Source organism: Hyla sarda, chromosome 13 (genome assembly GCF_029499605.1).
Source record: "Hyla sarda isolate aHylSar1 chromosome 13, aHylSar1.hap1, whole genome shotgun sequence".
Taxonomy (NCBI): Eukaryota; Metazoa; Chordata; class Amphibia; order Anura; family Hylidae; genus Hyla; species Hyla sarda.
Genome location: NC_079201.1, coordinates 30,430,133 through 30,502,221, shown reverse-complemented (window position 1 = coordinate 30,502,221; position 72,089 = coordinate 30,430,133). Strand labels below are relative to the sequence as shown.

The 72,089-nt window shown below is 44.5% G+C and overlaps 2 protein-coding genes across 4 annotated transcripts in view; both read right to left on the bottom strand.

Annotated features, from left to right (window-relative positions):
- Positions 1–13,907: 13,907 nt before the first annotated feature.
- On the bottom strand, positions 13,908–50,044 carry CBX8 (chromobox 8). 3 transcript variants are annotated; one of them, XM_056549925.1, is made up of 5 exons: positions 49,842–50,044; positions 24,660–24,703; positions 23,024–23,089; positions 22,845–22,911; positions 13,908–18,991 (listed from the first exon to the last, which is right to left on the bottom strand). In XM_056549925.1, the coding sequence occupies exons 1-5, from the start codon at positions 49,908–49,910 to the stop codon at positions 18,164–18,166; spliced, it is 1,074 nt and encodes a 357-aa protein (XP_056405900.1). In that variant the 5' UTR covers positions 49,911–50,044; the 3' UTR covers positions 13,908–18,163. The 3 variants fall into 3 exon arrangements, with proteins under 3 accessions (XP_056405900.1, XP_056405901.1, XP_056405899.1); XM_056549926.1 differs by lacking the exon at positions 49,842–50,044 and adding an exon at positions 49,463–49,522; XM_056549924.1 differs by lacking the exon at positions 49,842–50,044 and adding an exon at positions 27,523–27,702.
- Positions 50,045–65,716: 15,672 nt separating this feature from the next.
- CARD14 (caspase recruitment domain family member 14) overlaps positions 65,717–72,089 on the bottom strand; it is a 104,400-nt gene continuing 98,027 nt past the window's right edge. Inside the window, exon 21 of the mRNA XM_056549913.1 lies at positions 65,717–66,700. Within this exon, the coding sequence (XP_056405888.1) occupies positions 66,493–66,700 (208 nt within the window). The 3' untranslated portion in view covers positions 65,717–66,492. The remainder of the gene's footprint in view (positions 66,701–72,089) is intronic.

The following is a 72,089-nucleotide window of genomic DNA, read 5'->3' as shown; positions in this document are numbered from 1 at the left end:
CAATGTTGTGACAACTGAGAAAATTCAATGAAAAACTAAATAAAATTCTATGAAAAACTATAGAAATGCTGTTCACAGACAGTTTGGTAAGCTAAGTTTAGGCTGGTGTAGATTTGCCCCAAATTTAGGGTTTTGTGACAAATTGTGGGACATATCACACAATATAAAATTATGACCACTGCAAAAAGTGACGGGGGTATGCCAGGATTTTTTTCTTATTTGACTATGCTACAGGGGCTGTAAAGTTAGTGTAGTTCATAATATAGTGTCTGTACCTGTGTGTGACGGTTTTCTCACAATTCTTCTGTGATTTTCAACCCAATGTTTATTTTTAACAGCATACAAAATGACTGTTGTCTCAGATTTTTCCCAGCTTGCAATGTGGCCGAGACCTGACTCACTAGTCAGCTGATGACCGGGAGCCTGTCTGCCTCAATGGGTGGAGCGATCGCTTGGTGGGAGAGAGATCAATCTGCAACTAATGCAACAGCTGTAGGCACCCTGATTGAAAACCACAGATCTGCAACTCATTCATGTTTCAATGGGTGGGGTGGCTGATGTGTGGGAGGGAGGAAAATGGAATTATGGGATTTGTAGTAAAAAATAAAAAAAAATCTCAGACAGGAAATACCAGTTCACAAAAAGCTATCCACAGTGTTATGGTGGACTCACAACATAACACTAAATGGCTATGTTCTGAGTCCACCATGATGCTGTAGCTATATTTTTGTGAACTGGCTATTTCCTGTTGGAGTTCCCTCCCTCTAACTACAAGTCCCATGATTCCTTGTTTGTAACTGTGAGGTCACTTTTCTCTCTTCTACATATCAGCCAACCTACCCATTGAAACACACCTGAGCTGCCTTCCATACCACAGACCAGTGTTTTGTAGCCAGAGTGTCTTCAGCAGTTGCAAAACTTCCAATTCCTTGCAGAATGATCTCCCACCCAGCGGTTGCTCCACCTATTGGAGCAGACAGGCTCCTTTGAACGCCCGACTAGTGATGTAATTATAAAATGACTCCTCCATCTGCTCATAGACTTACGTGGCGAGTTTGTCTTGATCACGTGACACGGAGCCGGGAGAGAACATGCTCAGTGCGAACCTCTTCCGGCTCGTTCCCCTGATCGTCGGAGGTCTGAACACTTAGACCCCACAGATCCAAACTTTAAACATGTCACTAGGACGTGTCAAAAGCTTTCCGTAATGACAGTGGCCATTTAACCTAATTTGTCTCCTGAAATTTATTGGGATCCGGACCGTCAGTTTCTAAAAGATACCATTATTTAATGTGCGCCTTCTAAGTGACTTTATTGCTTATATATATGTATCCTTCGAAACACATTAAAGAAGTATCATGGAAAAACATATCCCCTATCCAAAGGATAGGGGATAAGTTTTAGGTTGCGGGGGGGGGGGGGGGGGGGGTCCGAGTGCTGGGCCCCCCCCCCCCCTTGATCTGATGTTTGGAGCCCCGGCTCTCCTCCACAGCAGCGCGTCACGCCCCCTCTATATAGCTTTTTAGGAGAGTCAAAGATTGCCAATAGAGCTGTATAGAGGGGGTGTGGCGGCCCCCGCTTTGGGCAGGAGGGGTGATGACGTGCTGCTGTGAAGGAGAGATGGGGCTCCAAACAGGAGATCGCGGGGGGCCCCAGCGCTCCGACTTCCCCCCCGCGTACTATAAAACTTATCTCCTATCCATTGGATAGGGGATAATTTTTCTTCCTTTACACTTCTCCTTTAAAGGGGTTATCCAGAAAAAAACTTACATATATATATATATATATATATATATATATATATATATATATATATATATATATACATACATATCAACTGGCTCCAGAAAGTTAAACAGATTAGTAAATGACTTCTATTAAAAAATCTAAACCCTTTCAGTACTTATGAGCTGCTGAAGTTCAGTTGTTCTTTTCTGTCTAAGTGCTCTCTGACGACACCTGTGTCGGGAACTGTCCAGAGTAGAAACAAATCCCCATAGCAAACCTCTTCTACTCTGTGCAGTTCCCGAGACAAGCAAAGATGTCAACAGAGAGCACTGTTGTCAGACAGAAAAGAACAACTCAACTTCAGCAGTTGATAATTATTGGAAGGATTAAGATTTTTTTTAATATAAGTAATTTACAAATCTGTTTCACTTTCTGGAGCCAGTTGATATCAACAAAAAAAAAATGTTTTTCCTTGAATACCCCTGTAAGATAAAGCTTTGTATCAGGTCATCTGTATCTATTCTCTGACCATACAACATGTTTCGTACAGGTCCATGGCCTTATAAAACTCTTCATGAGACAACTCTGCATACCAGTTTGCATTTTAGGGATAAAGGATGATGTAACATTATACCAGGGTGAGGCTGGGTTCACACTACGTTTTTCAACTACGGTTCCCGCATACGTTTTCTATCAAAAACCGTATGGGGAAAAAACGGATTGAACAGTATGGGAAAAAGTAAACCTTATGGGTTTTTAAACAGTATACTGTTTTTAAAAGTGCATACAGTTCCGTCAGTTTTCGTAGAAAAAAAACCCATACGTTTTTGAAAATTTTGTCCATTTTTAATGGGAGGGGTCTTGGGTGGGGACTTCAGGATTCAAAAGCGCATGTGCAAAGTAAAAACGTATACGTTTTCCCCGTATGGAACCGTATACATGTGCGTTTCCAATTGACGTCCATGTTTAAAAAAACGTATGCAGTTGCAGTACGGTTTTTAAACCGGAGACAAAATCGTGGTCAACCACGGTTTTGATTCCGGTTTAAAAACCGTACTGCAACCGCATACGTTTTTTTAACATGGACGTCAATGGGAAATGCACATGTATACGGTTCCATACGGGAAAAACGTATACGTTTTTACTTTGCACATGCGCATTTGAATCCTAAAGTCCCCACCCAAGACCCCTCCCATTAAAAATGGACAAAATTTTCAAAAACGTATGGGTTTTTTTCCTACAAAAACGGACGGAACAGTATGCACTTTTAAAAACAGTATACTGTTTAAAAACCCATACGGTTTACTTTTTCCCATACTGTTCCATCCGTTTTTTCCCCATACGGTTTTTGATAGAAAACGTATGCGGGAACCGTAGTTGAAAAACCTAGTGTGAACCCAGCCTTAGATCTATTTTAGTCTATTTAGTTTTAACCTTATACTCTAGGTCAATGTCCTGATAAAAAATTGTGCAAGTGTCAGATAGTTAAAAAGTTGCAGAGTCGGTTACAAGTAAAGAACATTAAGTATTTAAGGTAGAACTTTGTCGTGTTTTGTGCCAAGGTGAAATATAACTGCAAAAACTCGAAAATACAACGTGGCAGCAGAAGAGAGTTAATAGCTAGACATAGTTAATAATATGTCTATTGTATAGTGTGTACTGTGTAGTACGAAGACATAGGAAAAGGTTGTCTACCTATGAAAGGGTTACTCCGCCCCTAGACATCTTATCCCCTATCCAAAGAATAGGGGATAAGATGTCAGATCGCCGGGGTCCCGCTGGTGGGGAGCCCTGGGATCCCCGCTGCGGCACTACGCTATCATTACAGCACAGAGCCAGTAATGACGGGCGATACGGGGGACGGAGCATCGTTACGTCACGGCTCCGCCCCTCGTGACATCACGTCCCGCCCCTTTCAATACCTGTCTATGGGAGGGGTCGTCACGCCCCCTCCCATAGATTTGCATTAAGGGGACAGACCGTGATGTCACAAGGGGCGGAGCCATGACGTCACGCTGCTCCGTCCCCCGTATCGCCCGTCATTACTGGCTCTGTGCTGTAATGATAGCGTAGTGCCGCAGCGGGGATCCCCGGGGGGTCCCCAGCAGCGGGACCGCGGTGATCTGACATCTTATCCCCTATCCTTTGGATAGGGGATAAGATGTCTAGGGGCGGAGTACCCCTTTAAATGACACTGTTCGGTACAGTTGAGCCAGCTTTTTAAACGTGCGGTTCACCAGGCTTGCAAAACTTTATTGAAAAAGTTTGGTTTCGTGCCAAGTTCTACAAGAATCGGCAATGAAAGAAGCCTCAAAACACATGTATAGCACTGCTTGAAGGGGTATTCCGGCTTTATACATCTTATCCCCTATCCAAAGGATAGAAATAAGATGTATGATTGCAGGGGGCATGGCGTAACTTCAGAATGCCAGAGGCTGCACCGAGATCGCAGGGGTCCCCAGCGGCGAGACCCCTGCAATCATACATCTTATCCCCTATCCTTTGGATAGGGGATAAGATGTATAAAGCCGGAATACCCCTTTAAGAGCTTTAATGCCCCATCTAACACTGCTAGGGTCACCTAAGAATGTATTCAAGTAGTTTTAAAGTGGTTTTAAGGCTAAGTTAATGTCAAATTTATGGCGACATACGGTAACTCATGGTAACTAACCGCTTGTTTTAAAACACACTTGTTTAAATGCTTGTTTAAAAAATCATCCCTTTTTAGGGGGATCATGGCAGGTTGGGTATGTGTAGGCCTGGCTGGTAGTAGCAGTACATCCCTTTGGTGACGATTCATGTCAGGTTGGAATGAAATCTTCATCATCATGTACTCCAATGTGAAGATGCTGCTGCTCCTGCCTCTTGCAGGGGTAGTGCTGTCAGAAAGTGGAGCGTTGTCTCAGCCGGGAGTAGAGAGTGGACCCTGTTCCGCAGTTGTTTGCTGCTGGAAAGCCGTGGCAAGCTGGCTGCGTAGCTGGTCCCTATAAAAATCCAATTTGGCCTCCTTCTCATAAGGCGATAAAAAAATTCCCCCATTCTGGCTTCATACTGAGCGTCAGAGAGTGTAGCTATCCAGTACTCAATCTTTCCCTTATGCAAATAATATGGCTGTTATTGTCAGCGGGCAGTGAGGGAATAGTGGCAGCTGTAGCCAGTGGACAGCAGGCAGTGGTGAACTAGTAATACTTGTAATCAGGACTTGTGGTGTCGTTACATGTGGTTAAATGTAATTCCTTAACTCGGGCCCTGGCCATATTTTACTCTCTGCAGAGTTGCAAAAGGATTGATGTTTCAAAATATTAAGTAGGAAACAGCTTTTTAGGCTGGAAGGTTTTTTTGAGCCTACAGAAGCGGCAGCAGAAATGACGCCTGTTCCTGAGCTGATCATACCAGCAGGCCTACATCGGTTACATTTGGCAGGTGTACCGGCCCTACCTCTGCTCCACTCTTCTTCGCTAACAGTACTACTACTCTCCTGCTTTGAACATGTCCCCTCCACCTCACCTGGTTTCCATGGACTGTCCAAAACGACATCATCATGAACGTGATTTATGTTAAAATACAGCCCACTTCTTTGCTCAACTTGCTTTGTATTGTAATGTGGGTCACTGAGGTCAGCCCACTTCACAATGCTTTGTTGTGTATAGGGTTTTATCCAGGTGTCAAGTCTCCTAACCCCCCCCCCCCCTTCCTGCTGTTTCCTCATTGGCCTGGGGGCTGTATGTAACATAAAGTAAGCAATGACTGGCTAACCAGCGGTCATGTGATCTTGCTGCTAGCTGCAAAGTATTCTGGGCTTACCTGACATCATCTCCGTGTTTCCGTGTTCCTACTTCATTATCCTAAACTGACGTGGCCCCAAAACGCTATGTGTACCTCATCTCTTCTCCTATCATAGCGCCATTGCACAAGCCAAACCTGGAAAAGTTCTAAAGTTTGGCGAGTCTTACTTTGGCCATACTTCTTAGCAAGACTCTGGGCTCATCTGTACTGTTCATTATTCTCCGGAATACTTAAAACTACTCCTACCCGCACATTTTTCAGAGGATATGGAGGTCTTGGGAGGAATATGATGACTCTCTAAATGATCGGTAACCAGCTAACAACGATTTTAATTTTTTTTTTTTTTGCTTTGACCATGCGAGACCCTACTCTCTCTTCTTTCCTTTCTCTCCTTTCTTATTTTCTTTTCTTTTCTCTTTATTGTTATAGCCTCCAGTGGGGACCCAATTTCTCAAAACTTCCCTAAAGTATTGCTTAGTGCTATACCCCATTTAGACCTTCAATGGTTTTAGTTGTCTATTATACGACATTTCCATTTGTCTCCATTTATTGATATTACTATTTGGACACTGTTTCATCAGGACATCTCTTCATGTCCTTCAGTTTTCCTTCGCAATTTCTTTTTGACCTTCCCCATTTTATTTGACTCCTTCTCCTCTTTCTATGTACGATGTTCTTTTTCTATGTACTTGCATTATGTAATTACATCCCGATTATGTCCATTGTACATGTCTTTTACTTTCCCATGTTATGATGAAAAATTATTAAATAAACAATTTAATTTAAAAAAAACTACTCCTACCCAAAACATTGCGGCCTACCCCCCCCCCCCCCCCCCCAAAAAAAAACAAACAAACACCTAAATAAATAAATAACAGGCAACAGCAGGGGGCTCCCAAAAAAGATGCATATATGTTTAATATAAAAAATACATTTTTTAGCCTCACTCACGCCGCTAGGGATGCACATTTCTATGTATAGTATGTTTGCGCAATATCACTAGCTGTGAACATAGCACACACCGACATCATTGCCAAAGGATAGGGGATAAGATGTCTCATCGCGGGGGTCCCGCTGCTGGGGACCCCCGCAATCTAGCATGCAGAACCCACCTGTAAGCACTGCAGGAAGTGCTGGAGGCTCTCAGTGTTATGCCTCCCGACCACCGGGACGGAATATCGTGACGTCACGACTCCGCCTGACGTCGCGCCCCGCCCCCTCAATGCAAGTCTATGGGAGGGGGCGTGACGGCCATACTCCCATGGAAAACTTTTTTTTTTTTTAAATCAACTGGTGTCAGAAAGTTAAACAGATTTGTAAATCACTTCTATTAATAAATCTTAATCCATCCAGTACTTTTTAGGGGCTGTATCCTAAAGAGAAATCCAAAAAAGAAATGCATTTCCTCTGATGTCATGACCACAGTGCTCTCTGCTGACTTCTGCTGTCCATTTTAGGAACTGTCCAGAGCAGGAGAAAATCCCCATAGCAAACATATGCAAAGTTATGTTTTGACCGATTTATTTATTTTAATATCTAGTGACTCAACACTGCCCTCTGCTGTTAAATACATTTTTTATTATTAAACAGTTTATGCTTATAACAAATATCTATTGCAAGTTACAAATCTAAAATAATATGAGACCCGAAGAAGTATGCTAGTCGCATCCAACACGTCTTCTATTGTTCCCAAGTGTCTCTTGCAATTCTCCTCGCTGCTGAATATAACCCCATGTTCACACTCACACTTCTCTCTTGCAGCTTGTAGATGTCTCACAAAACTACAGAGGATATGACAGAGGGCGGCACTGACGACACTAAACCATCATAGCCCAGATATGCCTGAAACCAAAAGGGTATATTTATTCCATAACAACCAATCATAGCTCAGCTCTGGTAAATGAAGGCTGTGATTGGTTGTTATAGGCAGATGGATAATCTGGGCCAGTGTGGTGCTGATGATGTTTGAATTATCTATTAATGTAATGTTATTATCCCATACAATGGCATCTACCACCTCTAGGCTCCCATGTTAAAACAGTCATTCCCAAATATTCCCAAATATCCACCTTGTTGCCCTACAACTCCTAAAAGTGTAATGCCAAGAGGTACAACTCCCTAAAAGCCATTCCTTGAGGTGCTACAAACTTGTTATTAGGCTTAGGGTGCCCTCATTCTAGCGGTCTTGGCATTTTAAGAATTCACCCCCACCCCATTCCTGAGATATGAAGGTTTATATACCCCCTCTGAGTGATCAGATGAGTGTACCCGTCATTACAACTACTGGGTGTGCTGATGCTGCAGTTAGGGGCTATGTGAGTCTCAGACAGCAAGAATTTGGGAGAGTCTGGTGTGAGGTCTGTATTAGTTTAGGAGTCTGGTGTGAGTTCTCTATTAGATTAGGAGTCTGGTGTGAAGTCTCTATTAGATTAGGAGTCTGGTGTGAGGTCTGTATTAGTTTAGGAGTCTGGTGTGAGGTCTGTATTAGTATAGGAGTCTGGTGTGAGTTCTCTATTAGATTAGGAGTCTGGTGTGAAGTCTGTATTAGTATAGGAGTCTGGTGTGAGTTCTCTATTAGATTAGGAGTCTGATGTGAGGTCTGTATTAGTTTAGGAGTCTGGTGTGAGGTCTGTATTAGTTTAGGAGTCTGGTGTGAGGTCTGTATTAGTTTAGGGGTCTGGTGTGGGTCTGTATTAGTTTAGGAGTCTGGTGTGAGGTCTGTATTAGATTAGGAGTCTGGTGTGAGTTCTCTATTAGATTAGGAGTCTGATGTGAGGTCTGTATTAGTTTAGGAGTCTGGTGTGAGGTCTGTATTAGTTTAGGAGTCTGGTGTGAGGTCTGTATTAGTTTAGGAGTCTGGTGTGAGGTCTGTATTAGTTTAGGAGTCTGGTGTGAGGTCTGTATTAGTTTAGGAGTCTGGTGTGAGTTCTCTATTAGATTAGGAGTCTGATGTGAGGTCTGTATTAGTTTAGGAGTCTGGTGTGAGGTCTGTATTAGATTAGGAGTCTGGTGTGAGTTCTCTATTAGATTAGGAGTCTGATGTGAGGTCTGTATTAGTTTAGGAGTCTGGTGTGAGGTCTGTATTAGTTTAGGAGTCTGGTGTGAGGTCTGTATTAGTTTAGGGGTCTGGTGTGAGGTCTGTATTAGTTTAGGAGTCTGGTGTGAAGTCTGTATTAGTTTAGGAGTCTGGTGTGAGGTCTGTATTAGTTTAGGAGTCTGGTGTGAGGTCTGTATTAGTTTAGGAGTCTGGTGTGAGGTCTGTATTAGATTAGGAGTCTGATGTGAGGTCTGTATTAGATTAGGAGTCTGATGTGAGGTCTGTATTAGATATGGAGTCTGGTGTGAGGTCTGTATTAGTTTAGGAGTCTGGTGTGAGGTCTGTATTAGTTTAGGAGTCTGGTGTGAGGTCTGTATTAGTTTAGGAGTCTGGTGTGAGTTCTCTATTAGATTAGGAGTCTGATGTGAGGTCTGTATTAGTTTGGGAGTCTGGTGTGAGGTCTGTATTAGATTAGGAGTCTGGTGTGAGTTCTCTATTAGATTAGGAGTCTGATGTGAGGTCTGTATTAGTTTAGGAGTCTGGTGTGAGGTCTGTATTAGATTAGGAGTCTGGTGTGAGGTCTGTATTAGATTAGGAGTCTGATGTGAGGTCTGTATTAGTTTAGGAGTCTGATGTGATGTCTATTAGATTAGGAGTCTGGTGTGAGGTCTGTATTAGATTAGGAGTCTGATGTGTGGTTCTGTATTAGATTAGGAGTCTGGTGTGAGGTCTGTATTAGATTAGGAGTCTGATGTGAGGTCTGTATTAGATTAGGAGTCTGAGTCTAGTGTGGGTCTGTATTAGATTAGGAGTCTGGTGTGAGGTCTGTATTAGTTTAGGAGTCTGGTGTGAGGTCTGTATTAGATTAGGAGTCTGGTGTGAGTTCTCTATTAGATTAGGAGTCTGGTGTGAGATCTGTATTAGTTTAGGAGTCTGGTGTGAGGTCTGTATTAGTTTAGGAGTCTGGTGTGAGGTCTGTATTAGTTTAGGAGTCTGATGTGAGGTCTGTATTAGTTTAGGAGTCTGGTGTGAGGTCTGTATTAGTTTAGGAGTCTGGTGTGAGGTCTGTATTAGTTTAGGAGTCTGGTGTGAGGTCTGTATTAGTTTAGGAGTCTGGTGTGAGGTCTGTATTAGTTTAGGAGTCTGGTGTGAGGTCTGTATTAGTTTAGGAGTCTGGTGTGAGTTCTCTATTAGATTAGGAGTCTGATGTGAGGTCTGTATTAGTTTGGGAGTCTGGTGTGAGGTCTGTATTAGATTAGGAGTCTGGTGTGAGTTCTCTATTAGATTAGGAGTCTGGTGTGAGGTCTGTATTAGTTTAGGAGTCTGGTGTGAGGTCTGTATTAGTTTAGGAGTCTGGTGTGAGGTCTGTATTAGATTAGGAGTCTGATGTGAGGTCTGTATTAGATTAGGAGTCTGATGTGAGGTCTGTATTAGATTAGGAGTCTGATGTGAGGTCTGTATTAGATATGGAGTCTGGTGTGAGGTCTGTATTAGATTAGGAGTCTGGTGTGAGGTCTGTATTAGATTAGGAATCTGGTGTGAGTTCTCTATTAGATTAGGAGTCTGGTGTGAGGTCTGTATTAGTTTAGGAGTCTGGTGTGAGGTCTGTATTAGTTTAGGAGTCTGGTGTGAGGTCTGTATTAGTTTAGGAGTCTGGTGTGAGGTCTGTATTAGATTAGGAGTCTGATGTGAGGTCTGTATTAGATTAGGAGTCTGATGTGAGGTCTGTATTAGATATGGAGTCTGGTGTGAGGTCTGTATTAGATTAGGAGTCTGGTGTGAGGTCTGTATTAGATTAGGAGTCTGATGTGAGGTCTGTATTAGATATGGAGTCTGGTGTGAGGTCTTTATTAGATTAGGAGTCTGGTGTGAGGTCTGTATTAGATATGGAGTCTGGTGTGAGGTCTGTATTAGATATGGAGTCTGGTGTGAGGTCTGTATTAGATTAGGAGTCTGGTGTGAGGTCTGTATTAGATTAGGAGTCTGATGTGAGGTCTGTATTAGATTAGGAGTCTGATGTGATGTCTATTAGATTAGGAGTCTGGTGTGAGGTCTGTATTAGATTAGGAGTCTGATGTGTGGTTCTGTATTAGATTAGGAGTCTGGTGTGAGGTCTGTATTAGATTAGGAGTCTGATGTGAGGTCTGTATTAGATTAGGAGTCTGGTGTGAGGTCTGTATTAGTTTAGGAGTCTGGTGTGAGGTCTGTATTAGTATAGGAGTCTGGTGTGAGGTCTGTATTAGATTTGGAGTCTGGTGTGAGGTCTGTATTAGTATAGGAGTCTAGCTGGTGCTGTGATTTTTGGAGTTGGGGTACTTTGATCCTGGGCTGGCAGGAGCAACAACCACCTGCACAGAGGTCAAGCCCCAATGCTGTCTTATTTTCCTAATAATTTTATATTATATATACATATATATGGCTTATTGCTGTCCGGAGCTCACTGAAATGTATACATAATGGGGGAGATTCATCAAAACCTGTTCAGAGGAAAAGTTGCTGAGTTGCCCATAGCAGCTAATCGGATCCCTTCTTTCATTTTTCAGAGGCCTTTTATAAAAATGAAAGTAGCGATCTGATTGGTTGCTATGGGCAACTCATAAACTTTTCCTCTGGACAGGTTTTGATAAATCTCCCCCAATAAGTTTGAGGGAACCGGTCAGATTTTATGTTTTTATGCACAGTGTCTTTCAGATCAGAGATGCGAGTTATGGACAGATCCAGTCTGGAGATTTGTGTGGGTCTTAACTGCTCCACCTTTTACAGATCCTAGGTTTCAACATAGGAAATCACCTCAAAAGGCTTTCTTAAATATGAATCAAATGCTTTACATTTTCTCACAAAGGCAAAAAAAAACAAGATAAATGTATTAATAGATTTAATGGATCAAATGATGTTAAGTCATCAGCTAAGGTTAAAGGGGTACTCCGCTGCTCAGCGTTTGGAATAAACTGTTCTGAACGCTGGAGCCGGCGCCGGGAGCTCATGACGTCATATATCATCGGTGAATTAAAGGGGGGTGAAGAGGACTCAACCCTGATCAAAACCCAGCAGTCCCCATTTTTCTTCTATGACACTTTATTAGTTCAGAAAGTTGTATGAGGAATTTTTCTATATAAATCCTCAGTATTCAGGTTTAATTGCAGGGTTCACACTTTGAGATAAGTTGATTTAGTGTTAAGGTTTTGGCGCTATGGCTCAATAACATTAGCCATCACTTCCCTAACAGCTATCTAACGGTGTCTGCAATTCTTGGCAGAAAATAGGGCCGAAGACTTCCTTAAATGGACCACTAGTGACTACGTACGGTCCTTTTCCATGGTAGACCAAGCTTTAAATTACATATAAATGATATATATTTGGGAAATGGACCAAGTTGCTAGTAGCCTACATTTGGTCCAGTAAAGTCAATGGGGCTGCAGTGGTATATGTCAGCATTACTTGTTGTATCTTGATGTATACTGGCAATAAAAACCAAAAAAGGAGGTGTAAATGGGGCCTTATATACGGTAAGTGATGTTGCTACAAGCTCACATATGTATATTATTATATATGTCCCAATATCAATTCCAGTATTGGCATCGGTGCCGATAGTGGGAAAATTGCCCAAGTACTAGTGCAAATGTCCACCATCCCTTTTCTAATACCTGAACGGGCATCACAGGACAGGATACAAGAAGAGAGCGGGGCTCAGTGCAGTGGCTCAGTATGGACTCATCCCTGTTTTAAAAGAAATAAATAAATAAACTCCAAGAGAAGGCGCTATCCCATGAAGTCAGAAATGACTCATGTATTAACATGACCGTACTTTATTGGGTTAAAAGACAGTCAGCAAATACATCCATAGCAGGACGCGTTTCGGGTATAATACCCTTTTTCAATTGCAGATGTGCAATTGAAAAAGGGTAATATTATACCCGAAACGCGTCCTGCTATGGATGTATTTGCTGACTGTCTTTTAACCCAATAAAGTACGGTTATGTTAATACATTAGTCATTTCTGAATTTATGGGATAGCGCCTTCGCTTGGAATTCTTTTCTTTTATCACGTTTAATACTGGAAACTGCTGCCACGGCTCCCGGTCAAGCTCCTACGGCCTGCAATCCCTGGGATACCCTTAATATAGAGGTGATATGCTCATATATCTCGACCTACTAGGTGAGGGTCCCTGATCTAGAAGATCACCCCCTATTTACTGCATCCACAGGATTACACGAGGCGCTGCCCTCCTTTTTCTTTTTCCTCTCTTTTTCTACATCATCCCTGTTTTGGCTGCCCACCGAACAGGAGCTGAGAGAAGTCGAGTAGGAGGAGAACTGTGCTGTGCATTCAATGCGCCGGTAACCATGTTAGTTTAACAGCGTCTGACAGTGCACACTTTGGTACTCCGCCTCCACTGCTCTACCGGCAGAAGTGTGGTATAGGAGAAAATATATGACCCAGCAGGCCTATGCCATCCCAATAGTAACAGAGGGGTCTAGAGGGGGAACAGAAGAGACTGTAAAGAGAACATGGGGATCTGGGAGGAAAAGAGAGGTTTGTAAAGGGGGACAGGAGTCTATAAGGGAGGAGCAGAGGGGTCTGGTGGGGACAGTCTGAAAAAGGAAAGAGAGGGTCTGGAGCATGTTTGGAGGTAGCATGTTTTTTAGCTGTTGCCCTGCTTGTCAGTGATGTACAGGGAGCCAATGGGGGTTCATATAGACAGGGGCTGGTCTGTACAGTGGTGGTGTGCCACAGAAATGGCAGTATCCTATGTGTGACTATATAGCAGTATACCACAGGGAGGGCTGACATAGAACACCATTTTGATCAGCATCTCCGGTACAAAACGGGCAGTACCAATAGTGTGGGTGATGCTACAGTTAGTTTCCCTTTCAAATGAAGTATCAGTAGTTGGTATCAGTGAGTACTTGAACAAAAAGTATCGGTGCATCCCTTATGTATATAAAAGCTTCTGCAGGTTCCTAAATCAGGGAATACACAGGATCATAAAGGGCAGACATTATTCCTGTACCTTCCTTCCGACATTCTCCTTAAAGGGGTACTCCGCTGCTCAGCGTTTGGAACAAACTGTTCCGAACATTGGAGCCGGGAGCAAGTGATGCCACGCCCCGCCCCTCAATGCAAGTCTATGGGAGGGGCGTGGCAGATGCCACGCCCCCTCCCATAGATTTGCATTGAATGGGCGGGGCGTGACATCATGAAGGGGCGGGGCTGACGTCACAAGCTCCCGGCGCCAATGTTCGGAACAGTTTGTTCCAAACGCTGATCTACGGAGTACCCCTTTAACCTGAAATGGCTACACCCAGGTACCAATAGATAGCATTTAACGGCACAGTAAATAGAGATAGAATAGACTGAATGTTTAGTGTCCTTTTAATAACCAACTGTACAAATATAAAAACAACAACAAAGTAGTGTAAAAGACATATTCTCTGTATTTCTCTTAAAAGTTATTGTTTTTCGTAGATACCCGATTTCACAGCTAGTATTAGAATCGCCCCATTGCACATCATTGCAGTTAATAAGTGTAATAATGATTTAATAATTAGCATCTATATGTATAATATCTATATGGTTACATTTATACAGGTGTAAAACACTAATAGAAAAATGACCAGGTCAAGAATTACACATAGGTATTTTTTTTGTTGTTGCAAACATTCTGTACATGAATTCATACTTTTTTTTGTTTTAAAGTGCAAAAAGAAAAAAGGGGTAACAAAAAGTTCCTGTGGGGGGTAAGAGGGTGAGTAGATCAATAGGGGTACAAAAATATTATTTAGCTCTACCCCAATACTAATAATTTAAATGCATCCTTTGCCAAGGGACCTCGAGATCCCATACATTTTTTTTTAAATTAAATTAACTTTTGAGTATGTCTTACAGAGGCTATAAAAAGTCTACACACCCTTTTAAATGCCTGATTCTTGTGATGTTCTAGAATGAGACAAAGATAAATCATCTCAGAACCATTTCCACCTTTAAAGGGGTACTTACTCCAGTGGAAAACATATTTTTACATGAACTGGTGCCAGAAAGTTAAACAGATTTGTAAATGACTTCTATTAAAAAATCTTTATCCTTCCAGTACTTCTTAGCAGCTGTTTACTACAGAGGAAAATCTTTGCTTTTTGAATTTCTTTTTTGTCTTGTCCATGTCAGGAACTGTGCAGAGCAGCATAGGTTTGCTATGAGGATTTTCCCCTGCTCTGGACAGTTCCTGATACGGGCATCAGGTGTCAGCAGAGAGCACTGTGGACAAGACAAAAAAGAAATTCAAAAAGAAAAGAATTTCCTCTGTAGCATACAGCTGCTAATAAGTACTGGAAGGGTAAAGATTTTTTAATAGAAGTCATTTACAAAAAGGGGTACTCCAGCCCTAATACAGCTTATCCCCTATCCTTTGGATAGGGGATAAGATGTCTGCTCATGGGGGTCCCGCCGCTGGGGACCCCCGCAATCTGTCATTCAGAACCCACCTTTGCGAGCTCTCCGCAGCACTGGAGGCTCTGAGCGTGCAGCGTGATGACGTCACACGGGGGCGGAGTCGTGATGTCACAATACTCCAGCCCCGTGGTCGTCCTGCTGCATACTCTGAGCCTCCAGCGCTGCAGAGAGCTCACAAAGGTGGGTGCTAAATGACAGATTGCGGGGGTCCCCAGCGATCAGACATCTTATGCCCAATACTTTGGATAGGGGATAAGATGTCTAGGGGCAGAGCAACCCTTTAATGTGACCTAGAGCGTGAACAATTCGATTGCAACACAAGCTAAAATCTTTGAAAAGGTGGTGGGGGGGGAGAAAAAGGAACTCGCAGTAAGCTGTTTGCATAAGTGAGCACACCCTTACATTAACTTTGTTAAAGCACCTTTAATTTCATTACAGTGATTTGCCTTTTTGGGTAGGAACACGACGAATCTTGACATGGCAATATTTGCCCACTCTACCTTGCTCCAAATCTGTCAGATTCTGAGGAAATCTCCTGTGTATAGCCCTCTTCAGATGACCCCATAGATGTTTAATTAGATTAAGGTCTGGGCCGTTCCACAACATGAAACTTCTTCTGGTGAAGCTTTTGAGGATTTGGATGCGTTTTGGGTCATTATCGTGCTGAAAGGAGAATTTTCTCTTCATCAGCTTTCTAATGGACGCCTGAAGGTTTTCTGCAAAAATTGCCTCCGATTTTGAACTGTTCATAATTTCATCCACCCCTACGGCCTTGGTTCCAGTTAAAGAAAAACAGCCCCAAAGCCTGATACTGCCACCACCATGCTTTACTGTCGGTATGGTGGTCTTTGGGCGACGTGCAGTGTTGTTGTTGAGCCAAACATACCTTCTGGAATTACAGTAAAAAAGTTCAATCCAGAATTCAGCAGACAATAACACACTTTTCCACATGCTTTTGAGGGACCTGATATTTGTTTTCACGAAGTTCAGCTGGACTTGGATGTTTTTTTTTTTTGTAAGAAAAGGCTTCAGGCTTCTTGCCACCCTACCCCATTCATATAAAGAATACAGGAGATTGTTGTTACATTAAGCACACAGCCAGTACTTGCCAGAAATCCCTGCAGTTCTTTTATTATTGCAGTAGGCCTCTTGGAAGCCTCCATGACCAGTTCTCTTCTTTTCATCAATTTCGTTTGGATATTCAGTTCTTGGTAATGTTGTACCATATTTTCTCCACTTGATGATGACTGTATTCACTGAGTTCCATGGTATATCTGATGCTCTGAAATTCTTTTGTACCCTTCTCCTGTCTAATATCTTTCATCCCTTTGATGCTCTGGAAGCTCTCTGTTGACCATGGCCTTTGCTGAGCTGCAACTAAAGCAGATGTCAGGAAAATCTTACTAGAACAGCTGAACATTATTTGTGATTACTCAGAGTAACTGTAAATAATGGCCGGTGTGTAATGACTTCTAATTAACATGAGTTTGTGAGAATGTGATTGGTTCATTCTGAACCCAGCTATATCCCCAGTTATAAGTGGGTGTGGATCGGTATTTTTTTAAAATACACCATTAAAAGTTACATTTTAGAAGGCACCTCAGTCCCTGGTAGGGACAACATATATACATTTTTTCTTGTGCACACTTATGCAACCAGGTTAAAGCGTGTTATTTTTTCTCCCCCCCCCCCCCAAAAAAAAAAAAGATTTCAGTTTGTTTTACAAACATTAAATGTTATGTTATAGGTCACATTAAAGGGGTACTCCGCTGTTCAGCGTTTGGAACAAGCTGTTCCGAATACTGGAGCGAGGATGGGAGCTTGTGATGTCATAGCCCCGACCCTCATAATGTCACACCATGCCCCCTCAATGCAAGTCTATGGGAGGGGGCGTGACATCGTGAGGGGGCAGGGCTATTTGGAAGACTTTGTTCCAAACGTTGAGCAGCGGAGTAAAAGGTAAAAAAAAAAGTTTTGACATTATTTAGCTCTGTCTCATTTTGACCATAACCAGAACTGACATTATGAAAGACTTTTTATCCACTGTACATTAAAGGGTTATTCCCATCTGGGACATTTATGACATAACCACATGATAGTTGAGGGTCCCAGAGGTGGCGCCTGCATCTATCAGGAGATAGAGGGTCCCTGGCCTCCTCTGACCTGGTCTCGATTCACGTTGTATATGTAAACCTACATTGTTTATGCAACTCACATTAACTTCTAAGGGGTTATCAAGTTGTTTTTAAGAACTATTTAGTCTTTTTGGCTTCCTGACCACCTCGAGGGGGACCCTCGAAATCAAGATAGGTGCTGGTACCAGAGATAGGAACCACATTTATCAGACATTTATGTGGATATGCCAAAAATATGCCATAAATCTCCTGGATGGGTTTAGCCCTTTTAAGAAAGCTGTTTGTAACAAATGAAAACAATTGATGGTTGGTTGATAAATGCCCTTAGAGATAAGCTGTTCAAAATTGGTATTTTGGTGGGACCAGCAGACAGTCTAATGTGAATTGGGGAATTCTATACACTCCCCAACAGATGATGTCCGACAACAGAAGAATTGGACGTGCTGAACTTTGACGCTCAACATTTTTGTTCTTAGGGGACCATATGTGTCTGTGGTAGATTATTCCACTCTCCCCATCGCAGAACACATTCACTCTCACTTGAGCTGAGCATGCATCTGGGGAATAGGGAGCTTGACAACTATGTAAGGATGGGTCCATTGAGTCTGGAGGATTTATGATCTTTCACAGTCAAGACTCTCTCCCAAAGAAAGCAAAGGATTCTAAATTCTAGAACCCATTGATCGCTTCTCTAGTTGAAATTGTACAATTGGTCACATGGTGCCCTGAACTTGGTAAATTATTGTATATTTGTCCTATAATTTTAAAAGTAAAACAAAAAAAATCACAAACAAAAAACCTACACAAGTATAAATAGACAGACAGGCGTGTACTGGAACTCAAGGCTACCTGAGCCAGGTTTTAGACAGATGCACAGGAAAAACGGAAAAAAGCATCAAAATAAGTGGATATTTTGATTGGAACTAACAAATATATAGAATTTAACTTTTTTTTTTTTTTTATCACCAAAACATAAAACATGAACAGGTTATTAAACACTGTATTTACTTGCATATTATTTACAAACACTTATCGTTTATCCTTAAAAAAGCCTTGGTCTGTGTTGCTTTCTTTTATAGTCACAGTCAGAAAGTTAGAAGTCACATCTGTCACTACTACTTTCTCCAAGTTGTCCACTGGGGGCCTCCATGGTTCTTCTTCTGGCTCTCCAAAAATCCTGGCAACGGGAATACGAGCAATAAGGGAAGGCTTCCTCCCGTGCGTTAATAGTGCTTCGCTGTAGAAGTCAGACACCTGTGCCGGGCATTCTGAGCTGATCTTAGTTCTAGGAATAACAGCATCTTTGAAGAGGTCGCCCTTGTTCTTTGTCCTATGTACAGAGATGTCGCTACTTGACTTTCCGAGTCCATGTTGTGTGGTTTGCACAAGTCCGTGTTCCTTAGGTAGGAAACAATGTTCGATTTGACTTGAAGATCCCAAGTCTAAGTTTTGTCGCCTTGCAATCTGGATGACGCCATGTGCGGAATGATACTCTAGCGGTCTGGAGTCGTCTGCTTTGGCAGAATTAGTCACCGGATCAGTCTGACCTGTATGGTTGGCCGGTGACATTCTCAAGGACTGAACATTGGCTTTGTGAAGGAGTTTTGCGTGGTGACTTTTTTTTTTCTTTTTAATCTTTAAGGGATAATGTTCTCGGACATCTGAGCTTACCAATCTTTCCTTAAAGATTTCTACTTGAGTTTCACTACTCTCCTGGGAAGAGGTAGGAACGCTCCTCAACCCTTCTCTGGGCCTAGACTGCATGTCTTGAGGAGGATGCCCTGGATAGGGGACTCTTAAACCACGTGCGCTGTCACTACGGAATTCATAGGTCTTTGCATTTGCTTTGGCCTGTGCCTGTGAAATTAAAGTAGAATGGCTATTGTGAGTTCACTTGGCATTTGAAATAAATTTACATACAAATATCTCCAGAATACAGAAGTTGATGGCCTATCCTAATCCTTACAGTGTCACTGTAACTTTAAAAATATTTTTACATGTCCTAGATTTAAAGCGGTTATCCAAGAAAAAAAAACTTTTCTATCATATATATATATATATATTATATATATATATATATATATATATATATATATATATATATGTATCTATATCTATATCTATCTATCTCTCAACTGGCTCCAGAAAGTTAAACAGATTTGTAAATTACTTCTATTAAAAAATCTTAATCCTTTCAGTACTTATGAGCGGCTGAAGTTGAATTGTTCTTTTCTGTCTAAGTGCTCTCTGATGACACCTGTCTTGGGAACTGTCCAGAGTAGAAGCAAATCCCCATAGCAAACCTCTTCTACTCTGTGCAGTTCCCGAGACAAACAGATGTCAGCAGAGAGCACTGTTGCCAGACAGAAAAGAACAACTGAACTTCAGCAGCTGATAATTATTGGAAGGATTAAGATTTTTTAATAGAACTAATTTACAAATCTGTATAACTTTATGGAGCCAATTGAGATATATATATATCTCTCTCTCAAAAAGTTTTTTTTCCTGGAATACCCCTTTAAAAAGGGACAAAATCCAGGGATTTAAGCTGATTCCCATATTTGGAGGAGGGAAGGATTTTTTCCCTCTAGTATAGGGCAATTGGCATCAGCCTCATCAGGGTATTTAGCCTTCCACTGGATTCATTTAGTAGGGACACGATAGGGGTTTGAAGGGGTACTCTGCCCCTAGCCATCTTATCCCCTATCCAAAAGGATAGGGAATAAGATGTCTGAATCCAGGAGGCCCGCTGCCATCTGGGCTTTGGCACCCCAGACATCCAGTGCACAGAGCGAACTTCGTTCCGTGCCAGATGACTGGTGATGCGGGGCGGAGGCTCGTGATGTCACAGCCATGCCCCCTCAATGCAAGTCTATGGGAGGGGGCGTGACGCCCCCTCCCATAGACTTGCATTGAGGGGGCATGGCCGTGACATCACGAGCGGTGCACGGTCATGACATCACGAGCCTCCAACGCTGAACCCAACGCTCTAAACGAACGACGGGTGCAGCACAGAGATCGCGATCAGACATCTTATCCTCCCCACAATCAGCAGAATGAACAGAGATAAGCACGCAGTAGTGCCCTCTACTTTCCAGCTCTCAGCGATCATTGTCTCACTGCCCCATAGACTTATAATGGAGCAGTGTGACAAAGATCACAGAAAGCTGGGGAGTGAAGTGCACTACTTCGTGCTCATGACTGACATTAGGTCTGCGCCAACAGCTGTTTAAAGGGAACCTGTCATCAGATTTTACCATATATAACACATGGCAACGCATTATATATGGTAAAATATTCTTCCTCACCATCCTTGGAAGACTTTCCTGCCAGCGGGGATGTTGAGGATATGATGTTAGAAAGTGTTTCCAGCTTGGCCCATAAGTAGTCCCCCTGGATTGGAGCTATACTTACCTAGTCCAGTCTTCTCTGGCTGTAGCCACACCCTCTTAGTGTGAATGACACCCCAGGCATAGCCCGCATCATAGCTCTGCTCCCTCTTCTTTGGGAACAGAGCGTCAATGAGGGGCTGTTAATCACACTGAGGGGGCAAGATTACAGCTGAAGACGGGACTAGGTAAGTATAGTTCCCATCCAAGGGGACTACACTTGTTTACTGACAGATTTAGTTTTGACTTGCTATAAAGCCATCATGATGTGTGATAGGGATGTGCAGCTGACAAATACTTAACAAACGGCTGCAACAAAAATCCAGCAAATGTTCACGCAGCCTTTCCCACACCATGGCTGAGCCCTATAACAGACCCTTCATATGAGCGCTGATCTTAGAGACTGGTGCGCATTTCCACAAAATGCCGGGCCATGCAGTAGTGCCCTAAATTTATGGGTCTAAGAAGGGGAAGAAGCTCTTACTTGGTCACCTTCCTTGGCCACTTAACTAATCAGTGGGGGTCTCAAGAATGGAATAATATTGATGGCCTACCTAAAAGCGTACCCGTCAGATCCAACAAAAAAACATTTTTTTAATATATCACTAGCTGAGTACCCGGCATTGCCCGGTTTTTCCTTCCTAATCCTTGTTGTGGAGGAAGCTTTTGACTTCATATCCCTTCCTCATATATTTTTGTCATATCCCGACCTCCTATCCCGTCCTCATATCTCAACCTCCTATCCCTACCCGTAATATGTGAAACAGGTATTGAAATATCTCCAGCCGTACGGAAGTTATGTGGGAACATACATTTCCCATTGATTTGCATGGGACTTTAAACAAAAACCCCGACCCTCAAAAATGGGGTAATTAAGGGTTAAATTAACTATCCTAGATTTTAAGTGGACATATAAGTAACATGTGACCAAGTATTATCGAAATATCTCCAGCCATTTGGAAGTTATGCAGTAACATATATTTCTCACAGACTTGTATGGGACTTTAAACAAAAACCCCGCCCCTGGCAAATGCTGACATATAAGTAACATGTGTGCCAAGTTTCATGTTAATATCTTTAGCCGTTTGGACGTGATGCTGGAACAAACACACATACATACTTACATACACACACACACACAGTTTTATAATATATATATATATATATATATATATATATATATATATATATGGGATTCAGTACCTAATCCGGACCATGTACAATTTTTATGCGTCTAGCACCTTTATTTATTTTTTTATTACACTTTTAATTTAGCTCACTAGTCTGAATTCCTCTCAAAGGAAGGGGCGTGGCCTCACGGTGCAGGTCTCCGCCCCCTCCCTCAGTAGGCTGTCTGCTCACATCTCCCCTAGCATTAGCAAAACTACAACTCCCAGCTTGTCCTCACTGACAGTAGCGGGACACAAGCTGACAGTGGGAGGATTTTTCCTCCAGCCGTGATCCCTGCACTCACAGCTGTCAATCAAGGAAGTGTGTCCATGACATAGGTGATGATGCATGGACACAGCAGGACTAGTATGTGTCCAAGCAGCCAGGGGGGCAGTTGTTTGCCTGGCTTTTTCAGTATGAAATACTGAACATTTTCTAATGAAAGCTTTACAACATATCAAAAGTTTTTGTATCTGACAGTGCCCCTTTTTATGATAAAAAAAAAATAAAAAATCTTTGTATCTTTATCGTGTATCTTTGTGGCACATTTAGTGCAGCACTGCATTTTTGTGCAAGAACCCCCAAAGTGTACAAAAATTCTTCACCTACACCTGCAATAATGATTCCCCCCCCCCCCCATTATTACCAGTTTAGTTTTGAGCAGGAATGGAGAAGAAGACCTAAACTTTAATTTTAAGGGCAGTGCAGTCAGAGGAGGAACTAGACCAGTGTTACCTAACCAGGGTGCCTCCAGCTGTTGCAGAGCTACAACACCCAGAATGCCCAGACAGCCAAAGGCTGTCCGGGCATGCTGGGAGTTGTAGTTTTGCAACAGCTGGAGGCACCTTGGTTGGGAAACACTGAACTAGACAATAAGAGTTGGTCAGTAGAGGTGAAAATCTGCCTACAGAACAAACATTACATGTAGGAAAAGTGCTTAAACTCAGCAGACCCACAATTCATTGCTAAATAAATATTTGAAAACGCACACAAATACTTTTTGCGCTTTTAAAATGAAATGGTGTGAGAAAAGCAGGAAGCTATTTTCCAGCAAGTAAATGACTAAAGTGTTTCCTGTGTACATATAGGAATCGATAAAGTATTTCTACAAGAAGCGCACGGTGGATACTGTGCATTATCACGAATGTTACCTTGAGAAGAAAAGTCTTCGGCTTGGGGCCCCTTTTTTTCGGCCCATACAATTCTCTTTCTCGCTCTCTGCAGAGATGAATAGACAAGTTGTAACAATATAACACAATATAACAAAGTTTAATAAAATTAAGGACAAAAAAAAAAAAATTATATATATATTATATATTTTTTTTTTTACCTGTCCTCAAAAGCAGCCACTAATCTGGCATCTAAGATGTTTTCCTCGGGTTCCCATGTACTGTACCTAGAAAGGAACATGGTGTAATTGGATTTCAGTGTAGACCAATATATCAAGATGGCAAAACAAGCAAAAGCAATCATGCAAAACACACATCCCGGTGTAAGCGAATACAATAAGTCATAAAAGAAATCTGTAATAAAGAGGACGTATGCAACAAACAATATGAAGACATGGGCATGGTCATTTACAAAAACTTCTCATATAATGGAGATAATAACCTTATATGAAAATTTGTAATAGACATTGGTTAAACAATGTGTATATTTTTGGGTGAAAAAAATGCTGACTTGATCCTGCAGGGCTCTGTACACCGAGGACAAGCGGGGATCTGTACACCGAGGACAAGCGGGGATCTGTACACCGAGGACAAGCAGGGCTCTGTACACTGAGGACAAGCAGGGCTCTGTACACTGAGGACAAGCAGGGCTCTGTACACTGAGGACAAGCAGGGCTCTGTACACTGAAGACAAGCAGGGCTCTGTACACTGAGGACAAGCAGGGCTCTGTACACTGAGGACAAGCAGGGCTCTGTACACTGAGGACAAGCAGGGCTCTGTACACTGAGGACAAGCAGGGCTCTGTACACTGAGGACAAGCAGGGCTCTGTACACTGAGGACAAGCAGGGCTCTGTACACTGAGGACAAGCAGAGTTCTGTACACTGAGGTCAAGCAGGGTTCTGTACACTGAGGACAAGCAGGGCTCTGTACACCGAGGACAAGCAGGGCTCTGTACACCGAGGACAAGCAGGGCTCTGTACACTGAGGACAAGCAGGGCTCTATACACTGAGGTCAAGCAGGGCTCTGTACACTGAGGTCAAGCAGGGCTCTGTACACTGAGGTCAAGCAGGGCTCTGTACACTGAGGACAAGCAGGGCTCTGTACACTGAGGACAAGCAGGGCACTGTACACTGAGGACAAGCAGGGCACTGTACACTGAGGACAAGCATGGCAGGGCACAAGGGTCCTACCAGGCGGCCCTCTCTGCCGTCAGACACTTATCCTCTATCATGTGGATAGGGGATAATTTGTCTTTCATTGGGCAACCCCTCTAACTCTTTCACTGCTGTGGGTGTATGTAAGATAACACTCAATATTTTCCATGACTAGACTATGAGGGCCTGAGCTTAGAGCTTGGTTATCACATTGAAACCCAGAATTAAAGCTCTAGGGGCAATATTCGGGGGGCAAAGGGTACAAAGACATCAATTGCAGCTGCAATGTGTGATTGAGCCTAGAGGGGTATAAAGATGAATGGTGACACATGTAATCACCCCCCTGAGATTAAGCAGGGCACATGCTGAATTGTACAGTAGATACAGTTGGACCATGTATTATTGACAAGTCTGAATCGTGCACAACTTTTACTTTTAGATGGTGTTGTGTGTTTTAGTCCCAAACTGAAACAAACACTAATAAATGACATGGAGGCACGCATGAGCATAAAATGCTGGGGGCAAAGCAGCCATTTCTGGGTATGTCCTCATCTATGTCACTTAGGATTGTCAGGAGATGTTGAGTACATACATTAGGTAAATACCCTTCTATAAACAGTCATGTCCTCATGCACTTACTTTTGAGACCAACCTTTCCACTTCACCAAATATTCCATTCGACCCTGAAGCAAAGTAAAGAAAAATAATGTTATAGTTCATATAAAAAAAAAAGAAAATTGCTAATCCTATGATACAAGAATAACAAATATGGTAAAGTATCAAAAATGCCCAACGTTAACTCATATTTTCTAATTCTTCCTGTGTTATGTATGTTCCAGGATAACAAAAATGTTCCCGTTTACTGTATTGGGGTCATTTATTAGCTGTAGAAAACGGTGAGGTTGGCATGTACACAGGCATTGTAGCTAGAGTTGAGCGACCTTACAGTAAATTGGCTCGTAGCTCGGCTGTTGATTACTTTAGTCTGTGTAAATTGGTTCAGCTTTCCAAGGCCTCCAGTTGTCTAGAAAAGGTGAATACAGACCTAGGAGACCTAAGACTGTCATCTTGGACTTTTCCAGGCAACCAGAGCCCTTGGAAAGCTGAACTAATTTACGCAGACTAAAGTAATCAACAGCCGAGCTACGAGCCAATTTACTGTAAGGTCGCTCAACTCTAATTGTAGCCTTCATACTTGACGGAGAGGGAGATGGTTGGAGGTTTTCCAGGAGGGAGTCATTCTCTCAAAAATCAAGAACTACTTCACAATAGGCTAGTACTTCTCATAGGGTTAACAGGTAAACTACAGCCGCTGGGCACAGTGTCTGTAATCTTTAACCTAATAAGTCCAATTTTGGTGAGAAACTGCTCCACCCATGAGGTTAAAGGGGTAGTCCGGCGATAAACTTTATTTAAAATCTGGTCTGGTTCATGTTAAAATCCTCCACTTCTATAATGGAGCTCTGTTCCTTACTGTCCAAGACTTCCGGGTTGGTAATGTCACGCGCCGGCCTGCAGGAGGAGGTCAAAAAAGCCAGAAACAGCCGAAGCGGGGAAGTTACTCGATCCGTACAACTCCCACTGACTAGAACAGTAGTTACACAAATGGCGTAGCTCAGCTGTTTACACAGCTTTCGGATTTGCAGAAACAGCGTAGCTTGCGGATCTATAAGTCAATAAGACTTTATTTACACGGCAGAATTTCCGCATGTGGAATTCCGCACAGATACCGCATGAAATTAAAGCCCAGTAGATTTCAATGGGATGCCACTCTTCCATTCAGAATTTACGCATGTGATTTTGCAGGAATTTCTGCTGTGTGAACTAAGAGCAAGTGGGGAAAAGCCCTTAAGGGATCTATAAAAAAACACGCCCCCTCCCATAGACTTGCATTGAGGGGGCGGGGCATAATGTCACGATACTCCGGCCCCGTAGCCATGACCCTTCAGACATGGAGCGATCATGGCTCTGTGCAGCGGACACAGGTGGGTGCTGCATGAGACATTGCGGGGGTCTCCAGTGGTGGGACCCCCGCAATCAGATATCTTATCCCCTATCCATTGGATAGGGGACAAGATGCCTTAGGGCCGGAATACCCCTTTAAGGAACAAGCCGGGATTCTACAAGAAAAGATTCCAAGGAAAATGATGTTCAAAGGCCTTTCCTTTGACTAAGGAAGTTGGTCTATCCAAACCATTGGAGAAGAAGAAAAACAAAAAATAACAAATACATTTTATCACCACATAGTACACGGCACACAACAAAAAAGACCGTTTTGAAGTCACATTGACATATCTTAATGTCTAAACCCCTATTTAGTCCTGAGTCTCTCAGAAATCTCCCAAAAAGACAAAGAATTACTCAAGAGTTTAGTCTAGGTTTCGACTTTTTTTTTTCCAAAAACACTGCGGCCACATGTTAGCTGAAAGTCAGTAGGGATTTATGAAATGCTAAACCCACTTTTTATTCATCTTTGGCATTTTTTCTGCCATTTTGGGTACAGTATCAGTTTTCCAAAATGGCAGCATGTTAAAACTAGAGCGTTTTTGGTTTTTTTGGACAAAATCTTGGCGACATGGGAGAAAAAATGCCATAAAAATACCTTGTGGCTTAAGCATTGGAATTTTTTCTTCCACATTTCTACAATAGAAATCCTCCACATGATGAGAGACTCACATCAATTGTCAAAAAAATAAATAAAAAAAAACTGTCAAGACTAAAGCCCACTTTTTAAAACCAAAAAAGTGCCACGAAAACAGCATCTTAGGAGTATAAAATGACTGGGCAGTTATTTGTGGTGTTTTTTTTATCCAGGACAAAAAAAAATGGCATTAAAAAAATTTAAATTAAAATAAAAACAAACTAGCGAAAACTTAGCCTTAAGAATATGAAACTCCACGAAAGTAACAAAATGAAAGACCTGAAAAACAATGCTTCTGGTGCCAATAAGCGAAAGAAGTAAAGTGTTTTTGTTGTTGGACTTTAAAACACATGAACACAAATCTCAGGAGGAAACAAAAAACATAACAAACCTCCTGATGTGCTACTGTTATCATGTCATTTACCTCAGGGAATGTTCCTGCCCTCTATAGTATGTGGCCCGAACAAGATTGTATCCAGACAGTGGGCCCTGGTCCACAGTGATTATATCATTTACCTCATGGAATGCTCCTGCTCAATACGTGGGCCAAACCAGATTATATCAGGACAATGGGACCTGGTCCACAGTCATTATATAATTTACCTCATGGAATGCTGCTACTCTATATGTGAGCCCAACTAGATTATATCCGGACAATGGGACCTTGTCCACAGTTATGTCATTTACCTCATGAAATGCTCCTGCTCCATACGTGGGCTGAACTAGATTATATCCGGACATTGGGCACTGGTCCACAGTGATTATATAATTTACCTCATGGAATGCTCCTGCTCCATAAGTGGGCCAAACCAGATTATTTCAGGACAATGGGCACTGGCCAACAGTTATTAAGTCATTTACCTCATGGAATGCTCTGGCTCTATATGTAGGGCGAACGGGGCTATATCCAGACAATGGGACCTGGCCAACAGTAAACAAAAAAATCTCATTCCAATGACTCCAATAAATGGCATATCGATGCAGCACGCAAACAGAAGGGAATCCCAAACAAAAAAACAAAAACATAAAGCCCGAAGATTATAGGAAGCATTAAATGGTGGGAAACAGCAGGTGCCTTTGGGATTCCCACCCAATGAATCCCTAAACCACAGGGGAATTTTAGCAAATCCCCTATAGAGCGCAATTACATTCTAAAAGAGAGTCTTATAGCTGTAAAGCCAGAAGTCCGAGGAACCCCAGTGGTGGTCTCATATATATCTATAATATGCTAACAACACACAAAAACACTTCTTGGATAGTGACAATGTCTCATTACGGGACAGGTATGTTTTATACATACATGTCCAATGTTTGGCAAGTAGATATTCCATTTTTTTACTGCCTTTTAATTTACTACTTCTGTTGGGTTTGAGACATATAAAGCAGCACAGTACTTTTCTTGTGTGTGTGACTGCAAACACTACCGGAGGTTTTAGGTACAAGGGCGGCATGCTGTGGTGAGTTTGGTGTATTACACCTATGATAGACACCATATTTATTACTACCGTGTTTCTCCGAAAATAAGACCGGGTCTTATATTAATTTTAGTCACAAAAAACACACTAGGGCTTATTTTCAGGGTAGGGCTTATTTATTCATGGGGGGCTGCAGGAGTGTGGAAGATGGGGGGCTGTAGCAGTGTAGAGGATGGGGGGCTGTGGGAGTGTGGAGGATGGGGGGCTGCAGGAGTGTGGAGGATGGGGGGCTGCGGGAGTGTGGAGGATGGGGGGCTGCGGGAGTGTGGAGGATGGGGGGCTGTGGGAGTGTGGAGGATGCCGCACCCCCCCCCCCATCTTCCACACTGCTATAGCCCCCCATCCTCCACACTGCTATACAGCCCCCCATCCTCCACACTGCTATACAGCCCCCCCATCCTTCCACAGCCCCCAACCTGCACACTCCCGCAGCCCCCCCATCCTCCACACTCCTGCAGCCCACCATCCTCCACACTGCTACATTACTGCCGGCCGTGGTCCGTATCTGGACCGCAGTCCACCAGTTGAGTACCCCTGGCCCTAGGTCTTATTTTCGGGGTAGGGCTTATATTGCAACCCACCCCGATAATCCAACTAGGGCTTATTTTCGGGGTAGGGTGTATTTTCGGGGAAACAGGGTAGGAGGACACTGAATAATTTCACCGGAGAGGGCTGAGGGTCATTACTGCGTATTCTACTTGATATACGGTATATGTAACATGTGGCAACTGTCAATATTTTAATACAGTGTTTCCCAACCAGGGTGCCTTCAGCTGTTGCAAAACTTCATCTTCCAGCATGCCCAGACAGCCTTTGGCTGTCCAGGCATGCTGGGAGTTTTAGTTTTGCACACTCGTTAGAAAACAGTTTTAATTAGTGATGCAGAGAAAGGAAAATTTTGTGCCAAAACCAAAAATTAGGCTGTGCTTGGCATGAAAACCGAAACCGCATTGCCCCGTCCACTTTAAAAAAAAAAAAAAAAAAATTGTATTATCAGAATTTTTTTGTTAAATATATTCGTGAATTTAAGACTGTTTATCATGCCATGTGACCATTTAAAGAATTTGGCACACGTACACATTACAAATTAAAGCTGTAGAAAAATCGTTCACATCCCATTAAAAGCAATGGGACTCTGCTTTAACAGAATTTCCAAGCTGAATTTTTCTGCCAGAATTTCTGCTTGGAAATTCCCCTGTGTGAACAAGGCCTTACAGGTTGTGCAATGCTCCATGAAGGGGGGTGGGTGCAAAATAGTTCATTTCCAGAAGTAAAATAACTTGTTCTGGTACATGACAAAAGACAAAATGGTCTAGGGTAAGGCTATGTTCACACAGAAGAATTTCTGCATGGAATTTTTCATGCAAATTCTGCATGAATTTATGGCCAATACACTTCAATGCGATTCCGCTGTCTCAATTTACACAGCAGAATTTCCGCTGCAGGAATTCCATTGAAGTGAATGGACAATTCTTCCCTGCAGAATTTACTGCAGAATTTTCATGCAGAATTCCGTACAGAAATTCTGCCGTGTGACCATAGGCTAAGGGTATGTTCACACAGAAGAAATTTCCTCGCCAAGTTTCCTCAGTGGATCCACGCTGTTAAAGATGGCCAAGAATCCCACTGATTTCATTCTTCTGGCAGAATCCAATTGCTTGTTGGAATTTAAAAAGGGGTACTCCGCTGCTCAGCGGTTGGAACAAACTTTTCCGAACGCTGGAGCTGGGAGCTCGTGACATCATAGCCCTGCCGCCTCATGACATCACACTCCGCTCCCTCAATGCAAGTCTATTGGAGGGGGCGTGGCACCCCCCTTCCATAGACTTGCATTGAGGGGGTGGGGTGTGATGTCATGAGGGGGCAGGGCTATGATGTCACGAGCTCATGGCGACGGCTCCAGCGTTCGGAACAGTTTGTTCCAAACTCTGAGGAACGGAGTACCCCTTTAAGAGGTGTGAACTCAGAATCCTGCAGAATTCAATTGAAATAAATGGGAGACTGCTGCATGCGAAATCCACTCAAAATTTTCTTGAGGAAATTCTGAGCAGAAATTCAGAACAAACCCATAGGCAGGTTCACACTACGGAATTTTCCTTGGACATCTTGCTGCATGAAGGTTAACATGCAGGCGAACGGGTTTTTCGGTAACCCATTCACACTGCGGAATTTTCTGGTCGAAATTTCCGACAGAGAATTCAGACCAAATAATTCCGCCAGAACATTGAATTTCCTCAATATTATAGCGGAAACTTCTGCGTAGACATTCTAGGGGGGACGGTGATGTCTGTGCGGTCCTAGTTTCAGTCGGCGCTACCCACACTCGGAACTCTTAGAACTAGAGATGAGTGAACTTACAGTAAATTCGATTCGTCACAAACTTCTCGGCTCGGCAGTTGATGACTTTTCCTGCGTAAATTAGTTCAGCCTTCAGGTGCTCCGGTGGGCTGGAAAAGGTGGATACAGTCCTAGGAAAGAGTCTCCTAGGACTGTATCGACCTTTTCCAGCCCACCGGAGCACCTGAAAGCTGAACTCATTTATGCAGGAAAAGTCATCAACTGCCAAGCCGAGAAGTTCGTGACGAATCAAATTTACTGTAAGTTCGCTCATCTCTATTTAGAACCCCAGGTTATGTCTGTAAATAATATTTATCATTAGCTATGGGACCTCCTCCTTTAGGCAGTTTTTACACATCACTCATACAGATAAAAATGCCTCCCAAATGGATGTTTTGCTTTCCATATCAACTGTAAGTTTTTATTTATAGTAAAATAAAAGTATTTCTAGTGTTTATTAAAAAGAAAAAAACAAAAACTAAAGAGTAACACATTACTGTAACCCAATAAAACAAAAAACATAAAATAGATAAACTATTACTATTTTTAAACAAACCAAAAAAAAAGCACAAAATTTATAAAACTGAACAGTTTTTAACAACTTCTATTCTGGTCAGATTGATGCTTATATATTCCAAGCGAAAACTTGTTTCTTTAGTTACCGTATATACTCGAGTATAAGCAGAGTTTTTTAGCACGATTTTTTCGTACTGAAAACACCCCCCTCGGCTTATACTCGAGTGAGCTCTCCGCCCTCAGTGGTCTTCAACCTGCGGACCTCCAGATGTTTCAAAACTACAACTCCCAGCATGCCCTGTCCGGGCATGCTGGGAGTTGTAGTTGTGAAACATCTGGAGATCCGCAGGTTGAAGACCACTGTTCAGACATTGACAGGTGGTGATGATGAAGGAGGGTGTGTGATGATGAAGGGGGGGGGGGGGGGATGATGTATTTCCCACCCTAGGCTTATAGTCGAGTCAATAACTTTACCTGGGTTTTTGGGTTGAAATTAGGGGCCTCGGCTTATATTCGGGTCGGCTTATACTCGAGTATATACGGTAATCAATTTTATGGATTGTGGCTTCAAACTTCTCACACGCCCACCCTATAGGTTTTAAAGGGGTTATCCAGTAAAAAAAAGCTTATATATATATATATATATATATATATATATATATATATATATATATATATATATTATATATATATATATATATATATATATATATATATATAGACAAAGAATAAGTCAGCCAGCACTTTAGTTGATACCAAACTATTATATGGACCTGGCCTACAGGTGCACGCTACTAGGCTAAATATACAGCAACAGAAGAATGCAGCAGCACACTGCCAGCACAAAGATATAGGTGAAACATGAACATGCAGATAAAACATGAAGAGCTATACAGCTATGGTGTAATAGATGCAAATGTGAAACTATGAAATAGTGAGGCACTTAGCTCGCAAATTTGTCTCCGCCGGCGGTCAAATAGCTTGGACCGTCCCACCGCGATAAGGTGGCCTCCTTGGGACGGAGCTATTTGACCGCCGGCGGAGACAAATTTGCGAGCTAAGTGCCTCACTATTTCATAGTTTCACATTTGCATCTATTACACCATAGCTGTATAGCTCTCCATGTTTTATCTGCATGTTCATGTTTCACCTATATCCTTGTGCTGGCAGTGTGCTGCTGCATTCTTCTGTTGCTGTATATCTAGCCTAGTAGCGTGCACCTGTAGGCCAGGTCCATATAATAGTTTGGTATCAACTAAAGTGCTGGCTGACTTATTCTTTGTCTGTATTGCACATACGGGGGAGTGGCTACCTCCATGTTGGCCTTGCACCCCACCCACCTCTATCAGGTGTGTATAAAAGGTGTCTTGGATGTTCCAGACCCTGCCATGCTTACTGAACTGTTCACACAGAGGCATATTCACAGTGTAGGGTCCGTCCCAAGGAGGCCACCTTATCGCGGTGGGACGGTCCAAGCTATTTGACCGCCGGCGGAGACAAATTTGCGAGCTAAGTGCCTCACTATTTCATAGTTTCACATTTGCATCTATTACACTATAGCTGTATAGCTCTCCATGTTTTAACTGCATATTCATGTTTCATCTATATCTTTGTGCTGGCAGTGTGCTGCTGCATTCTTCTGTTGCTATATATATCTCAACTGGCTCCAGAAAGTTAAACAAATTTGTAAATTACTTATATTAAAAAATCCTTTCAGTACTTATGAGCTGCTGAAGGTGAGTTGTTCTTTTCTGTCTAAGTGCTCTCTTATGACACGTGTCTCGGGAACTGTCCAGAGTAGAAGCAAATCCCCATAGCAACCCTCTTCTACTCTGTGCAGTTCCCGAGACAAGCAGAGATGTCAGCAGAGAGCACTGTTTCCAGACAGAAAAGAACAACTCAACTTCAGCAGCTGATAATAATTGGAGGGATTAAGATTTTTTTTAATAGAAGTAATTTACAAATCTGTTTAACTTTCTGGAGACAGTTGATATAAAAAAAAAAATACTAAGAATAACAAAAAGCTTTTCCTGGAATACCCCTTTAAATACAAACTGAAGGTTTTGTTGGATTTTGCAGTTTGCCGGCTGCTCAAAATTTTGCGTCAATTCAAAGTAAAATACAAAATGTGTATCTGTATCGACAGGTTGGTGCAGGTGAAACTGATGAAAAATGTTCTTTAAAGAGGTACTCCGACGAAAAGTATAAGCCCTATCCCAAGGATAGGGAATAAGATGTCTGATCTTGGAGGTCCTGCCGCAGGGGACCGCCACGATCTCTGGCCCGCCGGTGGCGGTGTCTGGAACATGGAAGCTTGGAGCTTCCGTGCTCGTGACGTCACGCCGCACCCCATCCATTCATGTCTATGGTAGGGGTGTGATGGCTAGTATGTAGCTGTCACGCCTCCTCCCATAGACAAGACTGGAGGGGGTGTGGTGGCTGTAGTTGCCAGTCATCCGGCACGGAGTGGAGTTCACTCTGTGCATGGATGACCGGGGTGCTGTGTCGGAAATCGCGGGGTCCCCAGTGGCGGGACCCCCGCAATCAGACATCTTATCCTCTATCCTTTGGATAGGGGATAAGATGTTTTTCGCCAGAGTACCCCCTTTAAAGGGGTACTCCGCTGCTCAGCGTTTGGAACGCTGGAGCTGGCGCCGGGAGCTCGTGACATCATAGCCCCGCTCATGACGTCACGCCCAGCCCATCAATGCAAGTCTATGGGAGGGGGCGTGATGGCTGCCACGCCCCCTACCCTAGACCTGCATTGAGGGGGTGGGGCATGACATCATGAGGGGCGGGACTATGATGTCACAAGCTCCCGGAACAGTTTGTTCCAAATGCTGAGCAGCGGAGTACCCCTTTAAGGTTTGTTTATTTTTCTTGGTATGTGGGCACCTTCTAGTGGCTTATCCTTGTATTACCATCAGTTGCCAAAGAAGAGGATGCTGATACATGAGTAGATACCATTTATAGAAGTTATTTGATTCTATCAGTTCCCATGGGGATCATTTTATTCTCCCTGTTGGATCACATATTCTAACAGTGTATTTTGTGTACGTTTGCTTTCCTGAGGTTTTGGAATCCTGTTCCTTACCCCTAATAAAAGGTTCCATTTGGAGTGGACAAAGTGGCGTTGCTAGGGGGGGTGAAGGTTGGTGTGGAACACACCAAGTGACAACTGCTGGTAGGGTGACACCATGACTAATTACCGCCAGACTACGGAGGGCCGAGGGTAAATTTGTTAGCCCCATGGAATGTCACTGGTATGGGCTAAAGATGACATTTATGTCCGGAAGGAGGACAAAGCAGTGCCAACCTCAATATAAAGCTAGGGGTGCACCCTGCCTGGTAAGGTACACACTTCAAATTCTGGGGGAAGGAGGTGGCGCTGGACAGACATGAGGCAAAGTATTGTGGATTTATCAAAACTTGTGCATAGAAAAAGTTGTCAAGTTGCTCATAGCAACCAATCAAATCGCTTCTTTTATTTTTAAAAAGGCCTCTGCAAAATGAAAGAAGCGATCTGGTTGGTTGCTATGGGCAACTTTTCCTCTGCACAGGTTTTCATGAATCTCCTTCTGTATGTTAGATGTCTGGTTTACCTGTTCATGATGATCCTTATAGGGTTCAAAAATCACAGAAAAAATCCCTCTAGATTAGTGAAGTATTTTTTGGGGAAAGGTGAAAAATTCCAGACAAAACTCTAATCTGACCATCTCACCGGGAACCATTGGTTTTTGGAAATATTATCCCAGGCTTAGAAGAAGGAAAAAACAAAAAACAAAACCTGGTACTCAACCAGGAACAGATCCTCCGTAGATAGGGGCAAGGATTGAGAGAGATCAGGAAACCTCATGAATGGAAGTGTTGGGAGTCAGGCACAGAAAACAAATATCTTACTCTATGGAATCCCTGGAGGGAATTCACTAAACATCCCACCTCTTCTTTGTAGACCTGGCCAGCTAAATCCACTCTTAGCCAGGTATTGAAGGGCATTAAAGGGGTACTCAGTTGCTCAGCATTGTTCCGAACGCTGGAGCCAGCACCGGGAACTCATGACATTATAGCCGCGCCCCCTCATGATGTCATGCCCCCCCCCCCAAATCAAATCTAACAGCCGTCACGCCCCCTCCCATAGACTTGCATTGAGGGGGCGGGGCTTGATGTCATGAGTGGGCACGGGTATAATGTCTTGAGTTCCCTGCGCCGGCTCCAGCAGTTGGAACAGTTTGTTCCAAGCGCTGAACAGCGGAGTACCCCTTTAAGGGTCTATGAATTCTTCATATAACACTGCCTGCTTCTGACACAAGAGGATAGGGCAGGACCTACTTACTCAGCCAATCACTGGTCACTTTATTGCAGAGTCTCTGCACTTTCTGAGGAACTAGAAATCTCTATCCAGAGCTTTCCCCAACAAGACATCCAAGGTGAAAGCAACCAAAAGGAGTTTTTTTATGGTATGTAGACTATATTTTGCTTTAAATTGGTCTCAAAATTTGTTGTGTTTACTTTTTTTGTAGCAACATGGTGGCTCCCTCCCTCTCCCCGCCGCTCCTAACTAGTCTTCACTGAGCATGTCAGGAAGTGGCACCTGCACAGTGAAAACCAATTAGGAGCGGCAGGGAGAGGTAGAGCCGGAAGGATGAATATTCATATGCTGGCGGTACTGCGGTGCTGACGTCACAGTGCCACTAAGCTCCTGAAAACCCCGCCCATGCCAGTTACAGCCACATTTCCACATATAATAAAACTAAGATTGCGGGTGAACGGCCGGACAGATCCAGGCAAGGTAGGGATCATATGAATCATTGTCCCCCACACTATCAGTTTCTGTGGTTAGTGCGGGAGTGAACATGTGACAGTTTTCCTTTAAGGTAAAATGTTAGGGGAAAAACAAGTAAGGGGGAAGCAACAGTACCCCATATCCTTTCTGTGCAGCTCCATTCCAGTGGATGCACGGAAAAACTCAGATGGAGACCTTTGTGATGGCATGTCCTAGTGGCATGCCATAGTGTTGAGAGACTGGAATAACCCTTTACAGAGCGGTAGGTTCCTGATGGCACCAAAGGATATCCTGATCTGCACCTTCCTTGTTCCCGAATTGTACATAAAAGCCAAGAGTGTGAGACAATAGAGGATTCACATGGGCGCTGCCACCAGAGAGCTTAAAGGATTGCAAAACCTATATAACTAATACATATATTTAATAAAAACATACATGTTTCCAGGTTAGTCTGACCTCTTCTTTAAGTACAAGCAACAAGTCACGACAAGCCAATAGTTAATACTATGTTTAGAAATAAACCGGAAGTGACCTGATTGTACAAAGTAATCGGAATGAAAATTAAGGTTTCCATACAGTAATGGGAGTAAAGTTAATAGGGCGACAGCTCAGAGTTTGCTAGAGAGAGTCCCTTTTCAGATAATACCGCCATGTGAACTTAGCCTTATTTACTGGAAAGACGTGGCAGATCTTCCCTGAGCCTTCGGCTCAGGGAAGATCTGCCACGTCTTTTCACTAAATAAGGCTAAGTTCATGTGTCGGTATCATCCGTTCCCCATTGACTTCAATGTCAAAATTATTACACCCGTTTCTCTGACGGGAAAGAAAAAAACTGCATGCACCTTTTGTAAAAAAACCAAGGTAGGAGGGCTTACCTCACATCCTATGCCGGCTGCTGCACTGTGAATGATAAAGCCTCCATCAATCAAGCGCAGAGCACACAGATCAATGTGGTTCTATGAAACCACATTGATCTGTATGAGGAATCTCATGATTCCTCCTAAAAGTCCCCTAAAGGCGCTAAAGGTATAAAAAAAGAAATTAGCAAAAAAGGTTAAAAAAAAAAAACCATTAACCCCTTCCATATTAAAAAGTTTATCACCCCTCTTTTCCAAAATTCCATATAAAAAAAATATATAAATAATAATAAAAATATACATATTAGGGATCGACCGATTATCGGTATGGCCGATATTATCGGCCGATAATCACGATTTTGGGCATTATCGGTTTTGGCAATTATGTTGCCGATAAGCCGATAATGCCCCGCCCCCCGCACGCCACCCCCTCGACCCGCCGCACCGCACCTCCGACCCACCGCACCGCGTCGAACCCCCCACCGTGATGCTAGGCGGTATACCGGTATGGATTTTTTCCCATACCGCTATACCGGTCGGGCCCCTCCCCCACCCTCCGAGTCAATAAAAAAATTAAACTTACCCGTAATGGGGGTGGTCCAGGCCATCCTTCCTTCATGTAGTGTCCGGGGGCGTTCCGGGTGGAGGGTGGTCCGGTCCGGGCTGTCCTTTTTCTCCCACGGTCTTCTTCTCCACTCCGGGCAGGCTCCGGCCTAGTACACTGCATAGACGCCGCTACGCCGTGACGTCAGGTGCGTCGCTGCGCACGGGCGTCACTGCGCAGCGACGTCTATGCAGTGTACTAGGCCGGAGCCTGCCCGGAGTGGAGAAGAGGCCCGCCGGAGAAGAAGGACAGCCCGGACCGGACCACCCTCCACCCGGAACGCCCCCGGACACTACAGGAATGATGGATGGATGGCCCGGAGCACCCTGGCAGGTAGGGGAGAGAAGCGGGTGGTGGCGGCGGTGGCCTATGGCACCGCAAAAGCCACTGCAGATCATTGATTTAAAGCGCCCGCTTTAAATCAATGATCTGCAGCGGTGTCGCAGGGGGTTAAATAGCCGATAACTTATACCGGAATATCGGTATAAGTTATCGGCTATCGGCCCTAACCTGCACCAATTATCGGTATCGGCCCTAATACATATGTGGAATTGCTGCGTGCGTAAATGTCCAGCTGTCACGTCCTCTCCATAGGCTTGCATTGAGGGGGCAGAGAGTGACGTCCACTATGCTCCGTCCCCAAGATCGCTAGTAATCAGACCCGGAGCGAGCATGCTCGAGGGGCTGATTCTAACGGGGTGCGGCATGGAAGATCACGGGGGTCATCAGCGGCGTGACCCCTGCGATCAGGCATCTTATCCCCTATCCTTTGGATAGGGGATAAGATGTCTTAGTGCCAGAGTACCCCTTTAATAAAGAAAACGGCCCCTGAAAATCCCAGCACTAGGGATTCCCATACCTACTGGGACACTAACCAGTCCTGCAGCAGCTTGTCCATGAGTCATAGACAAGGCTGCATGAGCATGTAAATGGTCAGGATTAGATACTGAGTAACATTTATTTATTTATTTTTGTGGGAACAGACAGGTAAGCTTTTATGGGAATTGGAAAGCCTAATACAGAAGCTGATCACTGCACAACCAGACTTCAGGACAGCCCCAGCCAGTTGTTGCAAAAATTATATTTTGGTTGGCTGCTCTCCTTTAAAAGGTGTACTATGGTGGAAATTATAACTTTTTTTTTTTTGGTCTTGGGTTTAAAAATGGGAAGCAAGTGTCATTTGCTCTACACAAAGTATGAAGTATCAATAGTAGCAAAACATAGAGCACGTATGTGCACTCACCGCACAGTGGAGACCGTTGTGTGTACAAGTCCGGTAACGGGAAGCTGGATCACAGCATCATCGCAGGTAGGATGGCACTCCATCCTACCTGTGCAGATGCTGTGATCCAGCTTCCCGTTACCGGACTCGTACACACAACGGTCTCCACTGTGCGGTGAGTGCACATACGTGCTCTATGTTTTGCTAGATTTGTAAATTACTTCTATTTAAAAAATCATAATCCTACCAGTACTTATCAGCTGCCATATGCAATGGAGAAAGTTCTATCGTTCTTTTCAGTCTGACCACAGTGCTCTCTGCTGCCACCTCTGTCCATGTCCGGAACTGTCCAGAGCAAGAGAAAATCCCCATAGCAAACCTTTCCTGCTCTGAACAATTCCTGACATGGACAGAGGTGTCAGCAGAGAGCACTGTGGACAGACAGAAAAGAATTTCCTCTGTAGTATTCAGTAGCTGATAAGTACAGGAAGGATTAAGATTTTTTTTTAATAGAAGTAATTTACAAATCTGTTTAACTTTCTGGCACCAGTTTATTTAAAAAGCATTTTTTTCCACCGGAGTACCCCTTTAAAAGGGTGCAAAATACAGTGCAATTGCTCAACTACCAACGGCTGTACATAAACATACGGTAGGCCGCAGAATCGAGATGACCTCATCCCTGTTCCATGTCAGACATGTCACTAAGGGGATGAAAAGCCTTTAAAATCAGTGTTCAGAGGGAAACTAGGGATAGAATCAGAATTCCAGATCAACTTTGTGGAACTGAGTGCCAGTACAGCAGAACGGCAGGGCACCAAATCCAAAAATTTCTGCAAAGAATATTTAGAAATTTAGGATGTAGGCACTAGACCTGGACAACCTGGACTTAAAAGGGGTTATCCAGGAATTAAAAAAACACAGCCAATTTCTTTCAAAAACAGCTCCACGTCCGTCTCCAGGTTTCCACACCCAACCTGGAGACAGAAGGGGAGAGTTTTTTTTTTAATCAGATGTCAGCAGAGAGCACTGTGTGGACAAGACAAAAAAGAAATTCAAAAAGAAAAGAAATTCCTTTGTAGCATACAGCTGCTTAAAAGTACTGGAAGGGTAAAGTTTTTTAATAAAAGTAATTTACAAATCTGTTTAACTTTCTGGCACCAGTTGATTTAAAATAAATAAATAAATAAATCAATTAATAAAGTATTCCACTGGAGTACCCCTTTAAGATTCTAAGATAGTTCTTTGCCATGAGGTACCATGTTGAACTTCCAGTGACCAGTATTAGAGAGTGTGAGAGCAATAACACCAAATTTAGGACACTTGCTTCCCATTCACACCCAAGACCTTGTAACACTAACAAGTCACATGACACCGGGAGAAGGAAAATGGCTAATTGGACCCAATTTACTCCGTCCCTAGACATCTTATCTCCTATCCAAAGGATAAGGAATAAGATGTCTGATCGTGGGGGGTCCAGCCGATGAGACCCTCGTGTTCTCTGTGTCGGGTTCCCAGTGTTCTGAACATTATGTTGTCACGTCACGCCCCCTCTATTCACGTCTATGGGAGGGGGCGTACAACCTCTGAGCATGTGCACTCAACATCTGTCACGCCCCCGCCCATAGATGTGAATGGAGGAGGCGTGCCATCACCACCACAGCTGCCTAAACCCAGCATTCTGAACATAATGATCAGAATGCTGGGAAGCCAGCACGGAGATAACGGAGATAAGCCGGACCCCCAAGATCAGACATCTTATCCACTATGCTTTGGATAGGGAATAAGATGTCTAGGGGCAGTGTACCCCTTTAATGGATGAGTTTTTAGTTATTTTGAGGAGGACACTTTACATTTTAGCAGAGAATGTCATTTCCTTAGTGTTGTCAAAATATATATATATTTACAAAAATGTGAGGGGTGGACTCAATTATGTGAGATACTGTACATCAGTTAGATAGTTCCTCCAAAACGCCATGTGATTTCCAGAAAAGCATGGCCAGGACTGACACCCCTAATGGCTAAGACAGACGATAATTCTGATCAGGACCATTTAACCTCTTAGAGGCTATTCACACGTACAGTATCCTGCGCAGAATTTTATGCTCCAGATTTCAATGTAAACTAAACGATTGAACAGAGGATATTGTATTCCCTTAAAGGGAATCTGTCAGCTCTGTATGAGGTATAGAGCTAACAGACCCAGGCAATACGGTATAGTTAGATAATACTCTACCTTTTAGTCAGTGACCGCGGTTTATAAAACTTTTTTCCCCAGCTGGAATGTTTAGCTAGAAAAAGAAAGGCCGACTTTAAACCTGAAGAAATAGCTATCACAGAACGGGACAGCGGAGCGGCAACACGTGAGGACAGCCGCAGGTGAGCACTGTCTACAAGGAGAGGGGGGGCGATGTTAGGGGCCTGCTGTCTACAAGGGGGGGGGTGCAGCCTATAAGAATGCCGGCTCCACGTGGCGCAGGATACAAAAGGAATGGAGATGAGATAAAATAGAGGTAGTTTATTTCCCAAGATGCTTCTTACATGACAGTGCGCTCGACCGGCTTCTTACATGATAGTGGGTTCAACCTATCACCGGCCGAGGCGGAACATCGCTGCGGCCGGTGATAGGCTGACGGCTCTCCGACGTTCCCGTCCCCAGGAAGCAGGTTCGGACCGACGGGGGGGGTGGGGGGGAACGTAGGAAGGTGCATAAAAGTTTAATTTGTTTACCTTTTGCAGCCCGGGCATAGGGATGCAGCGTACAGTACAGAGTTCCAGCGCCAGCGGCCCGCAACAAACAGGAGGGCGAGAAGGGCAGTGCTTGCGGGTGACATGCGAGTAGTGTTCCGATGTGGGAACAGCGCTCGCGGGTCATATATGATTAGTTCCCCGATGTGGGGACAGCGCAGTGCTGGCTTGATAATTCATTCATTCCCGAGGTATTGCGGTATGGGAAAAAGTCATGTTGTGCAGCACAAAAATTTCGGTATGAACCGGTATACCGCCCAGCACTAGCACATACTACAGCAGCCACCTCCATTGCACACAACAAGGAACCCACATATCAGCACGATAAGCAGCGCCAGAAACTGTGTCACCCTGGGGTCAGATTCCCTTTAAAATAAAAGTTCTTGTAATTGGTATCGGCGAGTACTAGAATTAAAGTATCGGTACTCTTACTCGGTCTTAAAAAAAAAAAAAAAAAAAAAATGGTACCGGGACATCCCTAATTTTTATGTCACTATCCTACTGTTGGGGTCTGTCAACTCTATACCTCATATATATATATCACACACACATAGGGAAATATTTAACATTGTCTTTACACCATTTCAATGTTCTAAATGTCCCTGCAAATTTTGAGCAATTGCCTTTTTTTGCACAATTTTCGGCAGAACATCTTTCGAAGCCGTCTACTGTTTGGTGCACTGTACCACACTTTTTGCAGTGGTGCTTTATTTATTATCTGCGCAAATACATTTAGAAGTTTTTTTTTTTTTTGCACAAACCTAGACCATCTACCGTATATACTCGAGTATAAGCCGAGCCCCTATTTTCACCCCAACACCCAGGAAAAGTTATTGACTCGAGTATAAGCCTAGGGTGGGAAATACATCATCCCCCCCGTCATCATCCAGACCCCTGTCATTAACATCCTCATCATCATCATCACCCTGTCATCATCCAGACCCTCATCATCATCATCACCTGTCATCATCCCCCCTTCATCATCACCGCCTGTCATCATCCCACACCCCCCTTCATCATCCCCTTGTCATCATCCCCACCCCCCTTCATCATCCCCTTGAAATCATCCCACACCCCCCCCAACTTCATCATCCCCTTGTCATCATCCCCACCCCCCTTCATCATCCCCACCCCCCTTCATCATCCCCTTGTCATCATCCCCACCCCCCCTTCATCATCCCCTTGTCATCATCCCACACCCCCCTTCATCATCCCCTTGTCATCATCCCCACCCCCCTTCATCATCCTCTTGTCATCATCCGCCCTCAGTGCGGCTTTCTACATCATCCAGCCCCCTCTCACCCCCTTTAGTTCTGTACAGTACTCGACTCCGCTCGGCGCTGGTCCGGTGCTGCAGGACTGTCCGGTGAGGAGGTCGTCCGGTGGGATAGTGGTTCCGGGCTGCTATCTTCACCGGGGGCGCCTCGGGCCCAGAATAGAGGTGTTGCCTTGACGATGACGCAGAAGTACGTTGGTAATGAACGTACCTCTGCGTCGTCGTCAAGGCAACGTGACTATTCTGGGGCCGGGCCCGAAGCGCTTAGAAGAGGCCTCCCCGGTGAAGATAGCAGCCCGGAACCACTATCCCACCGGACGACCTACTCACCGGACAGTCCTGCAGCACCGGACCAGCGCCGAGCGGAGGAGAGTACTGTACAGAACTAAAGGGGGTGAGAGGGGGCTGGATGATGTCGAAGGCCGCAGTGGTCTTCAACCTGCGGACCTCCAGAGGTTTCAAAAGTACAACTCCCAGCAAGCCCGGACAGCCGATGGCTGCCCGGGCTTGCTGGGAGTTGTAGTTTTGAAACCTCTGGAGGTCCGCAGGTTGAAGACCACTGCGGGTGGAGAGTTCACTCGAGTATAAGCCGAGGGGGGTGTTTTCAGCACGAAAAATCGTGCTGAAAAACTCGGCTTATACGGTAATAGGACACGTACAAAAGTGTCAGATGCCAGAGCCCAAAACTTAAAGGGGTATTCCAGGAAAAAAAACTTAATTTTTTATATCAACTGGCTCCAGAAAGTTAAACAGATTTGTAAATTATTGATATCAGTATATACTTGGACACAGTCAGCACCTCCACATAGCAGTACACGTCAGCACGAAGGTCACAACTGCACTTGTTATACCGTGCATCCTCTGGGCTATTTGGCAATGGTAGTGCCTGGTGCTACACCTGCTCTTGCAAATCTTAGATTTGTAAATGACTTCTATTAAAAAAATCTTAATCCTTTCAATAATTATCAGCTGCTGAAGTTGAGTTGTTGTTTTCTGTCTGGTCATAGTGCTCTCTGCTGACATCTCTGCTTGTCTCGGGAACTGCACAGAGTAGAAGAGGTTTGCTATGAAGATTTGCTTCTACTCTGGACAGTTCCCGAGACAGGTGTCATCAGAGAGCACAGAAAAGAACAACTCAACTTCAGCAGCTCATAAGTACTAAAAGGATTAAGATTTTTTTGTAGAAGTCATTTACAAATCTGTTTCACTTTCTGGAGTCAGTTGATATATAAAAATAAGTTTTTTCCTGGATAACCCCTTTAAACCCACCTTTGCCGCCCACTGGTTTCTATAATTGGGCAAAATTTATCAAGTCCTGTGCACCTTTTGGCTGGAATGCCACCGAGTTTTTTTTTGCAAAAGCGCTGTAAAAAAACGCTAATTTTCCCGCACAGCGTTTTTTCAGCGAAAAAAACCCACGTCCAGATGTTAGCTGCAAGTCAATAGTAAACAGCAAAATGCCAGATTCACTTGGAGTTTTTCAGTTTGGCTTTTCTTTTATCCTTTTGGCGTTTTTCAGCAATTTTGGGAACAAAACGCACGACAAAACCTAGTTTGGCGTTTTTTTATTCTTTTTTTGGACTTTAGTGATCCAAAAAAGTGTTGGAGATACCTTTTTTTTATTAAAATTTCGTAGGGTACCATTAAAAAATAATAATAAAAAAGAGAGTAGTGATGGAAAGAATTGTATTTAACGAAATGTATCTTTTTTATTAATTTTTAAACAGGGATCAATTTATGTGGGGGGGGGGGGGGGGGGTAAAGCACTACAAATGTAGCCGACAATAATAAAAATGTAGTGTGTGTGTGTTTTTCACATTTTTTTCCCAACATTCCACTGTTCCATGATAATTTTATAAAAAAAATCTTAAAATTTTGTTATAAAAAAAACATTTAGTTAAATATATTTTTTACATCCCTATTGCATTTTTTTTTTTTTTTTTTTTTTGCACCCAACTAATTTTGTACAAAAAACGCCAAAGGGGCCAAAAAGGCAAATTCCACACAAAGGTAAAAATGCAAGAAAAAATTCCGGGACGCAGGGAAAAACTGGGGCAGTTTTTCAGGTGTTTTTTAAGCCAAAAACAAACACAGGGCAAAAACCTCAGTGGAATTCTAGCCTTTCAGTAAATTTTGAACAACTGTTCAAATACTACACCAATCACACAGGGGTAAAATGTATTCTACTTTACACCAACATTGATAAATGTCCCCCATACTGTACGCTCAATAATGCACCCAGATAGCTGCCCAACTTTATATCTCAGATGTGTCAGTGATTACAGGTGTGATCCGACACAAGAGGCCATAAAAGTGCTTCCTGCTCCTCTTTAAAAAGGACATCAAAGGCTACTTTTGGGTAGTGTACCTCTTGGTGAGAGATCAGTGATTGCTAGAAATCTATTATCGGTATATTCAAATGAGGTGCTAACTGGCACTCTGACGTCAGTGCCTGGATCGGCAGCGCCGCCCAGCTCATCAATATTCCTCCCCTCTCTCGTCCTTACGGAGTGGGAAGAAGAGGGAGAGGCGGAGGGAGGGGAGGAATATTGAGGAGCTGGGCGGTGCTGTGGATCCGGGCACGGTAAGGTTCAAACTGATCAGCGTCCCCCGCACTACCACTGACAGTTTTCCTTTAAAGGGTAGCTCCCACCAGCCTATTTTTTTTTTTTTTTTTGCGTGCCCGTCAGGATAGTAGTTTTGATGAACTGCCCGCCATCTAGGCCGTTCTGACCAGACTGTTAGGAGATATTGGGAGCAGTGGTTATGTGGGGGGGGGGGGGCACACACACAGCACACGCTCCAGGATGCCCAGACACACCACCATTTACTTAGCTGAAGGATATTGGACGCCCTGTCATTGACAGCAGAGTATATTTGCAGTGGTGTCATGAACAAGAAACCAGCTGGGACGCTCTGCAACTAGAACTTCCCTTTAAAATTTAAGTCCCCCCCCCCCCCCAAAAAAAAATAAAAAAAATAAAAAAGTATTGTCCACGTATCATAGTTCACACATCAAGCTTCATTCAATTCCAACAGATCTTTCTTTTGTCAAAGTATTTAATTTGTGGGCCCGCATGAGTCCGGTGAAGGGGCCCCCGCGCGCGTCCGGTGAAGGGGCCCCCGCGCGCGTCCGGCGATCTGGCAGTTTCAATATAAGCTGCATACAAAAACACTGCATGCAAGTGCCCATAGGGCAGTGTTTCCCAACCAGGGTGCCTCCAGCTGTTGCAAAACTACAACTCCCAGCATGCTGGGAGTTGTAGTTTTGCAACAGCTGGAGGCACCCTGGTTGGGAAACACTGCCATAGGGACTGCGCCTTGTCCTACCTCAGGTCCTGAATCCCTGGATATATCGGAATTAAACCTGAAGGGCAGCGCTATCAAACCTATGGTGTCCTAATGTTATAACCCTGCACGACATTCATTAAAATTTACCAAAAAATAAATAAAAAAAAAGTAAATTGTAACCCCTCGTGGGCAGGACCCTCTCTCCTTCAATGGGGTTCTGCTGCACTGTGCACAATACTGAATTTCCGATTCAAATTACAGACTCCGCCAAAGGAATGAACATGTGTTACCCCCCAAGACCGGCATTGCCCTTAATGGGGAGACGGCGCATGTCATAGCGCCAATTCATTACCCTGGAGGCTGCATTCCACAATAAACTTCAAATTGAGCTGAAAAATAAACAAATCTCCAGTAATTTTTTTCTCAGCTCAACTTCCTTCATCTTAACGGAATCTGCTAATGGGGTCCCAGACGAAAATGTGAACAAGGCTTTAACCCCTCCTTATATGAGCTAAACCAGTGTTTCCCAACCAGTGTGCCCCCAGCTGTTGCAAAACTACAACTCCCAGCATGCCCGGACAGCCTTCGGCTGTCCGGGCATGCTGGGAGTTGTAGTTTTGCAACAGCTGGAGGCACACTGGTTGGGAAACACTGAACTAAACAAATAAAAGCTGAGCCCTGTTCACACCTGAGGTTCTGTCAGTAACTACACTGCACATACTGTGTAACATATGCGGAAAAAGAATAGCGCAGCACACCATGACGGAAACCTGATGGAACCCGTTAAAAATAAAGAACGCAGTTGGTGTCAAGGAGTTTGGACCAGAACGCAAAAAAAAATAACACAGAAGTGAACAAGGTCTTAGATCAGCGACATCCGATAGTGATGAGCGGCAGGGGCCATATTCGATTTTGCGATATTTTGCGAATATATGAACGTATTCGCATATTCGCCATGTTCATTCTTTTTCTTTTTTCCCCCCAATAAGAAAAATCGTAATGAAATTCATATAGTGCGCAATTATATCCCCTAAAAGAAGGGAGGGATCAGAGTCCAGTCTGGAAGTGCCGATTTTCGCATAAATTTGCATAAAAAAAAAAATGTATTAAAAAAATGAATATTCATCATTGTGAATAGAGATGACTATATTGTAAATATTAGCGAAATCGCGAAATGCTGATATTCACGGTAAAAATTAGCATTTCGAATATTCACGCTCAACACTAGTATCCGAACTGTGGCCCTCCACAAAACTACAACTCCCAGCATGCCCGGACAGCCAACAAGTTGTAGGGGGGGAGATTTATCAAAACCTGTCCAGAGGAAAAGTTGCTGAGTTGCCCATAGCAACCAATCAGCTCGCTGCTTTCATTTTCAACAAGGCCTCTGGAAAATGAAAGAAGGGATCTGATTGGTTGCTATGGGCAACTGGGCCACTTCTCCTCCGTAGTTTTGTAAACAATGTGCAGTTGGTGTCCATCATGGTCAGGAATAAAGCAAATACTGGTCTACAACTCCCATTGTCTGTCCGGGAATGTTGGGAGTTGTAGTTTGTCCATCATTCTAGGCGTATAGACCAGAAGAAAACAGAAAATTACACAGATGTGAACAAGGCCTGATATCATTGGTCTCCAAACTGCGGACCTCCAGATGATGCAAAACTACAACTCCCATTGACTGGGACATGCTGGGAGTTGTAGTTTTGCAGTCAACACATCATTGGCCTCCAACATGCAAGAGGGTTTGCTCTGGAATAAAGCAAAAAAAAAATGACACAGATGTGAACAAGACCTTATATCAGCGGTCTCCAAACTAGGCACCTCCAGATGTTGCAAAACTACAACTCCCAGCATGCTCCAACAACCAATGAGTTGTAGTTTTAAAAATCAATGTGCTGATGGTGTCCATCATGCAACGGGTTGGACCATAACACCCATAATGAACAAGGCCTTACACTAGTGATCTATGAACTGTGGCCCTCCAGATGTTGCAAAACTACAACTCCCAGCACGAACGGACAGCCGTTGGCTGTCCGGGCATGCTGGGAGTTATAGTTTTGCAATCAATGTGCACTTGGTCTCTAAATGTGAACCAGGCCATATATAAGTGGTCTCTAAACTACGGACCTCCTGATGATGCAGAACTACAACTCCCAGCATGCCTGGACAGCCAAGTGTAGTTTTGCAACATCTGGAGGCAATTGGCTGTCTGGACATGCTGGGGGTTATAGTTTTGCAGCCTCTGGAGGTCTTAGGCTTTACGGACATGCTAGGGGTTGTAGTTTTGCAGCCTCTGGAGGTCTTAGGCTGTACGGACATGCTGGGGGTTGTAGTTTTGCAGCCTCTGGAGGTCTTAGGCTTTACGGACATGCTGGGGGTTGTAGTTTTGCAGCCTCTGGAGGTCTTAGGCTGTACGGACATGCTGGGGGTTGTAGTTTTGCAGCCTCTGGAGGTCTTAGGTTGTACGGACATGCTGGGGGTTGTAGTTTTGCAGCCTCTGGAGGTCTTAGGCTGTACGGACATGCTAGGGGTTGTAGTTTTGCAGCCTCTGGAGGTCTTAGGCTGTACGGACATGCTGGGGGTTGTAGTTTTGCAGCCTCTGGAGGTCTTAGGCTGTACGGACATGCTGGGGGTTGTAGTTTTGCAGCCTCTGGAGGTCTTAGGCTGTACGGACATGCTGGGGGTTGTAGTTTTGCAGCCTCTGGAGGTCTTAGGCTGTACGGACATGCTGGGGGTTGTAGTTTTGCAGCCTCTGGAGGTCTTAGGTTGTACGGACATGCTGGGGGTTGTAGTTTTGCAGCCTCTGGAGGTCTTAGGCTGTACGGACATGCTGGGGGTTGTAGTTTTGCAGCCTCTGGAGGTCTTAGGCTGTACGGACATGCTGGGGGTTGTAGTTTTGCAGCCTCTGGAGGTCTTAGGTCTGGAGGTCTCTCCCCCTGCCTGTCCTGGGGTCCTCCCTAGTCCAACCACCACCGCCGCAGCCCCATTGCCTCCCCCATCCCCGGTTTTATAATTACCTGTTCCCGGGGTCCGCGATACTTCTGGCTCCGGCGGCGTCTTGAGCTGTCACTGTGCGCACAGACGGTGATGTCGCGTTGAGGAAGTCACTCGTCATAGCGTGCAGGACGTCACAGGGGCCAGAAGCAGTGTGGACCCCGGGAACAGGTAATTATAAAACCGGGGAGGCAATGGGGCAGCGGCGGCGGTCTTGGGCCGGGGCATTATTGGCATATCGGCAAGGTAATTGCCAATACCGATAATGTCAAAAATCGTGAATATCGGCCGACAATATCGGCCAAACCGATAATCAGTCGATCCCTACTCTGGAGGTCTTAGGCTGTACGGACAAGCTGGAGGTTGTAGTTTTGCAACATCTGGAGGTCTTAGGCTGTACGGACATGCTGGGAGTTGTAGTTTTGCAACATCTGGAGGTCCTTGGCTGTACGGACATGCTGGGGGTTGTAATTTTGCAACATCTGGAGGTGCGCCGTTTGGAGACCACCGCCTTATATGAACCACAAATAACAGGGCCTGATGTGACATAGCGAGGCTATCACTATGGCTGGGAGGTCGCCCCCCGCAGTCACTGGAGGACCCCACAGGCCTGGCGGGGGAGACTATTGGATTTTTCTATAATTCAGTTGTCAGGTTCATGGACAGTATAAAATAATGAGGATGACAGCGATGACTTGTACCATTCCATGTAGAGAGGGATTCATCATAGACAGGGTCTCCTCCATGTCATTCCTGTATCATCTCCCCCCACAATAGATCCCCCCCATACACCCAGCAGGTACATGTACAGTGAGCAGCCTGCACCTACTACAACCCCCAGCATCGCCCCCTGTCACCTTGCCCATTAAAAAACACCTCCCGGTCTATCCCATAGACAGCCACCCAGCAGGCCAGCGCTCAGATTGCAGTGACGGTTGCTCCCCAGCGCCCCCTGTCTGCCCTCGGCTATATATATAATCGCGATTTCGAGGATTGAGGCCTAGTCTGGGGAAACGATGGAAAAAAACAGGCAAAGGTGGGGGGAAAGAAACGCAGGGTATACGGGGCACGGTTGCCTACCTTACGGATGCGTCTTTTGAGAAGAGATTCAGCCGCAAACACTCGCTCCCCGACAGCGGACAGCTCCATATTTAGCTCCGCGGGGCCGCGCAGCGCGCTCCCCGTGACGTCACCACCTGTTGCTAGAGACGATGCTAATATGGAAGGATGGACCCGGAGCGCGACGTGATTGGCTGGCACGCAGGCCCCGCCCCCTGGCTTGTCAGTGCTCTCCCCTCCTATTCGTCTGTCAGCCGCTCTTCTCGCCGGGCGGAGGAGAACAGTGTGAATGACAGCCGAGCGTGACGTCACGGCGGTGCGGATTAGCCGCTGGCTCTTTTGTGTCGCTCTTAGCATTGTTTTCCTGCACAATAACCGCACTCGGTTTGCACACAATAATCCGGTGGTCACCGTTTACCTATAGAGAAGTGATGGGGAGCCCCCCCTGACATAACCCCCCGGTGACCGGCGGCGGCAATATGGCGGCTGCTGCAGTCAGTACAGTGTACACTGAGAACAGCCACATAGCTTCTATATACAGTGTTTCCCAACCAGGGCCTTTCCAGCTGATACAAAACTACAACTCCCAGCATGCCCGGACAGCCGAAGGCTGTCCGGGCATGCTGGGAGCTGTAGTTTTGCAACAGCTGGAGGCACCCTGGCTGGGAAACACTTCCCTTAGCCCTTCCTGGCTTTGCAGTGATATACATTGGCTGTCCGGGCATGCTGGGAGTTGTAGTTTTGCAACAGCTGGAGGCACCCTGGTTGGGAAACACTGCCCTTAGCCCTTCCTGGTTTGCAGTGATATACAATAGCTGTGCAGGCTTGCTGGGAGTTGTGGTTTTGCAACAGCTGGAGGCACCCTGGTTGGGAAACACTGCCCTTAGCCCTTCCTGGTTTGCAGTGATATACAATAGCTGTGGGGGCTTGCTGGGAGTTGTAGTTATGCAACAGCTGGAGGCGCCCTGGCTGGGAAACACTGCCCTTAGCCCTTCCTGGGTTTGCAGTGATATACAATAGCTGTGGGGGCTTGCTGGGAGTTGTAGTTATGCAACAGCTGGAGGCACCCTGGCTGGGAAACACTGCCCTAAGCCCTTCCTGGTTTGCAGTGATATACAATAGCTGTGGGGGCTTGCTGGGAGTTGTGGTTTTGCAACAGCTGGAGGCGCCCTGGCTGGGAAACACTGCCCTTAGCCCTTCCTGGGTTTGCAGTGATATACAATGTATACATGACAGCTGACTTTGGTAAATGGAAACGTTAAGGGCCCCGTTCACGCTGCAACATATTTTTTTTTTTTACCTCAGAATTACATTTCAATGGGATTCCGCTGCACCGTTCACATTGCAGAATTTCAGCAGCGGTAAATTCCGGTTATCCAGATTCCACCGACTGAACGAATATTCAATGAACTGGAGACGGGGCAGAATTTGCGTAGTGTGAATGGCGAAGGGCCGAGCGGTGACCATCCCAAGACACAGTCCTCAAATACCTGCCTACAAGCCAAGATGGCTTCACTGCGGCCTGAACGCTTGGCCGTTTCACCGCTGGGCAAAATATATGATAGTACCCCCGGACGCTCGTTAATGTAGGTTAGCGGTGCAGCATAGGGGAGCATAGAATTATACCTCCACACCAGGATGACATATTACTACTGCAGTGACTAATACCATCATATTGATATTAAATGAAAACCACTATACACATAAATAACTGCGCCACACCATGACTACTAATATTACTACCACACAGTGACTGGTTAATACCACCATGCGGATAGAGAATAAAAACCACTATACACAGACCAATATAACCAATAACATCTCTATACAAGGGATAAATAACTGCGCCACACCATGACTACTAATATTACTACCACATAGTGACTGGGTAATACCACCATGCGGATAGAGAATAAAAACCACTACACAGCCAATATTATCAATAACATCTCTATACAAGGGATAAATAACTGCACCAAACCATGACTACTAATATTACTACCACATAGTGACTGAATAATACCACCACACAGATACAGAATAAAAACCACTATACACAGCCAATATTATCAATAACATCTCTATACAAGGTATAAATAACTGCGCCACACCATGACTACTAATATTACTACCACATAGTGACTGGGTAATACCACTATGCGGATAGAGAATAAAAGCAACTATACACAGCCCAATATGACTAATACCATCTGAATGCAAGGAATAAATAACTACTAGTGACTAATGACTACTAATTTTACTACCACAAAGTGACAGGGTAATACCACCAGGTGGATAGAGAATAAAAAACTCTATACACAGATGTATATCACCCCATACAGTGCCCATATAATGATAATCCCAGCTCCATACAGGCCCTGCAGACCGTATAAGTGATTACAGTGCAGTTACATCAGATGGCTTGCAGGGGGCATCTACTCGGCATCATTCTCTTTCCTTTTTTCCCTTTCTGGTTTCGACCGCAATAAAGACTTCTTCCAACCATAACTCGTCTCTGTGGAATCTGCCAGAAAAACATCTAGGCTCCACATTTTTCCAGAACATACATAACCTTTTCCCAAATGCCCCAAATAATGCCTCCCCTGATGCCTTGCATAGTATAAGGGAAAAGTGTGTTGGAGAGAAGAGTAGAGGTGATGGGTAGGGAAATCCACTAGTAGGTAGGTATCCCCCCTATTAGGTCGATAACTCCAGTAGGTAAATAGGACAGAATTCCCCCAGTAGGCAGGTAGATACCCCCCCCCCATTAAGTAGATGCCTTAATAAGGTAGGTAACCCTCCCCCCAAATTAGCTAAATCCCCCAAGTAGGTAGGTATATGGGTAGGGAATCCCATGGTAAATAGGTAGGAAATCCCACCAGTAGGCAGGCAGGTAAGGAATACCCCCAATAGGTGTATAATCCACCCCTTCCCCCCTCCCCCAAATTAGGTAGATGCCCCCGGAATGTAGGTAGATAGGTAGGGAATCCCACCATAGGTGGATAGGCAGGACATTCTCTTAGTAGGTAAATAGGTAACATCCTCTTCCCCCCCTACCTCAATACTGTATATATATCACCAATAGATCCCTTCAAGAAAAAAAAAATCTACTCACCTACCTTGTAATCCTTCTGGTCAAGGCTCCTAGCGCGGCAAAGATCTCCTGGGTGCTGCACACGATATTATGTGATCACACACGGCTCGCACCGTAGACATCACTGGGGTGCAGGAGCAGGCAGAGCGGCCATAGCCATACCTTTTGGTGGGACAGTCTCTTTTCCTGGGGGGGGATTATCTTTGTTTGTGTAAATCAAGTTATTTTTCTGCCCTTTTCCTGCATCTACGTCATGTGGATTTCCCCCAAATTTCTGAAAAATTATAGATCTAAGCAAGTTTCAAAGTGTGGTCTAGGCTGGAGAGAGATTGCATAAAAATTGGAGTGATCGTACATAGAGATTCAAAACCCTAGGAAAAAAAAAAAACTCGAAATTGGGGGGGGGGGGGGGGGGGGGGAGGGTTAGGGGGGGAGACTATTTTTTTTTTTTTTTCAAAAATCTTTTTTTTATTTGTTTCCGGGGGGAAAAAAATAATTGATTGTGGAATATGTTCTTTCATAATTATAAATAATACATTTTTAAAATGGTATTCAAACTATATAAAATATAGACCTTCATGAAAGACATCTGAATATCTTACAAGTTCTCCAGTCTCACCTGCAGACAAATGTGGCGTCAATGGGTAGAATGTGAATGGAATGCACAGTTTGTGACACCAGGGCAAGATTAACCTCTATGTTCCGAGGTTGAGATAGCTTTCCTGGGCCAAGCGCAGGGACAATGATGACCACGATGCCAGTTTACAGAGGTAGGAATGTTGTTAAAGCCTTTACAGTACAGATTTGTGCAGAAGGAAGTGCAGAGTGAGCCTGGGAAGCCTGTCACCTTGCTGGGACTAGTAGTTGCTGAAGCTGCAAGTAAGGACCAAGCCCATTTTGGCCTTACAGACCAGGCCAATTTTATTTTTGCATTTTCGTTTTTTCCTCCTCGCCTTCTAAAAATCATAACTCTTTTATATTTTCATCCACAGACCCAAATGAGGGATTGTTTTTTGCGTCACCAATTTTACTTTGTAATGACATTAACAAAATTAGTATGTATGAAATTGCCTTATTTTGACCACGTATACATATAAGGGCTCATTTTTTGCACCATGATCTGTAGTTTTTATTGGTATCACCTTTGCTTTTATCAATTTTTTACAAATTTTATTTGAAATAAAATGCGACAAAAAAGTGGCAATTTTGGATTTTTTTTTTTTACGTATACGCCGTTCACCATACGGGATAATTAACAATGTATTTTGATAGTTCAGACTTTTATGCTCACGGCGATACCTAATATGTTTATAAAAATTTTTTACACTTTTTGGGGGTAAAATTGGGAAAAAGGGACGATTTACATTTTTATTGTGGGAGATTTTTCACTGATCAGTGTTATGGGTGATCTTTTACTCTGGTCTGCTCGATCTCAGACCAGAGCAGAAGACCCCTGGAGACGGCCAGAGGCAACTGAGGGGACTTCCGGCCGCCATGCTTGATGATCAGATCCCTGCGGTACCGCACTGCCACAGATGCTGTGATCTGTATTGATCACGGCATCTTTGGGGTTAATGGCAGACATAAGCGCAATCGTTGGTGTCCGTCTTTACCGGCGGGACCCTGGCTACTGATAGCATTCGGGACCTGCTGCGCCTGACCCCAGCACCGGTACGGTGCTCGCAGTCATATCCATGTCATAAATGTACGTCATGGTGCGCTTAGTACCACCGCACCATGACGTACATTTACGTCAATATTCATTAAGGGGTTAATGACTTAGAATTAGAGACTTTATACTGACTGACTGAAGATAATTTTTCCCTGGAGCGTTGTGCTTTTACAGGCTTGAAATTCACCTGAGCGATGGGGTTTTCCTGAGTTTTGTGTGGCTGTAGATTAGGTTTCTTCTCTTTAGGCCTCATCAGACTATTCCACACTGCTCCTCAGCTGTCCAACCCTGAGACACCACACTCCACTACTCCTCACACAACACCGACCACACACAACACTGACTGAACAGCTCCTCTCCCCTACACTATTGGAATAATGTTGGGGGCTCCCATTGGGGTGTCAGGGTCACCTAGGTCACTCTGCAATACTTCCTTAAAGGGGTACTCCGCCCCTGGCATCTTATCCCCTATCCAAAGGATAGGGGATAAGATGTTAGATCGCCGCGGTGCCGCTGCTGGGGACCCCGGGGATCGCCGCTGCGGCACCCCGCTATCATTACAGCACAGAGCGAGTTCGCTCTGTGCGTAATGACGGGCGATACAGGGGCCGGAGCAGCGTGACGTCATGGCCTGTCCCCTTAATGCAAGTCTATGGCAGGGGGTGTGACGACCGCCACGCCCCCTCCCATAGACTCGTATTGATGGGGGCGGGCCGTGACGTCACGAGGGGCGGAGCCATGACGTAACGATGCTCCGGCCCCTGTATTGCCCGTCATGTGCAGAGCGATCTCGCTCTGCGCAGTAATGATAGTGGGGTGCTGCAGCAGCGATCCCTGGGGTCCCCAGCAGCGGGACCCCGGCGATCTGACATCTTATCCCCTAACTTTTTTTTCCCATTTTTTTTGCATTACAACAAATGCTTCATAAAAAAATTTGATTGCTAAAGATGTGAAAAAGGGGTTTAAAAATGGCCACTAGGGGTCTCTGTCTGTAATTTTTCAAACGAACCCAGAAAATCCAGCCTTTATAGTCCATCAAAGAAAAGGACCAAAATATCTGAGGGGAGGGGGAGGGAGGTGTGGTTAACTCCATTCTGTGCCTCAGAGCACACACAAGATGCAGACAATGACCAAGCCCATTTTCACCTCAAGGACCAGGCCTATTTTATTTTAGCGTTTTCGTTTTTTCCTCCTCGCCTTCTAAAATCCATAACTCCTTTATATTTCCATCTACAGACCCATATAAGGGCTTGTTTTTTTGCGTGACCAATTGTAATTTGTAATGAAACCTCTCATTTTACCATAAAATGTACGGCAAACCCCCAAAAACATTTTTTTAGGGAGGAAATTTAAATGAAAACCAAAATTTTGCACATTTTGGAGGGTTTTGTTTTCACACTGTACACTTTACGGTAAAAATGATATGTGTTCTTTATTCTGTGGGTCAATACAATTAAAATGATAACCATGGCTAGATACTTTTATGTTTTTGTACCGCTTAAAAAAAATCTAAAACTTTTTGTACAAAATCAGTAATCTAAAATCGCCCCCTATTTTGACCACCTATAACTTTTTCATTTTCCGTATATAGGGCGGTATGAGGGCTAATTTTTTGCGCCGTCACCTGTCCTTTTTTTAGATACCACATTTGCATATATAAAACTTTTAGATCATTTTTTATAAATTTTTTTTAAATTAAATGTTACAAAAAAGCAGCATTTGTGGATTTATTTATTTTGTACGTTTACGCCATTCACCGTACAGGATCATTAACATTATATTTTGATAGTTCGGACATTTACGCATGCGGCGATACCAAATATGTTTATTAAAAAAATTGTTTACGCTTTTTGGGAAAAACGGACAATTTTCATTTTTATTGGGGCAGGGGATTTTTTTTAAACTTTTTATTTTTACATTTTTCAACTTTTTTTTAACACTTTTATGTCCCCATAGGGGACTATCTATAGCAATCGTTTGATTGCTAATACTGTGCAGTGCTATGCATAGGACACAGCACTGCTCAGTAATATCGGTCATCTTCTGCTCTGGTCTGCTCGATCGCAGACCAGAGCAGAAGACCCCGGGAGACAGCCGGAGCCAGGTAAGGGGACCTCCGGCTGTCATGCTGGATGTTCGGATCCCCGCAGCAGCACTGCGGGCGATCCGATCATCCAATCAAAGTGCCGCAATGCTGGAGATGCCGTGATCTGTATTGATCACGGCATCAGAGGGGTTAATGGCGGACATCCGCGCAATCGTGGATGTCGGCCATTACCGGCGGGTCCCCGGCTGCTAGTACCTGCCGTGTATGACGCGAGCACCCTTCCGATGCTCGCGGTCATACACAGGACGTAAATGTACGTCCTGGTGCGGGAAGTCCCGCCAAACCAGAACGTACATTTACGTCCGTGGTCGTTAAGGGGTTAAGAGAAGCATTTCCATGCACAGTGATAAGCAATACAAGGTGCTCTCTTTGGTCATTTTATGAACTTATTTCTTGTGTATTTTGCATTATATAGGCTCCACATGGCTGCTTTATGGTTACAAAGCTGTGAAAATGTAAAAATCTTAATTTTTTGGCACAAAATGCAGGTATTTTTTTCTGTCCTTGCACCATATAGTTTCACATGGCTGCATTAGAGTTATATAGAGCATGCATTTAGGCAGAAAGTTTTGCAAATGTTAAAATGTTTTTTGCATTACAGAAACACATAGATCAAAAGGTATTGTACATGTTAACACGTGCATTACTACACTGATTTAAGCATTTGTTTTTACATTTCTTACTAATGACAGTAACGCTTTAAGGAGACAGTAACATAATTCATTATAACATAGCAGAAATTTATTTTTTTAGGACTTTAACCTTTAACAAACTTTAAGGACACAGTCCATTTGGGCCTTAAAGGGGTACTCTGCCCCCCTAGACATCTTATCCCCTATCCAAAGGACAGGGGATAAGATGTCTAATCGCAGGGGTCCCGCTGCTCGCAACCCCCGAGCTTCACGAGCGAGCTTCACGAGCGAGCTTCGCTCTGTGCCTGATGATGGGCGATGCAGGGTCTGGAGGATCGCGATGTCACGGCTCCGCCCCCTCATGATGTCACACCCCACACCCCTTATTGCAAGTCTATGGGACGGGGCGTGACGGGGATAAGATGTCAGGAGGCGGGGTACCCCTTTAAAGACAACAATTTAACTTTTGTGTTTTTCGTTTTTTCCTTCTCGCCTTATAAGAGCCATAACTATTTTATATTTCCATCCACAGACCCATATGAGGTTTGTTATTTGTGCGACCAACTGATCTTTGTAATGACATCAGTCATCTAACAAAAAAATTATGTCAAAACCAAAAAAATATTATGTGTGTGCAGGGCTGTGGAGTCGGTAGATAAATGTTCTGACGCCGCAGTTTTTTTGTACTTCCGACTCCGACTCCCTGACTCCGACTCCTCGGTATTAATATACAAATGTATTTATAAACACATACAGTTGAATCCAAGAAGCTGTTCCACCAAGTTCTTCTAAGCTCTTCTAGCAGAGCGAGGTAGTCGGGCAGAAGCTGCTGCCTTCTCCTTTTTGTGTGCTGATCTGCTGCTGAAGATAGGGCAGTGGGAGGATCCAGGAAGGGGCATTTATTATAAAACATGATTTCCCTAGTAGAATCCCATAGTCATGTTTAAAGTTTAAGCTAACAATCGGAGTTTACAAGTTTTTATAGCCTTAGCTGAATGGCAGCAGTTTTTCCAATGGTTTACAGCTTCAGTTTTGAACTATTGACCCTCCATTCCCTTCACTTATACAAGTGTCTCTAGTCCTGCAAAAACATATTTACTAATCCCTTATCAGTGAGAGGCTAGGTTACCCATGGGTTCCCTGTAACAGCAGAACACAACACTATGGAAAGTATAAGTATTGCCGCTCCTAATTGTGCGTTGTGTGCCATATAGTGAAGCACATGAAAAGCATGCTTCTTCACGGTCACTTAACGTGTTTTTTTTGCGGTTACGTGAGGCACTGCATGCATTGGTCTTTATTCTTACAGTAGAGAAGTCATTAATTATAACTTTTTATGAATTGGGACATTTAAACTTGCTTTTTTTTTTATTCCAATCTAAATTTAGTAGGTGCATTGTTTGCCGACTCCGACTCCAGGTACCCAAAATTTCGTTCGACTCCTACTCCTTGACTCTGACTCCACAGCACTGTTTATTTTGTGGGTCAATATGATTAAAATGATACCCAGGTTTAGATACTTTTCTATTATTGCACTGTTTTTAAAAAAAACATACTTTTTATTACAAAATAAGTATGTTTAAAATTGCCCTATTTTGACCACCTATAATTTTCTCATTTTTATACAGGGCTGTATGAGGGCTCATTACTTTGCGCCATGATCTATAGTTTTTTATAAATACCATGTTAGCATAGAGGAGAGTGGCACTTGCTCCTGGTATAACACTGCCACACACTGTGCTCCTGGTATAATACTGCCACACACTGTGCCCCTGAATATATAACTGCCACACACTGTGCCCTTGGTATAATACTGCCACAAACTGTGCTCCTGGTATAATACTGCCACACACTGTGCCCCTGAATATATAACTGCCACACACTGTGCCCTTGGTATAATACTGTCACGCACTTTGCCCCTGGTATAATACTGACACATACTGTGCCCATGAATATAATACTCCCACATGCTGTGTACCTAAATAGAATGCTGCTACACACCGTGCCCCTGAGTATAATGCTGCCACACACTGTGCCCCTGAGAATAAAGATGCCCCACACTGTGCCAGAGTATAAAGCTGCCACACACCGTGCCCCTGAGTATAAAGCTACCACACACCATGCCCCTGAGTATAACGCTGCCACACACCATTCCCGAGTATAAAGCTACCACACACCGTGCCCCTGAGTATAAAGCTACCACACACCATGCCCCTGAGTATAACGCTACCACACACCGTGCCCCTGAGTATAACGCTGCCACACACCGTGCCCCTGAGTATAATGCTACCACATACCATGCCCCTGAGTATAACGCTACCACACACCGTGCCCCTGAGTATAAAGCTACCACACACCATTCCCCTGAGTATAACGCTACCACACACCATGCACCTGAGTATAAAGTTCCCCACACCGTGCCCTTGAGTATAAAGCTACCACACACCATGCCCCTGAGTATAACGCTACCACACACCGTGCCCCTGAGTATAACGCTACCACACACCGTGCCCCTGAGTATAACGCTACCACACACCGTGCCCCTGAGTATAACGCTACCACACACCGTGCCCCTGAGTATAACGCTACCACACACCGTGCCCCTGAGTATAACGCTACCACACACCGTGCCCCTGAGTATAACGCTACCACACACCGTGCCCCTGAGTATAAAGCTACCACACACTATGCCCCTGAGTATAACGCTACCACACACCGTGCCCCTGAGTATAAAGCTACCACACACCATGCCCCTGAGTATAATGCTGGCACACACCATGCCCCTGAGTATAATGCTGGCACACACTGTGCCCCTGAGTATAACGCTGCCACACACCATGCCCCTGAGTATAAAGCTGCCACACACCGTGGCCCTGAGTATAATGCTGGCACACACCGTGCCCCTGAGTATAAAGCTACCACACACTGTGCCCCTGAGTATAAAGCTACCAACAACCATGCCCCTGAGTATAATGCTGGCACACACCGTGCCCCTGAGTATAAAGCTACCACACACCGTGCCCCTGAGTATAATGCTGCCACACACTGTGCCAGAGTATAAAGCTGCCACACACCGTGCCCCTGAGTATAAAGCTACCACACACCGTGCCCCTGAGTATAAAGCTACCACACACCGTGCCCCTGAGTATAATGCTGGCACACACCGTGCCCCTGAGTATAATGCTGGCACACACCGTGCCCCTGAGTATAAAGCTACCACACACCGTGCCCCTGAGTATAATGCTGCCACACACTGTGCCAGAGTATAAAGCTGCCACACACCGTGCCCCTGAGTATAAAGCTACCACACACCGTGCCCCTGAGTATAAAGCTACCACACACCGTGCCCCTGAGTATAATGCTGGCACACACCGTGCCCCTGAGTATAACGCATTTGAACCAGTGACTCTCCATCTGTAGCAAAACTACAACTCCCATCATGCACAGACAGAAGAGCATGATGGTAGTTGTAGTTTTGAAACAACTGTAGAGATAAAGATTGGGAACACCTGTAAAGTACTCCACTGTCCCAGCGCTGGTTTTCTGCCCAAGGTCCCGCTCTGCTCCGCTGCTCTGGCCTCTTTTAGTTAGGCCTGTTTACAGCAGAGGATGCAGGCAGCACTAATCACGCCGTCTGCACCATTTACAGCTCCCAGCAGATCTTTATTACTTTTATATGTAAGGATTTTCTTCATCTGTATTAGTTATCTACTTATTTTTCTTTAATCCTCACTTTTTCCTAATTTTTTGGGATGACATTTTGGTGGCTTCAGAACCAATTACCAGGTTTCCATAGAGTTCTGGTCTTAACATACAATGGTCTCAACATACAATGGTTGTCCTGGAACCAATTAATATTGTAACTTGAGGGAGCACTGTACTATGTATGCTAAACATTTCCTTTCTCTGATCCCTTTTACGTATTCCTTTTTCTATATAGTAGGCTGTAAGAGGACTCATCTTTTGAGACGATTTATATTTGTACGCTTTTTATTCCACTTCTTCTGATTTATGATATGAGCAAGAAACAGCAATTCGGGTTCACATTTTTTTTTTTTTGTCACTCCTTGTGCAATTTCGATAAGGTTATATTTTAACAATCCAGAAAATTCTGCAGCGATATCAAATATGTTAACTTTTTTTCTTTACATTTTTATTAGAAAAATTTGAGAAGGGTCGTGATTTTTTTTACACTTTTTTAAAATCCTTTTAGGGGACTTAAAGGGGTACTCCAGTGAAATTATTATTTTTTTTTTAAAATCAACTGGTGCCAGAAAGTTAAACAGATATGTAAATTGGTATCCAATAGGAGAAAGAAGCGGAGCACTCACCAGACCTTGAATGCAGGTAGACTTTATTGATCGGAACGATCAAAGGCACATCGGGGGGGGGGGGGGGGGAGAGGTGGTACAGACACCTCTCCACCCCCCCCCCCCCCCGATGTGCCTTTGATCGTTCCGATCAATAAAGTCTACCTGCATTCAAGGTCTGGTGAGTGCTCCGATTCTTTCTCCTATTGGATACCTGTTTATATCGTCTATCAGCGTAGCAGCACCTGTATGTACCTCCAGCAGTTGCAAGGGGAGAAGTCATAAAGGGTCCCAGCCTTTCCTGTCCTCAAGATACAGAGAGTGGTGCCGAGCTTCCTTTGTTATATAGATTTGTAAATTACTTGTATTAAAAAATCTTAATTCTTCCTGTACTTATTAGCTGCTGAATACTACAGTGGAAATTCTTTTCCATTTGGAACACAGAGCTCTCTGCTGACATCATGACCACAGTGCTCTCTGCTGACATCTCTGTCCATTTTAGGAACTGTCCAGAATAGGAGAAAATCCCCATAGAAAACATATGCTGCTCTGGACAGTTCCTATAATGGACAGAGATGTCAGCAGAGAGATGTGTTTAAAAAAAAAAAAAAATTCTGCTGTAGTATTCAGCAGCTAATTAGTACTGGAAGGAGTAAGATTTTTTAATAGAAGTAATTTACATATCTGTTTAACTTTCTGGCACCAGTTAATTAAGTTTTCTACCAGAGTACCCCTTTAAATGAACAATCATCCAATTGCTCATACAGATGAATGCAATTTCATTGCATTGCATTGATCCATTAAACCAGTGATTGGCTATTACAGGCCGCTGTAGGATTTGACATGGTATTAAAAGAAGACCAAGTTGTGATTTAGGCTGTGCTAACAAAAATAATCTTTATTTATATAGAGCCAAGAAATATCACAGCATTTAAAAATACAAGTCATCGAGATATATATCTATATCTATCTATCTATATATATACATATATATGTGTACAGACAAAATCAGATGTCATGCTCACAAGAGCTTACAATCTATGACAACACAAGATTTATACAATGGTCCAGCCATGTTTTAGTCCAGTGGTCTCCAACCTGCGGACCTCCAGATGTTGCAAAACTACAACTCCCAGCATGCTGGGAGTTGTAGTTTGTGCAACATCTGGAGGTCTGCAGGTTGGAGACCACTGTTTTAGACAGTAGGGTTGCACAAATAAAGAGATATAAACCAGTCACCAGCCTATCTGTAAATTGTGCATTAGGATTTAACATAGACTTTTTATCTTTATCTCCTTTATCCCAATAAATTTTGAAGAAGCAAATTATGAAACCGTAGTTTAATCTTTCTAAGGCTGCATTCACACCACGTTTTGTACATATGGGTGCCGGATCTGGGGGGGGGGGGAGGGGAAAGCCGGGCGCTCCTGTACCCCAGCCGGATCAGCCGTGACTCCATTTACTTTAATGATCCGACCGGAGTCAAACGGTGACTTCGGTCGGCTCAGTTTTGACCAACCGTATCCGGTTTTGGACCGGAGTATACTACGGATTTAGGTCCGGTCCAAAACCGCATACGGGTCAAAACTGAGCCGACCGGAGTCACCGTTTGACTCCGGTCGGATCATTAGAGTAAATGAAGTCACAGGCTGATCCGGCTGGGGTACGGGAGCGCCCGGTTTGCCCCTCCCCCCGCCGGATCCGGCTCCCGTATGTACAAAACGTGGTGTGAATGCAGCCTAAGGCTGGGTTTATATGTGTTCAGCATCCGGCATAGGTGAACTCAGCCTAAATCTCGATGCAACTGATTAGAGATGAGCGAACTTACAGTAAATTCGATTCGTCACAAACTTCTCAGCTCGGCAGTTGATGACTTATCCTGCGTAAATTAGTTCAGCTTTCCGGTGCTCCGGTGGGCTGGAAAAGGTGGATACATTCCTAGGAAAGAGTCTCCTAGGACTGTATCCACCTTTTCCAGCCCACGGGAGCACCTGAAAGCTGAACTAATTTATGCAGGAAAAGCCATCAACTGCCGAGCCGAGAAGTTCGTGACGAATCGAATTTACTGTAAGTTCGCTCATCTCTACAACTGATGCCACAACTGATGACAAGTTGTCATCCGTTGTATGGCATCCAGCGTCCATTGCAAGCTGCGTTCCTCTGCCTGGTGCCCTTCGGTGTGTCCAACCATCCAGCGTCCATTGCAAGCTGCGTTCTTCTGCCTGGTGCCCTTCGGTGTGTCCAACCATCTGACGTTGAAGTTGAGAGACGCTGGATGATTGTGAACTGTCCCATTCAAATGAACGGGATCAGTTCTAGCATCAGTTTTCCTCTGGTGCACGACGGAGGGAAACTACGCCGGACGCCTGAAATACAGCATGTTAACCCAAAAGACTCCCAGAAGAAGGACCTTTGGTCCGAAACGGTCGTAGGGGTGGACGCCTGCTGGACACGCTACTTATTTATCTTTGTTGGTCTGATTTCAGCTTGTATCATATGCACATATGCACTTTATGGAATATCCTTAGTACTTATTACTGTCTGTACCATTGGCATAGCCTTGTTGCATCTTTACCTCTCTTTACTGTTTTGTGCTATGTATATGTATACAGTGCTCTAGTGATGTTTTTAATAGCGTACGGCACTAGCCTCCTTACATATACCTTTAAAGGGGTACTCCGCCCCTAGACATCTTATCCCCTATCCAAAGCATAGAGGATAAGATGTCAGATTGCGGCGGTCCCGCCGCCAGGGACCCCCGGGATCTCGGCTGCAGCACCCACCTGTTGCGGAAAGCCGTCACGCCCCCTCCAATAGACTTGCATTGAGGGGGCGGGGCGTGACGTTACACAGGGGTGGGGTCGTGAAGTCACGATCTCACGTCACCGTGGTCGGGAAGTGTTAGGATGAGAGCCTCCATCGCTGCCGGAAGCCACAACAGGTGGGTGCTGCAGCCGAGATCCCGGGGGTCCCCAGCTGCGGGACCCCCGCGATCTGACACCTTATCCCCTATCCTTTGGATCGGGGATAAGATGTCTAGGGGCAGAGTACCCCTTTAAATAGGTATTTGCAGGACAAGCTTGCACTTTACCCAGGAGATGTCCTATTTATCAGTTTGCCATTCCTGTTGTGTTATTTGTAATTTGTGATATGTGTATTTTTTATAATAAAGTGACTTGTCTGATTACATGGCCTGCTACAGCTTTTTTTGGTTCTTAGTATGTTAATCCACGGGAGTACCTCTTTAAAGGAGATGTCCGGTGCGGACTTTTACTATTCCATCCAGCCCGGGCTGCAAAAAAGAGAAAACAAACTTTCACTTACCTTCCTACGTTCCCCCGGAGCTCCACAACAGCTGATCGGTTGGCCGGGCTGTCTACTTCCTACTTCCTTAGCCCGAGACATCACACGGCACTTCAGCCTATCGCCGGCCGCAGCGATGTCCCGCCTCGGCCGGTGATAGGCTGAAGCGCCGTGTGACATCCCGGGCGAAGGGAAGTAGACAGCCTGGCCGACGGATCAGCTGTTGCGGAGCTCCGGGGGAACGTAGGAAGGTAAGTGAAAGTTTGTTTTCTCTTTTTTGGCAGCCCGGGCAGGATGGAATAGGAAAAGTCTGCACCGGACATTTCCTTTAAAGGGGTACTCCCGTGGAAAACTTTTTTTTTTTTTTAAATCAACTGGTACCAGAAAGTTAAACAGATTTGTTAATTACTTCTATTTAAAAAATCTTAATCCTTCCAGTACTTTTTAGGGCCTTTATACTACAGAGGAAATGCTTATCTTTTTAGATTTTTCTGATGTCATGACCACAGTGCTCTCTGCTGACCTCTGCTGTCCATTTTAGGAACTGTCCAGTGCAGCATATGTTTGCTATGAGGATTTTCTCCTGCTCTGGACAGTTCCTAAAATGGACAGCAGAGGTCAGCAGAGAGCACTGTGGTCATGACATCAGAGAAATCTAAAAAGATGAGCATTTCCTCTGTAGTATACAGCCCCTAAAAAATACTGGAAGGATTAAGATTTTTTTATAGAAGTCATTTACAAATCTGTTTAACTTTCTGGCACCAGTTGATTTAAAAAAAAAAAAAAGTTTTCCACGGGAGTACCCCTTTAAGCTGCCTGATCAACAAATAAAAGTTTACGTTTCCTTTGTCCATAATCCAGTAGTGTTTTTAATACTATTAAAAAAATATTTTACTTCAAAATATGTACATTGCCATAATTAAATAATACATTCAAAAGTCTAATAGCCTTTAAGGGCTCGTTCCCACGGGCGGATCCACAGCGTATTTTACCCTGCTGATCCCCCGACGATGGACCCCTAAAGCGTACCTCCAGATGTGCCTGCTCGGAGCGACAATCCGCCGCTTCGAGCAGACACACTGCTGCAATGTGTGAGTCGCCGCGCATGCGCGGTGTACTCGCACATGTCGTGGCCGCTCTCCCTGCTCCCTGAGCTAGGTCGAGAGCAGCCGCTATGTGTTGGAGTATACTGCGCATGTGCGCAGCAACTCACTCATCGCAGTGTGTCTGCTTGTAGCGGCGGATTGCCACCCCGCGCAGGCACATCTGCGTCACACTGTAGGGGTCCATCGTCGTAAAATACGCTGTGGATTCGCCTGTGTGAACAAGCCCTTAGGGTGTGTTTACATGCACAGGATCTGCAGATTTTTTTCTGCTGATGATTTTGCTACACATTGACTTCAATAGGTAGCAAAATCAGCTGCAGAATATATGCCGCAAAATATGCAGCAGATTCTGTACATGTGAATGTACCCTAAAACTATATCAGCAATGAAATAAAATACAGTTAACTAATAAATACTTCATTTCACACTTTATAGCTGTATTTTAAGGTTAGCAAGGCTGATTTTCCAACCAAATAACTCGCTTTTGTTCATCCAAAATTGCGTCTTTTACAGCACAAAGAAGAGAGTCTGTGTCATTCCAGCTATCAGGATACACAGTGCTGTACAGACAGGGCAGGGAGTCAAGCTCAGCCTCCTCCCTCTGGGCGCACTCCAGCAGCAGATCTTCACATTTGCCCCACCACTGCCGCGTTTTTCTAGAAATTGCAAAAAGAGCCATAAAAAGACAAGAAGTAACAATCATCTATTTTTATAACACAAAATCAAATATAATGATATTATTGACACTTAAAGGGGCACTCCAACTGGTGGCAGAACGTTAAACATATTTGTAAATGACTTCTATTTAAAAATCATAATCCTTCCAGTACTTATCAGCTGCTATATTCTCCACAGGAAGTTCTTTTCTTTTTTAATTTCCTTTCTGACTGACCACAGTGCTCTCTGCTGACACCTCTGTCCATCTCAGGAACTGTCCAGAGCAGGAGAGGTTTGCTATGGGGATTTTCTCCTACTCTGCACAGTTCCTAAAATGGACAGAGGTGTCAGCAGAGAGCACTGTGGTCAGACAGAAAGGAAATTAGAAAAGAAAATAAATTCTCATGGAGCAGATAGCAGCTGATAAGTACTGGAAGGATTAAGATTTTCTTTAATAGAAGTAATTTACAAATCTGTTTAACTTTCTGGGGGATTGGTCGGCGGCATGACGTAGGATGCCGCAACTTGTTCCTGTGCCCCCAGGCCAATAAGAGTTAATTAACATGGAATGTCAGAGGTTTGGGTGACCAAGCCAACAGACATTTACCAGCCATTGTTGGCTTGCTTGAGACACATTTAACACAAGATACGACAAAATTTGTAAAGAAATCCTGGGCCAGTCAGATATACCACTCCACCCTCACCTCTTACTCCTCTGGTGTTTCTGTTTTTGGCCATTATAAGGCGCCACTTACAGTTTTGAAATCTAAACTGGACAAGAGGAGAAGATAGTCTACTACAGAGATAAGGAAATAATAATTGCTTATATTTTTATACTTCCCCCATTTGATTTAACTGTCCTGTCCGCTAGAGATGAGCGAACTTACAGTAAATTCGATTCGTCACGAACTTCTCGGCTCGGCAGTTGATGACTTTTCCTGCATAAATGAGTCCAGCTTTCAGGTGCTCCGGTGGGCTGGAAAAGGTGGATACATTCCTAGGAAGGAGTCTCCAGCCCACGGGAGCACCTGAAAGCTGAACTAATTTATGCATGAAAAGCCATCAACTGCCGAGCCGAGAAGTTCGTGACGAATCGAATTTACTGTAAGTTCGCTCATCTCTACTGTCCGCATTGGCAGAATTTGCTAGAGAAAAATCCCCTCTAGAAATGTGTTGTCCTGCACATCCCGAATTTGTGTAACTAATATTGCTCATGTATACTACTGTACATTGGAAAAATAAAAAGTTCCCACAGTATTCCTGCCGAAATTGCCTTTTTCATCCCGGAGAAGCGCTGCACATAAGTCGGATTTTGGGTCTGTCCCTTGTCACGGACACCCGCAACCCACCTCCAGCCTGTATCCTGACCGCCTGCCAACGGTGCCGACAAGTAGCAGCTCCCGGAACCCCGCCGCACTCGCCCCCACATCCTAATCGCCTGCCAGCGGTGCCGACAAGTAGCAGCTACCGGAACCCCGCCGCACTCGCCCCCGCATCCTAACCGCCTGCCAGCGGTGCCAACAAGTAGCAGCTACCGGAACCCCGCCGCACTCGCCCCCGCATCCTAACCGCCTGCCAGCGGTGCCAACAAGTAGCAGCTACCGGAACCCCGCCGCACTCGCCCCCGCATCCTAACCGCCTGCCAATGGTGCCGATAAGTAGCAGCTCCCGGAACCCCGCCGCACTCGCCCCCGCATCCTAACCGCCTGCCAATGGTGCCGATAAGTAGCAGCTCCCGGAACCCCGCCGCACTCGCCCCCGCATCCTAACCGCCTGCCAGCGGTGCCGACAAGTAGCAGCTCCCGGAACCCCGCCGCACTCGCCCCCGCATCCTAACCGCCTGCCAGCGGTGCCAACAAGTAGCAGCTACCGGAACCCCGCCGCACTCGCCCCCGCATCCTAACCGCCTGCCAGCGGTGCCAACAAGTAGCAGCTACCGGAACCCCGCCGCACTCGCCCCCGCATCCTAACCGCCTGCCAATGGTGCCGATAAGTAGCAGCTCCCGGAACCCCGCCGCACTCGCCCCCGCATCCTAACCGCCTGCCAATGGTGCCGATAAGTAGCAGCTCCCGGAACCCCGCCGCACTCGCCCCCGCATCCTAACCGCCTGCCAGCGGTGCCGACAAGTAGCAGCTCCCGGAACCCCGCCGCACTCGCCCCCGCATCCTAACCGCCTGCCAGCGGTGCCGACAAGTAGCAGCTCCCGGAACCCCGCTGCACTCGCCCCCGCATCCTAACCGCCTGCCAGCGGTGCTCGCCGCACATCACCTGCCAGCATCAGGACCGCTCACCAGTGGTGCCGACAGCCAGTGGTGCCGACAGCCAGTGGCCCCCGGAACTTTGCCGCACACCACTTTGAGCGCATCCCAGAGTTGTGCCTGTAGTTCTTCACAACTCTACAAGGTGAGCAGCATTTAAATGTTTACCCCTTTCTATATAAAGGTTACGGCGCCATCTCTGCGTTATCTTTTTTGTATACCCCCACCACATTAAAGGAACACTGGGAACGGCTGAGAGTGGCAAGGTTAAGGGTAAATGAGGAAAAGCCGGGGCAGAGTTGGATTTAAGTCAATGCACAGTGGCATTTAAAAATATTAAAGGGGTACTCCGGTGAAAACCTTTTTTCTTTTAAATCAACTGGTGGCAGAAAGTTAAACATATTTGTAAATTATGTACTTATTGGCTGCTGAATACTACAGAGGAAATTCTTTTCCTTTTGGAATGCTCTCTGATGACATCATGAGCACAGTTCTCTCTGCTGACGTTATTATAATAATGCTTTATTTATTGTTGTCATAAGTGGGATTTGAACCCAAGTCCCCAGCGCTGCAAGGCAGCAGTGCTAACCACTGAGCCTCCATGCTGCCCTTAGCATACATCTGCTATGCACGGTTGCTAAAATGGACAGAGATGTCAGCAGAGAGCACTGTGCTCGTGATGTCATCAGTGTTCCAAAAAGAAAGGAATTTCCTCTGTAGCATTCAGCAGCTAATAAGTACTGGAAGGATTAAGATTTTTTAATAGAAGTAATTTACAAATATGTTTAACTTTCTGCCACCAGTTGATTTAAAAGAAAAAAGGTTTTCACCGGAGTACCCCTTTAATTTGGCTATCACTAACACCAGTTTTAGAATAATACAATATATGTGTTCACGATCTCTAGCTCACGCCTAGGAAACTATATAGGTAGAAATGCAGGGAAGAATCGAATTGCCCGCGATTAATTCTGAAGACGCAGATTTCTTTCATATGATCTGGGCATGTCAAGTAATACAGATATACTGGGAAAGAATCTTTTGTTTCCTAGAAGGAAAAGGTATCATTGTGGGGATGGGATCTCTTACATTTCAAGAGGTCATTTTGGGCTCGGTAGAAACTAAAGGAAGGGTGGGTGTACTGCGGAATAATCTATTTCTATGCGCCAAAGTTAGTACTTTAAGGAATTGGTTATCAGGTATAGAACTTTTTAGTTTTGAAGCTTGGGTTAAACTGGTGGAAAAAATGAAGAGATACGAAATGATAGAGAGGAGGAGCTCAAGGAAAAAGCTTGTTCAGCAGAATAATGGGAAACATGGTCAATTTGAAATACATTACAAGTAAAAAAAAAAAAATTCCCCCCTGGGTGGCCTTGAGGTGGGATTTTGAGGGAAAAATACTCCCTGTAATTATGATTACCAGTTGGTTGCTTTTATATGTTTGTATCAGCGTTTAGAACAAACTGTTCTGAATAATGGAGCCGGCCGCGAGAGCTTGTGATGTCATAGCCCTGCCCTCTCATTAGGTCACGCCCTGTCCCCTCAATGCAAGCCTATGGGAAGGGGCGTGATGGCAGTCACTCCCCTTCCCATAGACTTGCATTGAGGGGACAGGGCGTGACGTCATGAGGGGGTGGGGCTATGATGTCACGAGCTCCCGGCTCCGGCATTTGGAACAGTTTGTTACAAATGCTGAGCAGCGGAGTACCCCTTTGAATTTTTTTTTTCCAGTGGAGTACCCCTTTAAGTGATGGCTTAAATAATAGATAGACACACTGCTTGGATGATGAAAAGTATTCCACTCAAACTCAGTAGAATAGGGAGCTGACAGCATCATCCTTTTACTCACGTTGCCTATATGAGCCACCAGGACGGGATTCTCATATTGGCCAGGGGGATGACATCATCATGTCTGCCCAGGGATCGGGTCCTGAAGGCTCCTAAGCCACAGGCCGGAAGAGATAGATGTTCTATTTAACAAGAGAACGGAGCTTGGGGATTAGTAGGTTATTAGGGGCATTATTACTAGAGGCGGGGGTATATTTCTACATGGGGCATTACTACTGCATGGTGGACACAACGTGGGGCCATTATTACTACATGGAGGCACAGGTAGTATAATCACTATATATGGCACAAAGGGCATTTTAACTGTATGGGGGACACAGTAGTGCCATTACTCCATGAGGGCACTGGGCATAATTACTACATGTAGGCACAGGTAGTATAATCACTATATATGGCACAAAGGGCATTTTAACTGTATGGGGGACACAGTAGTGCCATTAATCCGTGAGGGCACTGGGCATAATTACTACATGTAGGCACAGGTAGCATAATCACTATATATGGCACAAAGGGCATTTTAACTGTATGGGGGACACAGTAGTGCCATTACTCCATGAGGGCACTGGGCATAATTACTACATGTAGGCACAGGTAGTATAATCACTATATATGGCACAAAGGGCATTTTAACTGTATGGGGGACACAGTAGTGCCATTACTCCATGAGGGCACTGGGCATAATTACTACATGTAGGCACAGGTAGTATAATCACTATATATGGCACAAAGGGCATTTTAACTGTATGGGGGACACAGTAGTGCCATTAATCCATGAGGGCACTGGGCATAATTACTACATGTAGGCACAGGTAGCATAATCACTATATATGGCATAAAGGGCATTTTAACTGTATGGGGGCACAGTAGTGCCATTAATCCGTGAGGGCACTGGGCATAATTACTACATGTAGGCACAGGTAGCATAATCACTATATATGGCACAAAGGGCATTTTAACTGTATGGGGGACACAGTAGTGCCATTACTCCATGAGGGCACTGGGCATAATTACTACATGTAGGCACAGGTAGTATAATCACTATATATGGCACAAAGGGCATTTTAACTGTATGGGGGACACAGTAGTGCCATTAATCCATGAGGGCACTGGGCATAATTACTACATGTAGGCACAGGTAGCATAATCACTATATATGGCACAAAGGGCATTTTAACTGTATGGGGGACACAGTAGTGCCATTAATCCGTGAGGGCACTGGGCATAATTACTACATGTAGGCACAGGTAGCATAATCACTATATATGGCACAAAGGGCATTTTAAC

What these genes read in the sequence shown, in the direction of transcription:
- CBX8 (XM_056549924.1), bottom strand. Translation starts at nt 27,687, where the DNA reads ATGTTTTTGTTTTTTTGTTTGGGATTCCCTTCTGTTTGCGTGCTGCAT. An exon ending in TGGAAAGGTTGGTCTCAAAA is followed by an intron (nt 23,090 to 24,659) that starts GTAAGTGCATGA and finishes GTTCCTTTCTAG; the next exon opens with GTACAGTACATGGGAACCCG. An exon ending in GTGGCTGCTTTTGAGGACAG is followed by an intron (nt 22,912 to 23,023) that starts GTAAAAAAAAAA and finishes TCATCTCTGCAG; the next exon opens with AGAGCGAGAAAGAGAATTGT.